General features: G+C 41.9%; 2 protein-coding genes across 3 annotated transcripts; one reads left to right on the top strand and one right to left on the bottom strand.

Annotated features, from left to right (window-relative positions):
- Positions 1-47,439: 47,439 nt before the first annotated feature.
- On the bottom strand, positions 47,440-48,312 carry bhlha9 (basic helix-loop-helix family, member a9). The gene has a single exon (XM_036523267.1). The coding sequence runs from the start codon at positions 48,310-48,312 to the stop codon at positions 47,440-47,442; it is 873 nt and encodes a 290-aa protein (XP_036379160.1).
- Positions 48,313-64,440: 16,128 nt separating this feature from the next.
- LOC118775777 (nuclear fragile X mental retardation-interacting protein 2-like) lies at positions 64,441-70,386 on the top strand. Of its 2 annotated transcripts, XM_036525877.1 has the most exons (4): positions 64,441-64,645; positions 67,445-69,157; positions 69,689-69,721; positions 70,177-70,386. In XM_036525877.1, the coding sequence occupies exons 1-4, from the start codon at positions 64,501-64,503 to the stop codon at positions 70,227-70,229; spliced, it is 1,944 nt and encodes a 647-aa protein (XP_036381770.1). In that variant the 5' UTR covers positions 64,441-64,500; the 3' UTR covers positions 70,230-70,386. The 2 variants fall into 2 exon arrangements, with proteins under 2 accessions (XP_036381770.1, XP_036381769.1); XM_036525876.1 differs by having other exon boundaries at positions 69,689-70,241.
- Positions 70,387-72,089: the final 1,703 nt, after the last annotated feature.

Genomic DNA, 72,089 nt, shown 5'->3' with positions numbered 1-72,089 from the left:
GTGAATTGGAGAGACAACAACAGATGCAACACTGATTGACATTTCACTGACATGTTTCCGTAGTTCACACTGCACTGCAAACAAAGAAATTCTAAGACAAGGCATTCAGCTGTGGGCACAAAAGCATCCCATTGCTTCTTCCTCTGCCTCTGTGATCTTACAGAACATGCCATTAATTTGCCTTTGGGAAGGATGACATTGGAAGAGGTCTGGTTTGAGTGTCTCGGTGTGTGTCTGATGTCCTCCTTTGGCGGAAAATGGAGGAATATCCTCATGGGTCCAGTAGCTGCCCTTTCAGAGGGATGTTTTAAGGCAGCCACAATAAGCACAGAAGGTTATTAGAAGGTTATTGCATTGTTTACTGATGTGAGTATGGCATTTGATTCCCCCCCCCCCCCCCATCACACACACACACACACACACACACACACACACACACACGCAGGTAAACAAGCACGTAGGCACACACATAAAGGCAACCTTAGAGTTACTCGTTACACCATCCCAGAGGCCTTTCATCAAACACCATAGACAGCTCCCAGCACGATCTGCAAATTTCCATTTGTGTCATTTTTGTGTTTCTTCTGTTTTGTTCACAAAATAGTTGAATGCATAAAGTAAAACCATTCTCAGATTCAGTCACTCCTTAGAGACCAAGATCATTAGAATTTGTAATGTATCTTTTTCCATTGTGATAACACTGAATGTACCATTTGTCAGTGCTAGGTATTGGAATAAATTAACCACCATATTCAATAGTGACAAAATGGTTTATTCTGATGAGTGAGCTTGGTTGTAGCCAGCTTGTTCCTTACCATTTGTAGTCCTGTTCCATCCCTTATTCCAGCCAATGGCTTGCAACATGGTCAGAATACACAGGAGACATGCTGTTTGGCTGGATAAAATAAGAAAATGTATTCATTTTCATACAGGATTCATTTTGTACCTGCTTCTGATCAATTTTATTTGGCACAAGGAGCTAAAATATACTCCACATATCGCTCCTGACAAATTAAAATTTTTATGACCATCCCATGAGACGATCCCAGCACCCTGGTCCATTTTAATGAGATGTTTTCTCCACAGGCACACTGAAGTGAATCCATTTTTTCATACATTTTTAATAGCAGTGTGGGATCCATGCATTGCAAAACCGTTTCCAGAGCTGGGAATATACATATAGAGCTGTACCCTGTAGTTTTCCCACTGTGCTCAGAACATTCTGCTCATGGTCACACCTCTAAAGATACTGTGGTTCATCTCTAATCCCCTTTGTAGTGAAGGCTGCCATGTTGTCAGAAAGAAATATCATTCCATAGATACTCCACTTGATTGGCTTGCCACTAGTGCATCATGGGATTTCTCTACCGTATGTGGCAGAGAATTCTGGAGAGCAGCCGGTTCTGCACGCATGCATGTTTGATGTCCTGGAGAGGAAAAAGTAAAGAGAAACGGAAAAGTACAACATTCATGAGCGTCCACCCGTTTACAATCACTGATCGATTTGATTGGATTTGACTTTAACCAAGCAGAACACCTCGTAGCCCTCTTGTTGAACTCTCCATTATTCAGCTTCATAGTGAAGTGATGTTTATTGAAGGTATAATACATGCCTTTATTGAATTATTTGTTTGTCAGTTGGTTCTAATTACATTAATGTGTCAATACCAACAGCAGAATTCTATTTCGAAGGTACAAAGCCTCTGCTGGATCTTCAGGGAGTTGTATTTTAAACCACGTACAAAGGAAATTTACCATTTTTGGTCCAACAAAACAGGGCCAGGAGGGGCACCCGTAAATATATCATTTCGAGCAGAAATGTCATTTACACTTCATTAGTCACACACAATGATATTGTGGGAACAGTAGACCATTAAGCCACAGACAAGAAATGTTCGCATTCTACTGTACAGATCTCTTTTGTTTTGATTAACACAAAGCAGAGTAGAAAATAACACAACCCCATAATAAAGGGGCTGCACTGTTTTAGAAGAGAGGTTCTGCTACAGTGTTATAACAAGATTCCTCTTTAGCATTTCTCTTTATTACTGTTAAACACTGTGAATGTGTACAATGGGTTACACTAATAGCCCTGAGCTGGTCAAAGTTGCTGATGATCCTTCACAATGTACAGTGTGGTGCTGGTGAGGGAGTGGCTGTTTCCATGTGTTGTGTGTCCGCAGGAGAAGGATAAGTAGCTGGTAAGGTGGATGGAGCATACATGATGTGTCTAAATCACTGATTCTCAATCCTGCTCCTGGGGCCCTCCTGCTCTGCATGTTTTCCATCTTTCCCTGCTCTACCTACCTGACTGAACTCATCAGTGGCACTTTTGATTAGCTGAGCACACCTGATTTAATCAAGAGCATGCTAATCATTTCAATCAGGTGTGTTTGGAGCAAGGATAGATAGAAGATATGCAGGACAGGGGGGCTCCAGGAGTAGGACTGAGAAACACTGGTCTAAATTATCAGCATGTTTTCATTTTAGACCAAAAATCAGGATATTAAGAGCAAAAATCAGGACATTATCGTCCTCTGCACAAGTCTAATTTAAATACAATTACTCATTAAATACATACAGCTGTGGAAATCATAACTTGCTGCAGTAAAACTGCTTGAGTAAACTATGGTGCTCTTACAAAGAGAGGAAAATAAGTCTTGGACCTTATTCTCAGATGCGATTCCTTCATGATTTTCCATCCAAATATAGCATAACAATGACATAGTCTGTCTGGCTACAGAGTAAGAGTATTATGTGTATTATGTATTATGTATTATGTATTATTATGTACGTTTTATTATCCAGTGTCAAACAGCCAGGATACGTGCTTTACAATTCACTATTTGCACTTAATTTCTTACATTTGTCCCTTTACAAATTGTTAAGTGTACAGGGAAATACTTCATCTTAGTCTCGTGTGTTGATCAGAGTTGTGATTAAAGGCTTGGGTGGGCTGCAGAAGATTTTCAGATTTCAAACTTCGCCGCGGCATGCTTAAGTTTGGGAATGGCTGCTCTAATACACTTGCACACCAGCAACAACTATTTTTCACTGTACAAGTGCCACAGTGCACCAGAAAAGCAAACAGTAAACAGGCTAGGCACATTTCCCTGGCTTCTTCTGAGCAGCTCTTATGCAGCTGACAAGTCACTGGAGAATGGTAATGACCAGTGCAACAAGGAAACCCATGTCATCCTCGCCCACTGTTATGGTGGTGGACTGGAGCCAATAGCGTTCCCTCGCTGTGGACTCTGGGTAGGTGTTAACTAATGATACAAGCAAGGCTAAAACTCGAGTCTGGGCTGTAAGGTGTAGCCTGCACTTGAAACAAGTTCCTTTAACCAACTGAGCCACTTTGGAACCCGAGGACCAGCTATGCTTAAAAGCCACAGCAACCCCTCCAACTGACAGGTAAATCTACTATAGCTGGATGCTAATTGAATGAATGGTTTAGGTGATAAATCAAAAATGTGAGCTGATGAACAGAAGCCATTGGACATATATGTATAATTTTTATTGGATTTGGACATACAGGTTGCACCCAGCTGTGGGTCCTTTCAGTCAACCCTGCTGGTCAGAAGGTATGACTGGCCTGTATAACTGCAGGTTGAGGCAGGGAACAGCTGATGCCAGACTTTGTTACAAAGAGGGCTAGTAAGCTGGGGGGAGCAGGGGAGACAGTGGGAGAAACCACACTAATTATATGCAGTGAAGGGAAAAGCAGTCAGGTAGTATTCCAACTTGCATCTTAAAGCTAAGTGGATAGCCTGTAGCCAGGGTAACCACCAATCATAGACTGTGACCACAGCACCACAGACACAGCATGGAGTTCCTGATTGAGTTTCCACTACACTCGATTTCAGTGTGTGTGTGTGTTTGTGTGTGTGTGTGTGTGTGTGTGTGTGTGTGTGTGTCTGTGTCTGTATGTCTATGCATCTGTGTCTGTGTGTCTATGTGTGTTGCTGGGTTTTTTCTCTCTATCGTTTGTGAGAAAATTGTGGTTAATGAAATGTTATTCAAATTTGCTACTGTGTGCATTCAAAAGGAACCGTGAGGTGTGCACAGCTCACTGTAGACACCGCCTCATTTATCGTCTGAGTCAGTTGCATGTAAGAAGACACTGCTCATTCGTAAGGGTTAGAATTTTTCATTGTACTACCCAGCTTTATAATGATGCCATGCAATATGACAAGTCCCCACAGTCATTAAAGAAAGAAGTGTTTGTAGCAGTTCTCTAATGCATGACCCCTCAGTCGTGGGCGTAATGGGAAAGTGTTCGCTGCCAAAATGGAAGAAACAATTGCAGTTCAATCTGGAGACACCGGCGACTCGTTGCCCATGGCAGCTCTGTTGAGACTCTCATTCGTTGTGGATGGCATGCAGATAAAAAAGCTTGCAGAGGGTTTCTGTGGTGGGGGCGCCCATGTGTACATGTAAGAGGCTGCGCACGTGGAGTTCTGGCATTGGCTAACAAAGAGGACGGACTACTGACTATTGAATCCTGGCAACCTAATTGTCCATGAAAATGAGCACTTTGTTGGAATAACCATACATGGCAATTCTGTGCAAATAGATAAGTAAAACATAAATAAATACTTGTTTGCTCTGCGAAGAGGACCCAGACATTCCTCCAAGCAACAGAAAAGCCTGTTTCAAGGCTGCACTAAACTGACTGATATTTACCCGGCAATGCCATGTTAACCACTTGCGTATTGCACCTTATGGCAGATATGTAATTTGACAATGTGCTCTTCATAATAGATTCAGAGATTACAGATGTCCTCGTCATACAGGCTTTAGCAAGCAGATACATCATCTGTGAAGACCACAGCTGTTGTATACACTCACAACATAATTATCTCCAAGGTAACGGGTCTGCTTGGTCGAGGTGATGCTGTTGGGGATTTTAGAAGACTATTTGATGGGGGAGGGAAGGTATAATAAACAAAAATGGAAAAAACACATTTGTAATGCCTTTTTTGGACTTGAGACAAAATATTTTAATAAAGTATGTTATAAATTTCACAATAATGTCTAAAATATCTGGAATGTTTGCAATTAAGCTGAAAGGAAATAATGTGTTATGGACAAAATTATTCATTAAGGTGTTGGCACGTTTGCAAGTGAGGCCCCACAGGGTTCCCCGTACCTCCATTACTGTTAATTCAAAAATTATAAAGGGCATAAATGCTTCTCTGTGTGGATCCAGTTGATAATATGCAAGGTTACATAAATGATACATTCATGGCCATGAATGCCAGATGCAGTTAACAAGTCGCTTCCAAATGAACACAGGCCAGTGTGGTTTCATTACTCCTGCCTTATCATATGCAAGTATGGAGAGAAGGCAACATGACTATACATAGGCAAGCGCACCATAAACTTTTAAAGGCAACTTCAAACACAAAGCCAGATCACTTGATAAAAAAATATCTAAATCATAATTCACATAAGACTTGTCTTTTTTACACCTTTCCCCCCAAAAAAAATAAAGCTGTGTGGGACAATAGCTGTTCCTTTAATGACTTTTGGGCTCCTGTAGGGTTGTAAGTTACACGCACACGAGGAATGTTGTGCTGGAGCTGGAACTGTACAGCCTAATTTCAATGATCATTCCTGGCTTTTGGAAAAGTCAATGGGCTTAATAGAACTCTATTGGTTCATTAGAAGAGCTATTGCATTAGGCCTTCATTCTGGAGCTAGCTAGCAATTCAGCAAATAGTGTCTTCCCAAAACCTTGAGGTAGCAAACAAATGAAATTTAGTCTGTTGATTTTTAGATATGTTTTTAGTTACCCATGCATGCAGTGAAGTTATACTTTCTGTGTTCTTTCAAATGTCATTTTCACTTTCGTAACAAGGGCACAGCCTAATTAGTATGCGCCTTCATAAGGCCAGGTTACGATACAAACAGCAATTAAAGTGAAATATAGCAGAGTGGTGCATGACATTACAAGTTCGGCTTTGCAGCTTCTTCTCTGCAACAGAATGTGTTTCTGCCATTAAAAGAAGTAGAGGCCCAATTAATAATCCACTCCGTAGTGGTCAAGTTGTCTGCCCATTCCCTTGGGAATGACAAATGAACCGGAGAGGGGAAATTAGAAAGAAATGCCAGCCTCAAGGAATCCCGGTATGTGTGACCTTCCAGTTGCAACTGTGCCGCATCCTGCACCTAGATTGTGAAACCTCTCTCTCTCTTTCTCTCTCTCTCTCTGTCTCTCTCTCTCTCTTGCTTTCTCTCTCTCTCTCTCCATCTCTCTCTCTCTGTCTCTCTCTTTCTCTCTCTCTCTATCTCTCTCTCTCTCTTTCTTTCTCTCTCACTCTCTGTCTCTCTCTGATACAAAACAATGGTGATGATGAATAATAACAACTACAGTAGCACTATAAACACCTAATAATAATAATAATAATAATAGTAATAAACAATTTTGTGCCATTTCAGTGTCACCCAGTGTCTCTCAGGCTGTGAGAAGCAGAGATCTACTGAGCTACTGAGGATAGGGAGTTTCTCCCCTATAGGGAGGTGTTGAAATTTGGGTCAAATCTTCACAATTTTGCTGAAGAAAAAATTATCTTTCTTATTCATATTTTTTCAGTTGAAAATAAAGTGTTGCCCTGTGTTGACCTCATTAAGTTGGTGTTGTGAGCATGGTCTTTTCTCTTTGGGAAGCCACGTCTTCCAGTGAAGGCCTGTCTCAATGGCCAGACTGTACCTGTACTTTGTCAATGTTTTTCTCGGTCATAAATTCTTTACTGTGGTCAGATCGTCTGCCACAATGATCTCTCTTTTTATGGACATATAGTATTCCATTTTGCTCCGTGCTTTTCTTTGTGTTTCCCAATGAGTGATGCAGCTTTGCTTCTGTTTCTGTTATCATTTGGTACACTATAACTGTACTGGTTGCTATTGTGCTGACCTGAGGCTGTTTAGTGTGAGGAGGCATTAGTGCTGTAAGCCTCAGGACCAGACGACTGAAGGGACTCCTCTTTGGATTCTGCTCTTGGTGATTTTTGGGCCTTATTATGATAAGAATGGGGCTCACTCGTTTGCAGGCATTTCCAGAATTGAAGGGCTCTTTGATGAATATTAATTACGAAGTTGTGCACCTGCTTGAATTATTTAATAGTTTTTAAGTTAGTATACTTTATTGTATGTCATTTTATGATTGCATTACATCCACGTGCTGTCGATGTGAAACGAACATGATTTCATCAGCTTTTAATTTAGTGTTGCAATTGACATTCCATAAATGATGATGTTTTACTCCCAAGCTGCACATGGATGTTCTGTCCATGGTAAGATAAATAGGGCAATATTTCTGCACACATGTACCTCGTTGAAGGGAATCACTTTTTCTCCTTTTTTCGACATGTGTGGTGCAGCTTACATCCTGTCTGAGGTGCTGTAAAGGTGATTGAAATGCACAGGATCAATCCGAGCCACATGTCCCCTTCTTTGTCTCCTGGAGCACACTGACAGTTTGCTCGGAGAGAGTAATGAGCAGGCGTGTGATTGTCCATGAAACGGCATGCCAGAGATTCAGGTCCAGCAGGGCTTGGGATGTTCACATTATAAATCTTACACAAGATCTGCATCTCCCTCATTAAAGCCCATATGTTCTGAAGGCTGGGGATCTTTCATCTGCATGGCCAAGATGGCCTGCGCGTGTAGTTCTAGCTCTGAATTTCTGGAATGTTCTGGGTGGGCATGCCAGAGCTGCCTTGCTGTGCTGTTTTTTTTGTGCTTAGATTCTCAGGTCAAAGGTTGAAGTTGCAATGCAAAAAAATGTGGGTTCAATCCAGTGGCAGCGAGCATGAAGTTAATGACCAATTTACTAAGACGAGGTATCTAAAGTAGATAGTTAAACAGAAATATCTGACAAAACATCATATTGTCACAGATAGAACACAGAACACCGTGGGGCTCTTTCAAAGGGTAGTTAAAAATACAATACTGAAATATGACATATGAGAGAAGAATTAAGAATACGATCATGTAAAAAAATAATAAATTCAAAAATAAGTAATTGCAAAAAGAACAGCTGAGAAAATTAAGGAAATATATTCAGGGGTGCACAAATAGAAAAATGTCTTTTAATGCAGTGCAAGCAATAAATTCAGGCAGGAGTCCTATCCACTAGCATAGTTATTGCTCTATTAAGAAGAGGAATAAGAATCAGAATAAGAATAGTCCATCACTGCAATAGGGTGTTAAATCTTCCCATACTGTGTAGAGTGAAACATTGTTTTGGGTCTTATAGGGAGATAAATAAACTCCAAGGTTTTCCTATTCAAAGGTGACAAAGGTGTCAGTGTTTGACACATAACCTTGCCATGTCACAGCTCATGGCAGTCTTCCACATGTATAAGATTGTGTAAGCATATATAAGCATGTATAAGATTTGTCTGCAGCAGTGAATGATGCTAAGGGCCATTACAGCAGCAGCTCAAGCAGTTAATGAGTCTTGTTCTCCCTTAAAAGTGGCAAGCTTTTTCTTTATTAATATTTCGGGTATGTTAATGATGATGTCGCCGGCAAAACTGAAAGGCACTTTAATGTCAGCAGGCAAGCTGCTTCACTCACGCTGAAGCGCCTGCGATGGGTGACAAAGACGAAACGTTCACTTGGCCGAGCCCTTGATGGGAATTTAATAGTGGAGAGTTGGAGTGAAGTCTGGTGCTTCTATAGCCTCCGGAGTGTCAGTCCTACAAATGAGCAATGAGAAGTTTTCAAAGACATCATAAACCGAGGAGCCTTCGGACCGAATGCAAAGCAGGAGGCGTGCAGAGAGGCAGGCATGTGGCAGATGGTGGATAACTCTCCGTCTTTTCACGACTACAAAGACACGCAGGCACGTACACATCTGCATGCATTTCTGACGCCTGCATTGTGTTGTAGCGCACGTACTCTGTAAAAAAAGAACAAACTAAGTGAGGGTACTCTCCCATCAGATTTCCCCATTCTCCTCCATGTTTAAATTTATTTCAAAGCAAAACCAATTTGCATACTATAATTACCACTAATGATAGAGATCGTTAGGATGCAATCCGGGGAGGTTACATTATGTGCTGCCTACCATTTTTAATGAGCAGGGGAATAACTCTTCCCTTCCTGTTGATGAAAATAGATTTTGCTACGTAATTGGATATAAATTTGATGAATTTGTAACAAGAACTATACCTCCAAAATCCTGTTTGGAGGCAGTTAGGAAAAACATGTTGCTAATTAATCCATATTTACACAAATGCTAATTTGGTTACAATTTTAATTAACAGAATGTACTTGCGTAAACTGAAGCACCTTCAATTATCTCACCGTTTGCCTTGATGGTGCATTAGAATGCAATTTATTTCTTGCACACGCACGGCACTCTAACTTGGGATGACATTTGTTTATCTGGTTTAATTTGCATCTCGTCATGTCATAACAGACCGTTTCCTAGCCTCCCATCTGTACGTCACTTCAGAGGGAATGTTCCATGGGCCGTAGGTCTCGCTCCATCTAACAATACCTGAAATCACTTTTAAAACATCTCGCTGAGTGAATTGGGGTTGCAGAGCATTTAACATGGATGGAGAGTGACTTTCAGTGCCCTTTAGAAAAGAAAACAAAGAGCTGGACAGAAATGAGAAAAGCTTCATCTCATGGTTTTTATTAGTATTGACGCTGGAGCCTCAGCGACACTTGCTCAAACGAAAAGGGGACAAGAATGAAAATATTTCATGAGACAATCCCGCTGCTTCCTGTTGACTGACAGAGTTGTTATTGGTACTGTGCTGCAGTTTTCCCCTCTGTGAACATGTTGCCATGGCAGCAAATTGAACCGACTACAATTAAAGAAAATGATTTCATTCATCTTGTGAGGGTTTTCTTTTCCTTGAGAAAAACTGCGCTTTTTGAAGACATTATTTTTCTTGTATTTCTTGGTAAAAAGGATTTTATCAGCGCATAATTAGGGGGACCAAGCCCCAGTCTCCTAATGCACCCTAATGCTATTTTTGATTGCTATTTTTTTACATTCATATCAATTTTCTGCCACTTTAGCATGGCATACTGATGAAGCCTGTTACCAATTTTCTCTCATGAGGATGACAATATTGTCAGTGTTTTTACCAATAAAGATTGTTTTGGTTGCATCCAACAAAAGGCCTCTCAGTGTTCTCATCATGTTATACCTGGTTTACTATATTAAGGCCATTACACCAGAACCACACTAAATCAGATGGAATTTTGGATCTTAAAGTGAAGGAAAGCGTATCTATATGTTCTCATGTTAACCTATTTCAAGTCCAACATGAAGCCAATAAAATGGACAGGCTAAATTGTCTGTGTTGTTACTATTCCATTGTCACAGTAAATCCTCATCCTCATTGCAACACTTTTTTTACCAGAAATCGATCAATCTGACTTTTACAGAAACATAGCGGTCGTAAACTGGTTTTCTGTGTGCACCCTTTCCTGGCCTGCCTGTGTCTGGTGTTGTCATGTCTGTAAGGCCGCCCACTCAAGCTGGTTATCTGTTACTGTAGCAAACCTGCCAGGCTGTATTTTCAGGTTACTCCTCCCATTCCACAGCCTGGGAAACACAAAACCACTAAATTGGCTTAATTGTGAGTTGTTCTGACCTTATGTCGCTTGGAGAAGTAAGTGTTCTGCCCTGTAAATTGTGCCTATTGGGATATCATCCTCGGGAAGTGAAATAGTTCACCCTGACACACAGTATCATTGGTAGCACAAGGTGCATTTATATTTTTTTCTCTTTTCTTAACTGTGTACCCTCCCGTAGTAGTGACTATAGAGCACTACCTTGCTCTAGGAAGTTTATTGCTCCATTGGTGCATTTTTACTCTTTCTGAAAAATACCTTATCTGCCAGCTTCCTTTGTAGAAATGTTATCCCATTATGCTGTGCCATTGAAGTTGTGTTGCACTTATCTCACCATGAGACTGTGTGATCACAGTGAGATGCAGTTTGGCTCATCTCTGCTTAATGAGAACAGTCTGTGCTTCTCCGCCGTGGCCTGACTGTCTCTGTATGTGCGACTGTCTCTCTGCATCTGTGTGACTCATCTCACAGCTGCGGGTAAGCCGGGCAGGTGGTGGCAACGTGAAAATGCCCACCCATCCGCAGCCTGTCTCAGGCAGGCAGGAGTAAAACAAACCGGATATCTCATGTTTATCGAGTGATCCCCTCACTTGAGCCATAAATCACGGTTGCAGATTAGGGTCAGGATCAGCGCCAGGCTGTCTGGGGATGATGTAGCTGGGCGGATGCAGCCGAGGATGCTGGGAGAGCAGGAGGGCGTCTGGGCAGGCGATGATCAGATAGATAGCCCCTGTATGGGCACCTGCAACACTGGCTTTCTGTACAGCACACTGTATGAATCAGCAGAATTGCACTGCTGGGGTAACAAGTAACAAAAGACCAGACTGCGTGGTGGAACCATGGGTAGAGTCCATATTCAAATTGATTTTCAGTAGTGAGATTAAATCTGTGGTATACCAATTAAAAATATTAATAACTTGATCTCTTGAACTGTGATCTTTAATATTGCTTATGTCTGCCTCTAGTTCACATCCTACACAGCAACGCTGTCTAAGCCAGAGATACCCTTCTGGGAGATGGGGTTTTCTGTTTAATAGTTAAAGGATGCTCTCTGTGGGATCCTGCTTTTATCAAAGCAATTTAGTAAGCAGTTTTGACAGTTTGATAAACACAGCCAAGTGAGTTGCCTATGTCTGAGCCAATGTTATATTTCAAGTGTATGTGAAGCTATGATTACCCAAAAGCCTTTTAGGGAAGGTGTAATGCCTTCCTCTCGCTAGCCACATTTGGGTATAGGCGGACCACACCATTATGACTTGGGACTGTTCAAATTGGTTGCTGGCATTCTCATGGCCATATATGGCCTTAGGTTCCTCTCAGCAAAGGTCAGCTGCCCCTCACTCCATCACTGTACAGCATTGGTTAATAGAAGGTGTTGCCAGAATCCAGTTAGATAATTAAGGTGTTCTAATTCCTCAAGAAACCATCTACCGACCCATCCGATGTTACAAACTACCGACCGGTATCTCTTCTCTCATTTCTATCTAAAACCTTGGAACGTGCAGTACTTAACCAACTCTCCCCTTTTCTTCTCAGAAACAACCTCTTAGACCCCCATCAGTCAGGATTCAGAGCTGGACACTCAACAGAAACTGCACTCCTGGCCGTGACAGAGGCTCTCCACACGGCTAGAGCCTCCGGCTCGTCATCTGTCCTCATCCTCCTCGACCTCTCTGCTGCTTTCGATACAGTCAACCACCAGACACTATTATCAAAGCTGTCTGAGATGGGCATCTCTGGAACTTCCCTCTCCTGGTTCACGTCCTACCTGACTGGTAGATCTTCCCAGATCTACTGGAAAGGCTCCACCTCTGCACCCACCCCCCTCACTACAGGAGTTCCACAGGGTTCAGTACTGGGACCCCTACTCTTCTCAATTTATATTAACTCTCTTGGCTCAGTTATCAAATCGCATGGCTTCTCCTATCACTGCTATGCTGACGACATCCAACTCTTTTTCTCTTTCCCTCCCTCTACCCCCCAGGTCAACGAAAGAATCTCTGCATGCCTGGCTGACATCTCCAAATGGATGACATCCCACCACCTGAAGCTGAACCTCAGTAAAACGGATCTCCTCTTCATCCCAGCCGGCCCTTCCCCCCTGCATGACCTTTCCATCACCTTCGATGGCACCACAATACCATCCTCTCAGACAGCAAAGAGCTTGGGCATCACCCTCGACAGTAACCTGGACTTCAAGGAGTACATTGCTCGCACGTCACGGACCTGCCGATTCCTCCTCCACAACATCAGGAGGATTCGCCCGTTCCTAACCACATACGCAACGCAGCTCCTTATCCAGGCCACAGTTCTCCCTCGACTGGACTACTGCAACGCTCTCCTTGCAGGCCTCCCAGCATACACCACCCACCCTCTCCAGCTCATCCAGAATGCAGCTGCCCGACTGATCTTCAACCTCCCCAAATTCTCCCATGTTACTCCCCTGCTGAAATCCCTCCACTGGCTTCCTGTCGCTGCCAGGATCAGATTCAAGACCCTGACCCTCGCCTTCTCTGCAGTCAACAGGACAGCCCCTGCCTACCTCCAAGAACTCATCCAGCCCTACACACCAGCCCGACCCCTGCGCTCAGCAGCAACTGGACGCCTTGCTCCCTGCATGGTCAAGGCAGGAGGTGCTCGTTCTGCCAGACATCAGCGTTTCGCCTACATCGCTCCCCAGTGGTGGAACGAACTCCCGGTCTCGCTACGGACAGCTTCTTCACCCTAGTCCTTCAGACGGGGCCTGAAGACGCACCTCTTCAGACTCTACCTGGACTGACCCAGCACACAATTGCTACCCCCCCCCCCCCCCCCCCCCCCCCCGCCCATCAGTGCTGTCGTAAATTGCTGTGCTTTTTAAATTGTGCTTTTAAATTTGTCTCTTGTTGCCGCCTTTACCCTGACGCTCATTGTGCCGTTTGAAGTTGTTGAAGTTTGCCGTTCGAAAGTGTATCGTACTAGTTGCCCTTTAGGCTGTAATTGTACAAATCTGATAGTACTGCGTCCTCAAACAGACCTTGCTCTCAGCTGAGAACTGTCTCATTGTGGAACTGTACACATCCTGTCCCCGTACTGTCGCTGTACCTACTGTATGCACTTTTGTAAGTTGCTTTGGATAAAAGCGTCTGCTAAATAAATAAATGTAAATGTAAATGTAAATATTTGTAAATGTCTGCAAAAAGCCTGCTTGAAAACAAAATGCATCCCCTGAAGAATGCTAATTTATTATGCCACTGCTCAGGTACATTGTTTTCTACACGTCGGGTGTCTTGGGGCCAAAGGCCAAAGCACACTTTGCAGTAGCATAAACTTAACAGAAACACCGGCAGTGTTCAGGTTTAGATGAAAGGAAGGTTGAGGTATAGGCAAGGGCACACAGACTAAAATTCATAATGCAGGGCATAAATCTTGGCTGCTCCCCAAAGCCTTTTTTAAACTTCAGAGCATGATAACCAAAAATTCTTGCCTTCCAACATCTTACTTTCTTTGTTTCCTTCACTAGACTCTACGCCTCTTTCATTGTTGCAAATGAAACAATGAGAGAGGAATAACTGAAGGAAACTGAATGTGAGCCAAGGTGCCAAGAATACGCAGGGCGAATATCTGCTAAAATTCCACAGTGCTAAGAACCCGTGTTACCATGGATAGCTGTATGTTTTCCTTATCAACAATTTAACATTCCCACATGGTTGTGGATGGATGTAAAGGGACAAAGAAATACCACAGTTCCCAGAATTCCAAGAGGCCAGCAGGAAATCATGATCTCTCAGTAACTCAGTTTAGAAATGCCATACAAGGAAGGTAAATTGCATTTGTTACCTGGAGTCATGGAGCCTTCTTTGACAAGTAAGGGCTATTTGAAAGCTAGTTTGGCACTGAAGAGAAAACAGAATGTTAGGGTTATACTTTTAACCCCAAAGAGCAAAAAAGCTAAAAGAAGCCAAAAGAGTAATGAGTGTCTAATGTTAAATACAGAATAGTTGTATATTTGTAATGGGTGAATTTAAATTTCAATTTATCAAGGCAATATTTTTTTTACAGCCAGAGTGTTTGTTGTTCTTTTTTCTAATTCTGCTGAAACATTATTTCTTCTTTTTTTTTTTTGACTGCGACCCCATCTACTCATTTTGGTGATTTTTATCATTACCCACTGAAGTGGTTAGAGCGCAATGGCACAAAAGATTTTTTGGTGCCACAGCAATTACCTAGGTAACATTAATTCTGCTGTTTCAGGGTAGGCACTCTTTATTCCAAGAAATCAGTTATACTCAGCAAACAGCTGGATTTAACATAGCCAGATGACTCTAGTCCTTTTCCAAAGCTTTTTTGTTAGCACCTTCTTGATAATGTGCACTACACACATGCCATTGATTCGAAAGCCTCTTGTCTTTCAAAGAGAAGGCATCGAGCTAAATTTCAAAATGGAAAAAGTGGATTCTACGCAGCATGTATCCACTTTTCACATTGTATCTTCTCATCATAAACTTCTGAGAAATTGAGACTTCAGTCCCAGCCACTGCAGACACGGATGCAATTACTAGTTACTATTGACTTCAGACAGTGAATCCTCACCTCACCTACGACACAGCATGTAGTGTAATGTCACAGGAACATTGCAGAGGAGGTGGAAAAAGGGAGGTAATATAGCTTAAAAAAATGTACTTATAATAAGAATAACTTCAAACTTATTATCCTTAAATGACTTTTGCCAAGTAACAAAGTAGCTTTTTTTTCTTCATTTGCACCATTCAGAAATGGTTTAGTGGATTTAAGATTAATGCCTTTCAATGATGCCTTGCACTCCTTTGAACTGGATTTGTATAAACACAAAACGTAGCCTGCTGTAAGAGGCACTCTACTGTCATAGCTGAGTGAATGTCAGTAATGGCAGGGGTGGGAAGGACGAACAGAGGACAGGATGTATGACTTCAAAGTAAACGAAAGAAAAAAAAAAACTAGTAATTCATCCCAACCCTGGTCATTTCTTTCACATGCTAATGTAATGTCAATGTGAAAGTTGTTTGACACTGAGGGAAGACTCGCCACCAATGCTACAATGATTGAAAGTTAAATGCTGAAATATTCAGGGAGACACAAAACAACCTCTATCAATCGAGAGCTTTAAGCCAACACAGAAAAGGGTGAAAATGTTCTTTTTCAGAAGAAGAGTATAGTAAATAATGATAATACAATACAGGTGATGCTGGTTAAAATAAAGCTTTAAATTGTTTCACATTATTTACCATTTGCTATATTATGAGTATGCACATGCTCTCTGTTTTCCTTTGGGTCACTCTGAATTTATTCTGTAATTTTTCAGTCTTGGAAAGAATTTTGCATGTCACTCATGTCTGTAGGAAAAGAGAACAGCCAGCAGATTTGTAATGTTGCCTTTAGTTTGCCGTTTTTGAAAATAAATTTGGTTAGATCTGCTTATAGTGTGCCTTTTCTTTCTGAATGTATTTTTGTTGTGAAAATATAGAAGGGCTCAACCAGTTCAATAGTAATCATTTCTTTCCTTTGTAGTATTCTGATATTAACAGCAACTGGATGTAAATGGAGTTTATAATAAAACTGCCATATGCATCACCAGCATTAAAACCATCAAGTAATGTAAATTGTGGTATTGGGATATTAGATATTAGATGTTATCTTCTCAGATAAATGCTAACATTGCAACTTGGGAACATCCCCTCTGGCTTTATGTAGTACCTACATTAGTAATGCTTGCATCAATAATTATGGATGGTTCTGTGGAAGTTCTGTCATAAGATGAAATGGAGTAAATAATGTTAGGGCTTTAATGAATGGAAAAAACTCCCCTGCTGGATGAGATGTTAAGATCAGATTGTACCGTAGCAAGATCAGCAAACGATCAGCATGCTAATAATTAATATGCTTAAAAATGTTGTAGATCCTAGAGCAGTCCTTATTATAAAATCTTCCTGGGGGCCCCAGAATGGCTTAGTCTGTTAAGGTGCTCATTTTAAGCACTACACTCAATGACATCAAAAGACTGGGAGTTTTTCATCGGTAAAACACAATTGTTTCCATTCCACCATCAGCCAGGGATCCGTAATTGCACAATTAATGCCACCCTGTAGTGGCTGGTCAGATGCCTGTCATTTGCTCAGATGATGGCAGCAGGGTTAGGGTCAATCCTTTGTTAGATGTTTGCCCTATTGTGGTGCACTGTAGGACTGCTGTGTGGAAAAAATAGATGTTGGATGCACACATGCGTATCAAAGGATTGCATTCAGCACTCCTATGAGGCAAGCTTAATGTGAACATTTGGCATGTAAAAAGTAAAAAGCTTTTGAAAAACACTGCAATAAGTAACATATCTGCCATATTTATATATATATATATATGATCACTCCCACATGTTTTGCTCCTAAATGCATAAATTATATTATGAACACCCAATTCCAAATGTGTTTTTATATGATTAAGGTACATGGTAAACTGATTTGAATTCTTCCCTGAACAGGTATTTGCAATTCTCCCTGACAGTCATGCTTTATTTTCTTAAGGCAGTCTGTGCCTATGGATTTTAATGTGGTTTCAGTCAGGATTCACATTCATTACATGCAAGCAATCACACACTAATGAAAAATATAATCCATGAACGAATGAATATTCTGCTGCATGTCCTGACTAATGTGCACATTATAATGTTCATCCAGAAAGCACCTATATATAGATTGGGAAAATGGTGGGGATTCAATTTATTTTGGACAAATGACACATTGTCAACAACCTGTGAAAAACAAAATACATCCCATGATACTGTTATCTTTCAACCTCAAAAATCCCTCCAGGATCAAACTGAAGACATGGAACAATGATTTCTTGACGTCTTTCCGTCAATGAAAGCTATGCTTGTCTTTCCCCTGTGAGCCTTTTATCACCTGCTCATCCCCATTTCCAGCATTAGCACTGTACATTTGGTTGCTAATTTGTCTCATCCCAGCATAATGTAGAACATGAAAGCACTCACGTTAACAACGGAAGGTCATCAGCACTGGTTCTGTTTCTGAAATGAGGCTGCTTTGAAGCTGGAGACCATTGTAATATATGATGTGCTATTTCTCCTGCAGCTAGCGGAGTCTATGTTTTGTAATTGCTTTCGCGTCAAACAGTAATTCATTAAACCACAAACGTTGAATATTTTGCAGTGAATCTGTCATTGCCTTTTAAGAGGTTAACCTTATTTCTGTAACAAGGGATAAACCACCATGCTACCAAAAAATTTAATTCATTAAGGGTTTGTGAAACCAATTAAAATGTCAAATTAAGGAAAGAAAATGCTGAGACTTCTTTTAATGAAGCCAAATACAAAGCATCTTCCTCAATTCAAAATATTTTTCTATTTTTTTAAATCAGCACAAGTATATGAGAGACAGATTTTTTTGTCTCAAAGAACATTGCTATAGAAATGTAAAATGGGTACTATTCCATCTTGGAGATGGGACGTAATTGAATTTATACTGTTCCTGTTATATTGCTTTGTGGTAGTGAAATAAAAGCACAGGAAATAAATTATTCACTGAATGTACACCATGAAACCCCACAACTCACAAGAAGAGCAGAGGTAGGAAGAGGAAAGAGATCAGTTTGGGGAGTTACAAGCTGTGGTATATCATATATCAGCTTTAATTTTGGTGATGGCTAAACTCACAGGACTGTGTTTATGAAGGAATAAAGTAGTATTTGTGTGTAACTGAGTCAGGGCAAATCAAGTGGGTTAGTTCTGTAAACATTTGCCCTTAACAAAAACAGATAGTTGTCAGCTTCTGATTTCTATTTTATTACCCATAATAAATCATGTATCTTTACTTTTTCTCTCATTGACCTGATGTTCTGGTATTGAGAGGGAATTCACGAAGCCTGCTACACTGTAAAAATGGTGATATGTCCACATCCAACATTTTACCAAGAGATATTTAAGGATTCTGTCATGTGATTCTTTATGTGCCCCATAAATCAGTTGGATTGAGAGAATGAAAAGGTAAGGTAAATTATAATTATGTCTATAAAATGCACAGAAGGAAAAGTACCAATGGCAACAATGTACCCTTACCCAATGTACCCTACAATAATGCAGTGTCACTGGTGAACAAATATGTGTGAGAATATATGATTTATTTTTTACGTAAAATTGTTCAAAGTTAAAGGAATCTTGGGGGACAAAAACAGGCTAATATTATTAGAATATTTAGAACAGAATATTTGGTTTCCCTCATTTGTGTTCTCGTCTGTGACCACATTTCTGTAGTTGATGAACACGGCATGGTGATATGTACTCCTGAAAACACAAACATGAAACTGGACTTAAATTTAGATGCTGGCTGTGCAGTGTTACAGAGCAAGTACACATTTATCACAGAAGCTGCGCTCACCCCCCCCCCCCCCCCATGTCTACGCTGTGCTTGTGTCAACCCAGTCTGTGTCAGTGGCTGTCACTCTGCACTGCATCTGCTCTTGTCATCAATCCACGACCCCCCCCATTTTCAGAACATGGCACAAATCGTATCTTCTCGAGTGCTAATGATCGTGTGTAAGAGCCTCCATTCCCTGTTTAATGAACTGAACACTCACGTTGGAGTGAGAGATGGGCTTTCCTCTGGAGAAATAATGGCATACACTGATCTGCACTGCCCTGAGTCATTCTTGCAGTGTTGTGAGATGTATCTTTTCCACATGGCAGATGAAAAAAGGCCTTCAGCAGCTATTACTCATGACCCTCTGCATCCCAGCAGCACGGGCCTCCTGGTCTCGAGAGACACTGAAAGGCTGAACTCGTGTAATTAAACAACTTGTTCTCTAGATGTAGCTGGAGAACCCACGAAGCAGGCAGATTCTGGACAAAGTTGCTCCTCTGCAACGTTATGGATATAGCAGCATGCTTATTCATATGTGGTCTGAGCACACCAGCATGAAGAACCATGCCAAATCAAATCTAAGCCAGCACTGATCAGCAAAGCATTTCAAATAATGTCACCAGATGCTTCTTTCTCCCAGATTGAAAATGCACGGTGGTGAAATGGAAAGCCAATCTCTTCTAAAAAAAATAGGTATGATCATATATGTGATGGAGTTGTAAGTGGGATAAAAAGGTCATGTTGCCATATATGATGCTGCAGAGCATCATATTTTTTTGAAAATAATTTATTAGGCATCGTAACAGCCACAAGCTGTGGAGGAATTTTCAATGGACCTCTTTGATTTGCAGTATCTTGCTATATTATAGTGTGGAATATGCATTGAAAAATATTTTCAGGAGCAACATTATTACAGTTCAGATCTCAGGTGATAATTCATAGTAGTATAAGTATTTAGTGAACTTAGTCGGTGCTATTTTTAGTTGTATTGCAATGATTTATGGTCAGAGATGTAATTGATAAAGCTAGCTAGATGTTATTTTACCAGTGACTTAGACATGCCTGTTTTTCACTTAGCTAATTAGGTCATTCCAAATTTTGTTTTCAATGACATGCAGTTTATTTATATATGCCAACAACCTATTACACATGAAAATCTGAATCATTACACCAAGCAACCAAAGCCCCAATGGATACAGTGTATTTCAGCTGTAGCTATACTGGCATCACCATTAAACGCATATTCTGATCCCAGATCCCTTCCCAGAGCTGGCCTCCCATGGCAAAATTCGCACAGACTTCAGAAACTCAAAGAAAATCTTGTCTCGTGTAATCAGGTGGGAGTGATTAAAAAAAAAAAAGGCTTCTCCGCTATTCCGCCTCCGTGTGGAACATCTGAAGACTGGGAGATGAGAGGAGGTGGCAGGCAGACGTGCCGGTGTGCGGTGGAAGAGCACTTTCATGTCCCTCAGCTGCAGGAAAAAATCTCTTCATGTGCCAGCCGTTCTTTCAGAAAAAATATGTGCATGTCCAACTACGTTGTAGAGAGAGATTAAAATGTTGCTCTTTTTGTTGCCGTGCCACTTTTCTGTTCATTGTGAGAACGATAAATTCCTCTGCTAAATTCCTCACATCTCCTTAATTGAAATAGTCTTCTGTTGAGGGAGGAAGCTCACACATCACAGAAATGACCAAGGTATGGCCCAAGGTACGTAGCCTTCATTGTCAGAATAATGATTCTATCTCTGTATTAAAGTGCAAAATGGCTCCCAAGCTATTTAATTTTTCAGCTTGTAATGCAGTAAAATTCCACTGCTGTCTGACAAAGGCTAGTCTCGGTAGAAATACCATGCTGTGTATGTACAGGATAAAGTCATAGCCGGAAATCAATACTGTAGATGGAAAAGTTATGATGCACCTATGGAAAATAAGTATGTTTTCTTGCAAATGTGAAAGTGGCCCTATAGCTTCTCTTGACATATATTTGCATAATTTGTGCAGCGAGTGTAGCTCCCCCATTCGTAATAAACTACATACCCAAAATCCTCTAGTACTTTGGAGCACCTTCATCTTCTTTCATACAATTAACTAGAGGGGTGTAGGTTGGAGCCAGTGTGGAGCTGCCAGGAATGTGTCAGGATTAAAGGTGGAAAATATTTCATGAATGAAATGCATATACACTGGTCTGATGGCTGCTAAGGACCCCATTAGGGTTGAGGAGTAGCATGCCCATGGGATTTCAAGGGAATGAAGCCCTCTCATGGCAGAGCAACTCTATAGAAGTCTGAGGAAATGCCAGTACATTTTCAATCTTGGAAACATTCCAAATGAATTCTAAATGTGACTTTTGAGAGATAAATATACACATGCTAGCTATTCTCTCTGTAAGTGTGGAGCAGTACCATGTGTTGTTACATAAAGCCTGAACAGATGAAATTGCTTTTTACCAGCCAGTCTGTTGATTAAATGGTTGGTCAACAGTAAATGACACATCATGTTCTACTATGAACATACCTAAGTGCTTAATTGCACTGTTCAACTACAAACACAATCAGTCCCAAGTGTGGACGTGTGCCTCGTTCCCAGAGCAGCTGCTTTGTGACCAGGCTCAGTAGTGCTTAAAAAAGGGCACTGTTTCTTGCATACATTAGCCTATGATATGATATTCAAAAGCATGCCTATAGTATACCAGTCTTCTGACACCAAGCAGTGCCTTCTGTATTCACCTTTTTCTCCAATCCACTCCCATATCCAATTATTTTAAAATTATTGTTATACAGTATTTATGAATATTATACAACTATATTTTTTGGCCTCAAACAGAAGTTTGCAGAATTAAGGTTAGCCTTGAGTTAGGATAGATTTTGTAGATTTCTACAGCCTACATAGTCGTGTCTCAAAGCAGACTGGGGCAGTTGCCTGACTAGTGAGTCAAATAAACAAATCTTTTAGAAAAGTGAACCAATACATACAGTGCAATGAAAATATTAATCCAAAAAGACTTGTTTGTTTATGAACTCTAAATGCCACTAGTGCCAACAATGTCTTCCCATGTATTCTAGTGGGTCAAAGGTTTCTTGTTCATCTTGTTTTAAATGAAATAGTGTAGACAGACTCCACCAATTATTAAACATAGATTTACTAATTACCATACATGTTAAACAATAACTCAGCAATTGTAACCAAGGCATGGGCGGCGCCAGGGAGGAGCTTGGGAGTACTGTAGCTACCCCTAGGATAGCCATAGCACCCCCCAAGAAATTTCTGTGGTTTATTTAGAATTTTTAATTTTTAATGAATGGCATTGTAACTGTCACGGAGTGGGTACTGCGTATGTGCGCGCGTGTATGTACATGTGTCGGGGGTGTTGCAGTAGAAATTAAACTGTGGCGACTGGCACATTAATGGGGAACCCTAAATTTCAGAGCACCCTCACTGAAAAGTCAAGCAACCCCATAGCACCAGCAAAGGAAAATCTCTGGCACCGCCCCTGAACCAAGGCATCTTCGTTCCAGCTACAGTATTCAGGAACACACCCTTCTTGGCTAGCTAAATACCACTACATAATTTTGTGTAGCTACATGTTGGAATCAAGATGATTACTTCAATAGCATTTTCAATAACATTGAGTGATAATAGGACCCTGCAAAAGGCAGCTGGAGAACCAGCATTTACCTGAATTCACTGCACATCTGCTGATGGAAATTTATTTATAATAGTGTAGACACACAGGCAATCTATCACACAGGACTGACATTCCAGCCTTGGATGTTATGGGCCAAGTCCTGCCTATATCAACCAAACATCATTCTCTGCTTTGACATTTGAGGTAAGGATATTATCATTGATTTGTGTATGCTGTAGTCCTGATGATTCAGAATGGCAAATACACTGACACCGACAGGGACATCTGTTAACCTTGTTTAGGACCAAGTGTTTTATGTGATCATGGGTCGTTATAGTCCAACCACCCTGCCCAGCTGTACACGCACCCCCATCTTTTACAAAATCCTCACAACAAAAATAAAGCACCGCAACAGAACACCAGAATTTAAGCCATGAATTTCAGTCAAGTTACCAATTACAAGCAGCCCTCCTACCGCATAGTTTAAATGCGACTTCTTTTTCCTTTTCTTTGATATCATTTGTCATGTGTTTCTATGGAGACAGGCTTCTGACTTCTTAACAAGGCACTAGTCAGTCTCCCCAAAACTTGATTACTGACAGGCACGAGTTTTGCAATGTTTTCTCGTGCTTATCGACTGTTTCACCTGCTGACCTATTGGGTGCAAATGGAGACATTTCCATCGCTAATGGCCACTGTAATTGACTTTTAATTGTCTGGGGAGGTGAATCACCACTCAGGGAGCCACTCATTCCTGTCTGCATTTGCCCCTTAAATTCACTGATCACCAGACCTTTTGACCACATAAAGTAGAAACAACATTTAAATCATATTTGATATGTGTTGCTTCAGCTCATCAGAGTGCCTGCAGAAATGGAATATATATGTGTTCTGGATGCTAATGTAGAAGGGTATACACTGGATGCAGTACATTAGTCAGTCTGTAAGGACTAATCTATAAGGAAATGTAGGGGGTTGAAAAATTAGATAAATTACCATTGTGTGTCTGTGTCTCCACACTCCATTTACAGATGTTGTTCAGAGAGCAATGAGAAGTATACAGAATGTTTTGGGCTTCTCACTACGGTTGGGCTAGACAGCCAGTCGCGTTCCCTTTTTCCAGAGCGTGAGTACTTGGTGGCTGTGCCTGCAATGACAGTGAGTACTTCCCACGGCCTCCCAGAACTGCAATGCACACTTTTCACACCTGTGTGCTCTGCCCCGTCCCCCTGCCTGCAGTCTCCTTTCTTCTGATGTCACCTTTGACCTCTCACAGTCATAGGCACCAGGTTTGTCCAACCTGTATGACCAATCCAGCACTGGAGCCAACTGTGGAACAGAAGTTCATCTAGTGCCACTACGTTGATGTTTTCTGCATGGATAACCTCATGTTTCCAAAAAGAAACCCCTTTGAACATGCAACATTTCAGGTTTTCTCTTTTTTTTTTAATGCAGCAGTGTAAAGCTCTGTGTGGAAGAGCTGAGAAAAAATACTTTGATTTCTTTGCTCGTTTTGATTTGCGATTGATTCAAAACTAATTATCTCTGCTTATCTCTTGCTCAAGTGCTTGAAGAAGTATTCAAATTAAACGCCTCTGCTGGTGCAGAAACACTACATCAAATTACTACACAGCGTGCAGTCAGCAGCCATCCTCTCCACACATCCAGCAACACCTGGAAATAGCATATTGCCTGAAGACCGATGAGCAGCCTTCTCACAGATGCCTCTGAGAACATTGAAATAATAGGCTAGTCAATGACCCATAAAGACCTAATTATAAAAGAAAGCAACCTAAATAAAAGGAAAAAAGCCTTAACGATGTCCAGAAAGCAGATCCCTGCCTTCTTAGTCAGTGTGGACTTTAATCCACGATAAAATAAATGTATTTACAATTGTCATAGCAAATTGCGCCTTTTTAGTGAAACAGCACATTTTGGTTGTTCTGTAGTTAAAAATGACCTCTTGAGATTTTTTGTAATGAAAGGGTACAGCTTACATTGCACCAGTGTCCTTGGGATTTCCTTCTGTGATCAGTTTGACAGCTCTGTATGAAATTGCAAGCAGACAATGGCAGGAGGCTGTCGCAGAACCAACAAACTGACTATGTTATGCTTTCATGTTGTTTCTTTGCTTTATTTCTGTCATTTCTGTTTGTAAAGTTATGAAAAAGCCCATGAAAAAATGAAGATCAAAGAAGCAAACCACTTGGTGCTGATCCCTACAATGATTCAGGAATTTAAAAGAATGCACACTCTCAAAAAATAATAATGATTGTAATTGCTAATTTTCCTTCTATCTTCAAAAGTCTTGGAGCAGTACAGCATAAATGCCAGCATAGTTTGTTGATGTTTCAGCATATGTCTTTGTCACAGACCAAGCACACCTGCATATAACCACAAATCGCAGGGTATCTCTATAACCTAATAGTGTTTTCTTGCCTGATTCCTTCTTAGGGTTATCAAATTTTGACTTGAGAAATTTACAGACACACTTAAGCTGATGTGGCTTTTAAAATCAAGCATAGGCTCATCTATGGACCGCATTTGAGACACTGAAATCCGCGTGTGTCCACAAACTGACACAAAGCCACATGGGATGATGCTGCTGGAGCGCATCTGTTTTACTCCGAGCCATCAGCGCGCTCGGATCTAATGAGAACATTTGTATTCAGACAGTCTAAGCGGTAAATTGTCCTCTCTTCAAGGGTGCAATCGAATTGTGTGTGGACTGCATAGGTTTAGAGCTGTTATGTGCCTGCTCTTTCTCAACAGAAAGAGGTGATAGCATTCCAATGGCGTCAGTCAGGCAAAGGAAATTCATTTCCAGCACCGCTGTGACTCTAAAGAAGAATTAGGAGGAGGCAGAAACATGGCAGGGGCGATGCGGGACTAGCTGGGATCGCTATCCAAGCGCTAAATCTCATACATTCAGAGCACATGGGAGCCACTTCCTCAATTACCCCGTCTCATTACAGGATTATATATTGAGATGTGAATATATGAGTGCAGCCAGGCCAGGTACGGTAATGGAAAATAAGCCCTCACAAAAAGAAAGCAATTATCCGCATAAATAGACCTGGAAAGGGAAATTGGTGGGGAAACATTAGACTAACGAGACTTACTGACACAATGGATCTTTTTTTTTTATGTGAAAGAACGACCTGCGTAGAATAACCAATCCAAAGATTAACATTTTCAGCTAATATTAAATTCTTATATATAAGTCTGGCAGTTCAGCTGTATGATTGAAGTAACGTTGTATGTTTGTAAGTGTAAGGGTAAGGCCAAGTCATATATTATATATCAACATCAGCGTGTTATACTAATACTGTGTAATAATACTAATACTAATGTAATACTGTACACTGCTGTGGTGTAGCCCTACACTGCTCCAGTGGCTCCTCTCCTTCTCTGTGCTGAATTTTTTGCATCGTCTGTCTTACCTCCGGGGTTGTGCTGGGACCCCCTATGCTGGGAACCCCCCCCCCCCGCCAACCTCCATCCCACAACTGCTCTAAAGTCTAAACAGAATGCAAGACCTTTGGTGAGGGTCCCATTCTAGGTGGCACATGGCAAGGGCCATCTGTCATCTGAATTTTTTTAACTTTTCACACTTGTCATACTTTTTCACACTTTTCTTATACCTTCCACACTGATGCAGTTTTCTCAAATAAAGTTTGATGCCTGTGTCTGTGCAGGTCTGTATCACTTATGAAAGTATTTGCGTATGATACCATGTCCTTGTAGATCCTGTCAATTACGGGTGCTCCATCAACTTACCTGTACAAGTTCCACTCCATTTCAATCTCAGCCTTTAACTTACTTTCTAATGTTATTTTGCAATTGGTAGTGACTGAGTTGCTTGCGCATGTGTCTGACTAACAAATGACTAGTCCCACACAGCAGAAGGCAGTGCTACACACCATTCACTTCAGGGCCGAATGGCAGCTCAGCTACTTTGGCTGCGTTTGTCCCAGAACCTCTGAGGCACAAGATGGAGAAACAAAAGGAGTAATGAAACACAGTAACTTCTTTATTTCCCAAAATACAACATGATTTACTGCTCGCAGCACAAACCTGAGTGTTTTCAGTACACTAAGCAATAAACTAACCGAAGAAATAGCCTTCCCAGAGAGGAACATCACTCACAGCTTTTGCATTTGCATTGTGCTTCACATCAGCACAAAATGTTGAGCAATGTAGCGCACGCTCCTCAAATAGAAGTTGTACAAGATACAAGCTGAGGTAGAATGTGTGTAGCCTTTTCAGAACAAAGTTTGTGATGCTGGAATATCGAATGTTATTTGCTAAAAGTGACTCAATCGCCGTTTTAAGCTGTGCTATTTTATTGTTTTTTGTTTTTTTTTATCTTAAATTAAACAGCATGTTGCAGTCATTATGTTAAATGATTGTGTCTCGATCAACTTGAAGACCAATGCAAACATGTTCATCCCAGCCCTCCCTGATGACCCCATCACTGGCAAGAGGAGATTGGGGGGATTTTTAGACTCCTGTGAAGCTGGACGAGATCAGTATCTGGTGGTGGCTTAAGAAGATATCAGCATGCATAAAGGAATGAATCACCTTTATGGGTCTGCCAATGTCAGTTGCCGCGCGCATTCAGACCCTGCAACATCGCAACAATGCAATCCATTCACCAGATGTCAGCCTGATGGAGATACTTTGAAAAACTGACCTGTGACTTAAAATAGGAAGCAGCAGAGAGGATAGAGTTTTTTTCTTCTCTTAAAAATACGCTAAAGGTTTTTTTCCCTTGATTCCCGTTTCAGAGGGCTAACCAGTTTAAGTGAAAAGGTCCTTTCAGAAGGGAAATGCACAGTGCATTTGGAAAATGAAATTAGGGCTTGGACTCTTTTTCCCTTCATTCATTCCCCTGCAAATCTCTGATTCTGCTCCCACTTCACAATGTACTGCAGCTTTAATGTATTTAATGTATATCACATAACTGTTTGTGCAACCCTTCATTTCTCCTTTAGTGTAGTAAAAAAAAAATACCAGCTACATCCAATGAGCCAAATCAGAAGTTATCCTGTGACTTCTAGATACCTGACTACCTGCTTCTCAAACCTAATTTCCATTTTTCTGCCTGAGCTTAATAAATCCCATAAGAATTTGTCCATAATGATAAACTAATAAATGTTCTCCTTTCCGCATTTCAGCCTATGAAAACAGAAACATTCTGACAGGTCTTATTATGGCAACCATGCAGATGCACAGTCAGAAAGATAAGGGCTCGACCTAGGGCCTCGAGATCAGAGATCAGGATCTTACTAACGGTTATCACAGCCGCTGCCTCTGAGCCCCAGGGGAAGCGTGAAGCCGCTATTAAATGCAGCTGCAGCGCGTGATACCGACTGTAATCAGAGCCAAGCCGTGTCACCGCAAGTGCTCCACTGCAGGCCCCGCGTTAGTATGAGATCTCCACAGATCGGCATGAGAATTACATTCTTTGCGAGGCATCTGTTTTCGCGGCGGCAGATAACTTTTGACAGGCGTGTCTGTGCATAGCTTATCACGGTGGCACCGTGACGCCGGGCTGCCTGTAGGGATAGGCTGGGTAAGGCTGGACATTTGCTATTACGATACCTCTGCCCAGTCGTAACCCCCATACCCCCACCCCACCCCCCGCCCCCATTGCTGCCGCTGCTGCTGCTGCGTGTCGCCTTGCACAACATTCGATTATATATTGAATTACATCGCAATTCGATGCTTGTGAGTGAAAGTGTCGGTCAGAGTCCCCCAGAAACCACTGGACGTTCAACATGAAATGGCAGTAAAGGTTTGTTTGCATAGATCACTTAATTTTTTGATGCGGTGCTTCAAAGAGCCGATGCCCATAACGAAGCTTCATTACGGTTTTTATTGAAAGCATTAGCCCTCGCACTGTTCCGCTTTGTTTATCTATCTCATTTCCCTGAAAGCTTTAAAAGGCTGAATTCCCTTCCGTCCCGGCCTTTTTACACACCAATTTTCGGAGATATTGATCTGTTAAAAGGAGACTGCAGGGGCTGAAAAAATAATTAAGAATGAGCTACTAAAATACCTTGCCAATTATACCATTTATTTAACGAGGTGTGTGATGGTCATTTAATATTCCCAAGAAGTGTTCCGTGTTTGCATTTAAATAACTCTTTTAAGGACAGACCAATTTGCCTCTCACAAATTCAGGCCTTTTTAAGAGTCCTCATTTTTGCTGAATAGCCTGGGATCTCACAAACCAACGCAAATGGCCCTCTAGACCCCCCCGCCGGGTAATGAATGTCTGTCCACTGTAATTAGATTCTAACAGTCTGATTAATGCCCCTGATTGGGTGTCTGATAACCAAGGCTCCAGGGGATGTTAAATCAGAATCCAGATGCCCCTGTGTTTCAGGTACAGTATTAATTAACATAAAGATTTGCTGTCTGGCTCCTGCATCAAGACCAGGTGCAGAGGGGACCCCATAACACTTTCAAATCCAGTATTTTACCACCACATTGATCCGAAGCTCTGAGGTCCAAGCTGGTTCAACAAGAGCGCAAAACTTTGTGCTGAAAAACTTTATGATGGAAGTCACTTCCGGGGGAAATGCAGCCTTCTGTATTTACAAAAAGCATTTTGCTGAAGGATACAACAGCAAGTTTCAAAGGACACTTTGAGCAAAGCATATGGACAGGAGTGTGTGTATGTCTCTCCTAGAAGTAGGCTGGCTGGTCGCAGCTGAGGGAGAGGCAAACAGATAGCACTTTGAGAATGTGAGTCATTGATGGGATGACGTCTGCGTGGACTTTTGGACAGTCACTCGCTTTTGAACCGATGGGAGTAACAGCGTCTGTTGGCGTAACGGAGAATGTCAACCCGTCCAGGTCCAGGCCCAAGCAGTAGGAAGAAAACAGGCATTGCTGCAGTCCCCTGGAGCATGCTGAGAAAAGAAAACATGGGCAAAATAATACCATTTCCCTGTGTAATGCCTTCCCCGCCATTTAGTGCAGTAGTCAGCTCTCTAATCCTCCTGACAGCTATATTGTCCCCCATAGGCTGCGGACAACAGAAAATTCAAGACATGCATTTTCATACATACACCTGCACTGTTCCTCAGTTAGTTTTAGAAAAAGCTTGTGTCTGTGTCCAACAGTTCAGACAAAAGAGTGCAAAAGAGGGCATGGGGTCAGAGGGCAGGCCACGGGGTTGGCGGTGGGAAAAGATGAAGATGCCCCCCCTCCAGTGGTTTGAAGGGCAAACAGGAAGCCAGCGTGCTGAGAAAAGGGGAGGTTAACATTGGAATGCAGAGCACACAACCAGTAGGTGGAACATACAAGGCTGTTTCATACATGTTTTATATTTCATACTCAGCATTCTCCCTGGGTATTATCTTTTTGTAGAAGCACCCTTGGTGCTGGGAATTAGTGAATTTCTGCAGGTGGCTAGTTAAACATTCACTCAAACTCTCTGATACTCTGATGCTAAGCTCTTTCTCTGGGTCAGTGAGGATATGTAACTGTGTCCTCTCCCTTGTGAATTGTGGCTTCTGTGTCTGTTGTGATGGCATGAATTTATGTGATGTATACATAAATTTAGGGAAGGGGAGAGGGAAATGTGCTTCATGTGTTTTGTCAAGCAAGAAGAAGGAATGTAAAACCACTCACACCTTTTTCTTCAGGTTTAATTAGCTTTTGCTTCCTTCACTTGTAATATTTGTTGGATGTGTGGATGGCAACTTTTACCCACATTCAATGGTAGAAAGGAAATCACGTACCTGATATTTTTGGAAATACAAAAAAAGGAATTATGTCTGTCTTGATTTGTTGAGCAGACTGAGCTTTGAAATGTCTGCAAGGACATCCCTGGCCTCTGCCTCAGAAACGTAGATTGAGATGTATCTTCAGAGAGAGGTGTAAATTTTATTTTATGCTCCTGAAATTGGGAGCTAAGACTTTTTCTAACCCCATTTCCGCTCACAAATACCTTATGGCTGGGAAATCTCTGCTATGTGTTCTGAAGCAAAACAGGACTGGAGAATCAACACAGAGCCTCCAGGAGGATACAGTGATAATGTTGACTTGTGAGATTTTACACGTGGGGTAAGGGGCGGTCCACTGCTAATGGACAGACTGGCCTTGTCTACCCAGCAAATTTACTTCTTTATCCTGTTTCTCTGCGGTCAGACATTATTTAAGCCCTCCCCAGCATGTCAAGTTTTTAAACTGAAATATGTTTTCACTGGAGGGCAGGTCATGGATCTTTACTGGCCACAGTGTTTTCTCAGAATAGGAGTGCTGAGCTCATGTAAACAGGCTAGCCCTCAAAGCTCCTGAGCAAAAGGGGAGAGGTGTTTTATGACAGCTGTTTAAATTCCCTCCTTGTAGGAAGATGTACAGTGTGTTGGGGCCCTAGGAGCAGGATTATGATATGTTTCTACAGTCAAACCCCTCTCTGTCAGGCCGAATTAGAGGGCTTTCAAAAATGGATACGACAGCCATAACTCTGTCCATACTAATGTGCTACAGTGGCACAGTGTGTTGCAGTGTACTGCCCGGTCGTTCAGCAGAATGGCATGAGTTATGGTGCCAGTCTCTGATCCGTGTGAAAGAAATGATGTTTAGTGAAACGCTCCCGTCAGGTGTTTTACATTTTAATCAGCCTGCCCCACAACACAGAATTCATGTCATTCGGTGCCCAAACCACTGCTGCATAATGCTTATAACAACACTTTTGTCACCTATTTCCAGCTTGTTTATGAGCTCTGAGGGTTGTTTTTTCTCTAAGCTCCCTCTTTTTGTGTAACAAGCGTTTTGATTATTTTTCTTTTATGCTGCTTGTTCTCAGACTGACTTGAAGCCTTTTCTTCCAGATGGACAGCACCCTAGTCATACATTTTTCCCAATGGGCTTTTAATGAGCAATTTATAATTCAGCCCCGCATTTTCTATTGAGGACATCCATGGAACATTTTCATTGCATTGTTTGTCTCCAAAGCCTTGGTTCTACTAAACAAGGATGTAGATCTCTAAATGATGCTGTTTGTGTGTAGGTTTTTTGGGGTTTTTTGCTTTTCTTGATTAGGAACTTGCCAAACCCTGTTTATAACTGTGGTTACCTATCCACCATTCCACACATTTACAGTAAACTTTGTAAACTGTAGAGCTGTGTATCTAGTAACCTGTGCGTTGTCTCCCGTTTGTATGTGTCGTTAGCATGAAAGTTGGGTTTTCATGCCTGCTTGCCTCCATGGAAGAGGTCTATTAACCTTTTCTGTGACATACTGATGCTCAAGTCACCAATCGGTGCTGAGACCGCAGTGTAAATTTGCCCATCGTCCTCATCAAGCACTATTAACCAATCAAAAAGAGAGAGCAAACAGGGGGGGACTTGATAGAATTTCTATCCTTCATCAGAACCTACAATCACTGAAACAGGGGGAGAAGGTGCAGGATAATGTTGGGAAGGACAGGAGAAGAAGAAGGGCAAGGAGACCACAGGAGGAGAGGAGGGGGAAAGAGGAGACTGTGACAGACACTTCCTTTAGGAGCCTCAGTCACTGCGGCAGATGGGCTCATTTCAGTCCAAATGAAAAAGGCAAGCAGGAGCGGGGTTCAGATAACATGCACACTGGGTGTCATTGTTGCCATGCTCTAGGAAACTGTATCAGAGCTCTGGGGAGTGATGGCTGTATCGCAATATCACTGTGTGGCCAACTCTGTTGAATTGATTGGCAGAAATCTCAGCAGATGCTAGTGAGAAGAATGTGTGTGTGTGTGTGTGTGTGTGTGTTACTTCCTCCCAACACAACAGAACAGCCTTTGACAACAGAATTCCCCCTGCACTGGACCCTGGACATCCTTCAGTACCCATCACCCACAGACCTGACAGTCCCCATAATAATTCCTGCATCATTCCTCAGCCCAAGACTTTGATTCTATTGCATAGGGAGAGTGCCGGGGGCTGGCCTTCCCTTGAGAGCTACCCAGCATGCTGTCTGCTCCTCCTGGGCCTCTCTCCCCGCCTGAATGGGAATGCCTCAGGGAACTATCCTGGGTGCTGAATTCACATAGGGGAAAGGGAGATGTAGACAGCCTGTGCATGTCACCCGTTGTCCTCCTTTCCCTGATTGGACGGCTGAAATCCCTCTGGTAGCACAAGGCCCTACAACGCTGGAGTCGCATATACCCTGCTCGTACTGCGGCTGTTTGCACAAGCTGTGGGGATGTGAAATGACATGTACTGCAGTCCCATATTAATACAGTTTCAGGCAGTTTGCTGGGGAAACACTCTTCTAGGCAAGGCACTCTGCATTTCAGGAATCATTCCAGGAAGCAAGAGATCCAAATGGCCAACAAGGCCAGCAGTTGCTAACTGTCTGTGATAGAAGAGTATACAATAGCTGTTTGTCCCCGGAGATTTACTGGGGCCTGTCCTTTTGAGAAAGAGTGACATTGCCTAGAATAAAATGCGTACCTAGACGATGCAGAAAGGATGAAATACAATGTTTGACTGTCATGAAGAAAGAAAAATTAGACTTTTACCATTCATTAAGCAAAAGAGCAATGGCACACATGGTAATTCTATGCAAGCAACAAAGTTCAACAAAAGTGTACACAATAAACTATTTAATATGATGTTAAGTTTTGACCTTGATGCTGTCAGGCAGACAAATGTGGAGTTTTTTTTTTTTTTTTTTTTTTAAAGAAAAGGTAATATTATTCTCAGAAAATGTTCTCCTTTGATACCAATCCTTACGTCTTTTGATTCAGACAGATCCTTTTTTCCCTGCTCTCTCATTTGGATAAATGTGACAGGTGAAGAAGTTAGAGTTTCATTAGACCTGAGCTTTCAACCTTTTTAATATTAGATCAATGTGAAAGGGAGAACCTCAAGAACTGACAAAATGTGGACAATATGCTCTCTTTTCTGTCTCTTTAAACAGAAAAAGAAAATGTTTTGGGAGAGAACAGGAAGATCCTGATCTCCAGGATGCACAGAGTGCTGATGTGGCTCAGACATTACCTCGGCATTGGCGGGATTGGGTTGGAAAGGGTGCCGTAGATGTTATGAGATCCGTTTGATCGGATTTGTTGCCTTTTTCTCATGCGAAAACACAATGTGTTTTTAATTGGATCACCCCGGGCTTTGCCTGAGTTCTTAGTATCAATCAATGGCTGAGCTCAAGGTTTTACTGTACTGGGTGGGTGGCAGAGGAGAGGAGAGAGCTGGGAAGCGCACAATTAGACGTCAGAACCACTCTGCAGATGAAACTCACTACACGGATCACAAACTTAGCGGAAACAAAGCCTGGAGCTGTCTCCTCCAGTAGACTGAGGCAATCCATCTCAGCGCTCCCAGTAATGAGGGGTCTGATTGCTTTTCCCAATGAGAAGCCGACACAGGGAAATGGATCCTGCACCGGTGTTTAAGAAAATAAATCTATGATCTGCCACGGACACGTTTCTCATGCTAGGGTTGAGCTCAGAGGAGGGAGGCGTCCACCCCTCACTCACCGAAGAACCCCGCTTTCCTACACGTCATGCAAATGCATGACCGGTGGCTGCTCACAGTTTGCAGATATTCAAAACATTACCTTTTTGTTCACCTACAGTACCAAAAGTGTGTGGACATGAAAATGGATGTGATTTTGACTTTGCAGTGCTAAAAAAGCATACCACTGAGTGTGTGACTTTAGATGCTCATAATCTTAATAATTTATTTAATCAGCTTCGTCTACATGAGCAGATGTTCTGGCCCTGACAGGGCACTGACATAGAAAACAGTGTATATTTCCAGCCAGCAAAGTAACTAGTTTCAGGGAACGTCATGCATCAGAACAAACCTCTCTGACCAAAGTGCCTGAGTTCTCTCAGACTGTGCAGCTTATGGTTTCTAACCAAGGGGTTTTTAGCCATTTGCTCCAGTTCATTTACAGTGTGAAAATAGGCTCTCTGTAAACCAAAATGACCCATTTGAATGTGCATCCAGGACTTCCAGGGCATTTCTCAGAGGGTCCCAGCACAGATGGAGCCAAACATGCAAATCTTAGGAATGCAATTGCTCATTTTAAATATGTGATGAAAACTGGGATTTGCTGATAAGCAGCATGTGTATAAATGTAAATGACTTGCTGTTTCCTCCAGATACAGAGCATCACAGTGGACTCCGACAATGGTGTGATGGAGAATGGAAGTACTGGACGTTTCCTGCAATGCCACAGCAATGGACAAATGACAAGGCTTAAACAGAGGAGGACTAGGTCAGCAGTGCCGGCCTGGGCCTGTCAGCCCGCCTGGCCTCATTCTGAGCTCAACGCTTCTAGCAGTGTCCAATTTACGTTATGTTGTGATTTTCAAGCCTATAGCATAAAAGCAGAAATGTGTCCGTGATGAAAACAGCACTGCATGCTGAAACGGTTGCATCTCTTGGCTCATATTTACAAAAATGTTCAGTGTTTTATGATCTCTCTGGCTGCCTTTAGGAGAAGAGCACCGTTCACTTTTACAAAAAAAAAAATAAATAAATAAATAAATTATTATTTTTTATTATTTATTTGCCGCCATGAGAAAGAACTCATTAAAAGCCTTCCTGAAAATAGAACCACTGATTGGAAGTTCCTTTCTAATTAACTTATACACATGTGGTGACATTTTAGAGTTAGTTTTACAAATGTTGCCAGCAGAATAACACCTTTTCACTGATGAAGGCAGTGTGCCGAAACATTTAAACCTTTAGTCTTGTTTTTCTATTGAAAACAATCTTGAGTGGAAATCCTTTATTCTTGTATATATTAAAAAGGTTTTCTACATTTATCCGCTGCCACAGAGGATCTACCGGATAAGCGAAGATCCTTATCATTTTCCACTTTATGAAAGAGTGTTCATATCAATGTGTGTCACATGCACAGTCACATCCACAGACACTGTCCAGTGGCAGATGCAGCACAGTCTGCTCCGGTCTGCCATAATGTTGCAGTGTGATCCTTCATCTCTGCTGGTCGCAATGTTCCTGGTTGCACATGCTTGTTGTTGTACATCATCTCTAACGCAAAAAAGAACACGTGTAAAGGCAGTCGTCAGCCTATGGTCACATTTGCGAGCATTTTAATTGTGAGCAGCGGTTAATAATTCCAGCCGCCGCATCCCCCCCACCTGTTTGAATGGATGTTGCACGTCTATTATGGCATTCATTGCTGGCTGCACCCTTGCTGACTCAATACAATGGTAACGGTGGCACCTCTCCGTGGGCGCAAAACAAAAAACAACGCAGTTTCTCTGCATCCATCAGCTATTGCTTTGTCTTTTCTTTTTATGAGTTTTATGAATATGCTATCTAAAATCTCTCCTTACAGGAATGAAAGCTGTACGCCCTCCAAACGTTCCTGAGTGGCTCCACATTAGGGCCAGTTTCATTCAGCCATTAACAAGGGACGGGCAAAACAAAAACACTCTGCCCGCCTGTTGGTCCTGAAAATGGTCACACGTGAGGGCAGGTGAGAAAGAAACATCTGTGCCTTTTCCGTTGGTCTCTCCGCATGCTGAAAAATGGAGTTAACAAAAGAGCCGCGGCGAACGTTAAGCAGGCCTTTATGGTTCACCCAGTCTCGTTGAACTCGCCTGTTATGCGGAACAATAAAACTGTAGGCTGTGTTTTATTTAATCAAATTTACTCTCACTGCGGATCGGTGCTTTTGCTGTATTTCCCCGGTCAAAAGCCTCAGGCAGAACTGCCTGACTGTCTCTGAGCTTTGATTGATTAGTTATTGTAGGCTTCATTTAGCAACACTCACTTAGTGCAGTTTTTTAATTGATTGCTTGTCCATGAATGTTTGCTATAAAATCACAACACATTCTAATGAAATTCGTAATAGAGGAGCATTCTAATGAGCTGACCATCAATTATCATTCAAGTAGTGGAATATCTGCTGTCCAGTCAAGCTACATGCACTGACAGATATCCCCTTTGTATCACTGTGTATTACTCAGCACTAATAGCCCCATGATATTAATAAGTTTGCCTGATGTTGAACATTCATTTTTCTATTATGACATTATTGACTCAACTCCCAGATGACGTAATATAACAAATAATTTCCCGTCATATTTTTCTTATTGCAGATATCCACAGGAAATGAAGACATCACTCAGGTCTCTTACCATGCGATTTCAAAATCATCTTCATCGCAGTCTGTTCTTAATTTTTGCAGGCAGTTCATGCATGAAAGATTTATTATTAATAAGAAGCAAGACCATTCAGAAATTTAACTCCTTGGTCTAAATAAACAGACTCTATAAGAGCGGGCATGATAGAGAGAAACAGCTCAAAGACAGCTCTTTCATGTGGCCTTGCTGCCAGTTCAGAATAGAAAATACTGTAGTCGGCTCTCCAGTAAAATCACCATGGAAATTTGATTTTATTAACTTAACAGTGAGAGACCTTGAAGTTCCATTAGGACAGGATATTCAGATACAATGAAAAAGATACAATACAATGGACAATGGACAATGGAGTTCAATAACACAGGAGGAGAGTTCAGAATAGTACTCTGTATTTTGCTCTGACTGACCTTGATAGGATGTTGGCTAATACAACACCGTGAAGTTGTCAACACATGTTGTCAAAATGAGAGGACCTGGTGTGGGCAGGGCCAGTGCTGTCAGTCATGGAACCGGGGGGCACTCACAGCCTATCTGAACCACTCAGATCAGGAGTGAGGAGCAGCCCAGTCACAGCAGAGCTGGCAGCAGAGACAAAGTCGTCAAGCAGAAACAACAGCAGGGAAAAAACAGGGAGGGTGGGAAGTGGTGGAGCTGAGATGGGATATCCAGAAGCCCAAGTTTATTTTCAGCTCTGTTGGAGAAGCATCTAGCCTGCTGTGAACTCACACAAAAAAACAGTACAATAATGGCAGAACAAAAAAAAAGCCTAAATGATATCGCCACCTATCCCTGGCAGGCACAGTTCAAGACATCAGATCTGGCATCTCAAATGGAACCCCCCCCCCCCCCGAAATCGATGAGAGACAGGCAGTGTTTTCCACTTTCAAAAGCTTTTCAGAATCCCCGCTGGGCCACGCTGCTCTGGAGAGGACACAGCTCCTCCTGAGGCACGTCGCTTCTGTTGTTGGCCGTTCCGACTCTGGTCTTGTTTAGAGTCTACCGGGCAGTTCGGCTGGTTTTACAGCCCGGAGCCCAAATCATCAATCAAAGACAGAGTCACTTCCCTGTGTCTCACTTTCTCTCTCTGCTGCTTCAGAGGAAGCGCTGCCTGTCACTGATCCCAGAACACCAGCTCTCCGCTGTCCCTGTGCATTCTTAGACTGCTCCCTCTCTGGAATGCTGATCCAGGGCTTTTGTCAATCTAATCTTGTCCCCTGAAAGTTCAAAAGAGGCGGTCTCCACCTCCCTGTCATTCAGAGGAGAATAATAATAATCTTGTTCTTTGTGGTCGGGCTGATGGATGGGTGCACAGTAAGGCAGTGGGACTGAGGGCTGGAAGTTTAGGCTGCCCTGCACCGCTGCAAACCCTCACCTCTCTGACATTAGTGAAGTCGTCTCATTATGCGTGAAAGACCAGGCCCGTCACTCCGGTCTGGAGGACGCTGTGAAAAATGGCCTCCTGTCTCAGGCTGTCACGACTCGAGTGGCCAAGAGAAGAAAATCTGTGTGTGTGTGTTTTTTTCTGCCTTCGTTTCTCCAGTGCCGCCTGCTCAATTCCCATAAATCAGGGACGTGACTGTGACGAGGGGCAAGAATAACTGCTGATCCGTCACAGGAGGTAAATGACAGGAGTGACTTTGTGCAGCCCAGGGAAGGACAGACACGTGACGGCTTTGCTCGATGGACCAGCCCAAGTTATGGCTTCTGGGCCGTGGGAGGTGCTCTTGGGAAATGGTGTTCCAAGGCCAAATATGGGGGCTCCTTTGTATTGTGACAGGCTAATGAACACCTAATGAAGCTCTGCTGTTTGATTTGACTACCATAGTTCCATAACCTGAAGTAACAACAGTAGTAATGACCAGATGGCCAAATGTTTGCATTGTATTTGTGCTTTTCCCACCACCATGTCGGTTGTTGGAAACATCTTCCATGTAATGTAGTTTGCTAGATCAATATTCCTGGAGAGAATGACACTCACATTGTAGCAATACCGATCATCTGAAATAGGTTTGAACTGAAGTCCTGCACTACCCCCTTGTGGCCAAGATAATGGAGGCTCAATGAGGTGCTAACAGTGCGAGACCTAAACAGGCAAGAGTTACAAGATTACATTAACAGAACAATGGCTAGCATCTCTGTGGAGTAGCAAATGATAGCATGGTGTAAACATTTGTATTGTGACATTGATTTCAGCTTCCAGGTGGATGATTTCCTGTCATATTTATCTTTCTACAGACATATCCAGGACATGATGACATCAGTCAGGTCTCTTGCCAAGCAATTTCTAAATACTTCATCCTTGTTTTAACCAGGCTTATTTTCCTGTTAGTTTGACAAAAGAATGTGTTGTAATATTAATATTAACTAGGAGTGCAAGCTTGAAAGGGTCATTTATAAGAAGCAAGAACAATACAAAGGTTGACTCCCAGGCCTAAATATACAGTGTAACAGCAGGCACAACAAGGGAAACCAGCTCAGTGAGGTCTTGATAAGATAGCCTTTACAACAGGAAGTACTCATCTGCCCTCCAGTAAAATACCTTGGAAATTTAATTTTAAGTTAAAAGCGAGAGACTTTTCAAGCTCCATTAGGGCAAGATAAGTAGGGCTGCTATCTCATTGTAACAGCCCCTATCAGCTGATGTAAGTCACACTAAAATCCTGTACTACCCCCTAGTGGCCAATACTGTAGAGGTGCAACTGTAGCAACTGCAAATAATAGAGGGCCTGAACAATTTTATCAGGAACATATTATCACAACAAAGAATTGAAAGCTCTGCACAGCTAAAAAAGACAATTTTCTGTGCTGGTTTTCTCAGTAGTACCTCCCAGACCTTATCAGACAGCCTTTAGACCAGTTTCCTGAAAATACTGAAGGAATATCCTGTGTGCGTAAAAAAAAATTCAAGCTTCAGTGTTGTTACTTGGTATCATCCTATTTTTTATTTTGTGCCGTGGATTTGTCATTCATTTGTCTGTATTTGTTTTTAACCCTCACTCTGTTGTTAATTGATTAATTTTGTCTCGATTCTTGATAAATCCACATTAGCTAGTCAGCTTATGTTCATTTCTTTGTGACGTGCTTGCGTTGTGTTAGTTCCATTGTGAATGGTACTGTATTTGATAAAATTTGACTGAAAAGCGAAGCAAATACTGTTATATGAAAAGCTTGGAAACACTTCTTGGACACTGTGGTTCTTTATTACAGTAAGACTATATTCAGATTACAACTGTGCTTTAAACTCATTGAGAGTATTTGTTGTGTCTGTCAGTTGTTAAGCCTCTGGGGGAAGGCTTATGGAAATTGATGGTAATAACACTAATGATGCTTGTGAAGGAGAGGAAGAGAAGGTTATCAGTACAAAATGTGTTCAGAAATGGCTGCCTGTGACCCCTGCCCTTTATGACAGGAACCCAAAAGTATTCACCACATGTGTCATAAATAGATCACATTCAGCCCCACAGTAAGGCCATTGCTGAGACATATTAATATCTTTCCCCAAAGCATCATTAGGGTCTGGGAACATTACCAGTCATCCTGTAGTTATGCATGCCACTAGAACAAACTGAAAGTTCCCAGAGCTCCCTCTGCCTCTAATTACGTTCTGGGACAATTGTTGTTTTCCCTGCGATTTGTCATCTGTCTGCTGACCTCTGACCAGGTACAGGGTGTTTATTTTTACCGTGCTGAGCGGCGTGTGAAGTCTTGAAAGGCCCTGTCACACAGGTGATAATTCGGGCAGGTAAGAAACTCAGCAGGTGACTCAGTCCCATCTCCTGGCTTGTTCTTGTCTGTCAAATACCTTTCGTCCATGCTTCCGCGGAGTGACATATTTGTGTTGCTTCACATGGGTTCAAAGGGAGAACCTCCACTGTGATGGGGAAACTGTCAAGAACTATACGTTACCGCTGCGCTGATGTATTGCAATGACAGAGGCTACACGTGGATTCTTAACAGAAGTCACTGTGAGCAACAGTGTGTCATTACTACTTTTATTTTGAAGAAAAAGAAATGTGCATTGATAACAGACATCAATACATATTTTCTGAGACATGATTTAAAACTTATTCAGAGCTCTTCATTTCAAATTATGTTATGAAATCTTAACCCTCACCAGAGCCAGCTGGTGTAGTAATGCAGCATTTGGGATCCAAGTATTTATTTAGTGATTTACTTACTTCATTAAAAGATCTGTGCTAGCAAAGGTGTTTGGCAGGTTTTAAAAAGTTAAAACATACATCTGAGAAAATCCTCACCCATGAGTATTAACAACAATTAGGAGTGCTTTTATTGTAATTATTCTTTCCTATTAATGTCTCTTAGTGGAATTTTGACTAAGGCGGTTACAGTTGCCATGGGGGCAGACCCCTACATTTCATTACATCTCTACATTTCATTTAAATGTAAGGTTATTGAAGAATGATGTACACGATGTAAAGTTTCTGCTCCTTAGAATCCCTATGCTTTAAAGGACTGTTACCTTGCAGCAGATTGATGCAAGTCTGTTTTGGATGTTAGAAAAGAATGAGAGTCATGTGTGATCTTGTCAGCTCCTCATAAAAAGTGTCATCCTGAAACATGTTTGTTCTTGCCCAGACTGTGAAAGGTCCATGGATAACCTAACATCTAGCCTAACATGTACTATCATTTATCAGTAATCTATAAAAGAGCAGTTGTGTAATCATGATGAATAGCTACATGAACTTATATAACCATATTAATTATAATAAAGACTTATTTTATTTATTTATTTATTTATTGTAACAAATAATAAGTCAATTCAATACAGCTCAAAAATTGCTTTTGCTGTGCCAAGGAGTGTTTTTTTTTTCTGCTGAGTTAACCCAGTTCACAAATATAATTCAAACTTTTGGTAAAATACAAGTGATCTGTTCCTCATACTTTGTATGGATAGCACTCAAGTGTCATACAAAGTGAACACTGAAATAATTAAACAAACCAAAAAAGAGGCAGTGATTTGGTCACAGCTAGCAATGAGCTCTTGTGAATGGTCATTCTACAGTACTGAGCGGGTCGATTCCATGGCTTGATGAAACACAGCTGAAGCCATGGGCTGTGGGATTGATGGCTGGAGTGATACAGTAATGGGAGAAGCAGGCTGACCTTTGGAAACAGATTTTATCATGAGCATGCCATTAGTCTAGACAGATAAAAAGTGAATAAAAACAAGTCTCTACCACTTGATATATGGAGCTGTCCAATCAAAAAAGACATTCTAAGGTATACCTGTTCATGAAATATTCAGTCCTTTGCCATCATCTTACAAATAAAATGCATTGCTCATTGGTCCAAACCTTTGATACAATTCTTAGAACCTCACTTTGTCCTTTAGAATGCAAACTTCATCTCCATGGCAACACAGTAAATAGAATTCTGAGAGCCACTTGGATGAAAACAAAATTTACACGAAAACAGCGCCTCTTGCTCCACGTACATTTGAAGAGCACAATGTTCCAGCGTCTCTCCTCTGGAAATAGCAATCAGTGGGGTCAATATGTCTTTTCAAGATGGGAAGACAGGACTCAGCTGCCAGCTCAACAACAGCAAAGCATCTTACGCTGCAGTACACCTCTGTTCCTCTCACCTGGTGAGGGTTCTCAGTCTTTCCCCCTTTCTCTTACTTTCACTCTGTCTTACAAACTGGCACAGGAGAAACCACGCTGACCCACACACTTGAAAACATAACGCATTCAAATGTTCATGCTTCAGATCATGGTATTCTCACATTCTCATGGTATGGAGATTCTTTTTTTTTGTTTTTCCAAAAGGCAGTAGTAGTAGAAAGTACTGGCATATAAAGATTCTTCATAACATCTTAATCAGTTTATTAATCACTTTATATTAGCAATTTATTTAATCACATGCCAATTAGGATAAAGGATAAAACCACTTCAAAAAAAAAGAGATAAATTTTGTTTCAATCGCCCCTGAAAATCCCATATGGAGTTGAAATATTCTTTTTTTCCTGTTGATTTTTTTAGGTACACAGACTCCAGTTTGTGCTGAGAGTGTGGTGCCTCCTAATGCCATGCAGTACAGTATTCTCCCACAGAGCCACTGCACGGTAAAGCACAACCAGCACCAATGGTCTCACGGCTTCATCCAGTGGGTCCAGCTCCCATTTCACACCTGTCCAGCTGACGCTGTACCACAGCATGTGTGTATGGTCCCCCAGGCCAACAGGGTGCATTGGGTACCTCCCTTCCTGCATAAGCAGGAGCCATCTAGATTCTGTGGCACCCTGGCCACTGTTCTCAGCGTACACAGCTTCGGGGACGGGCCTCCCTTCACCTTTCCTGAGGTGGCCCCGCTGGATGACGCAATGAAGATATTCCAGGGTGAGCCAGAGGCTGAGGCGGAGGTTGAGCCATCACAGAGTGGCAAGATGGAGGAGGGGTCCAGGATGGTCCCAGTACCAGGGACTGGTCACGGCACTCAGACTCAGGAGTACGACCTGGAGCACACAGACCGGGGTGCTTCCAGCCAGCAAAAGTTGACTGCGGAGATGCCTGACACTTCTGACAGCCCAGCCACCGCGGCAGAGGACTTTGCTGTGGATTTCTTCTACGATGTGGACAGCTACGGCCACCTGTGTGACTTCCAGCTGTTCGGAGAGTCCATGTCTATGCAGGCCTGTGAGAACCCCGCCTCCTCAGCCATTCTAGACTACCCCTCCACTGCAGTCACCTTGACTGAGGACTCCATTATGGATTTACTCTGAAACACGGATATCCATCTGACTTACATTTACCATTTCCAACCAAGAGAAAGATAGTGTGGCCAGAGGGTTCACAACCATGGCAGAGAGTCTATATGCGAATCTGGCTCTGGAAAGGAATCACTTAAGACCGCATGCTATTATGATTTGTTTTAAAGACAACTTCTTAACAAAGAAATGTCTATAGAATGTTTGAAGACTTTTATTGTTATTCATCAAGAAGGAAAGAGCTATTCCTGATTGTAAATGTATCTTAAAAAATGTCTGAATTTTTGCTTTGTTAAAACGGTGGTGCCAGTAAGTGTAACTATTACCATATCCTGTGTATAAGGTGCGTGCATGTCAGTCTTAAAGTCAATTTATCCATTTATCTCTGGCAGGCAGCTCTCCTTTCTGTTCTCATGATGAATTGTCCCCTGTTTCAGGATGATTTACATTGGTTAATTTGAAAATTCATTCAGGCTATAGACAATTGAAACCATTTTCAATTATTATAATTCAAGCCCTTAAAACATAAAGGTTTTCATTAAAATCACAATAGTAACGCTATTCAAATTACCTACATTTTTATGATGTCCCTCTACATAGCAGTTTTTTATGACTTGATGAATTATGGAATTACTTCATGGAAAGATGAGCTTCTGAACCTCTAAAGGCTGCAGCAGTTCAGATTCGCAGTGCAAAACACTCAGCACATCAATAAAGAGGTTAGTTTTTTTACTAAAATTTCTACTAAAGCATTTCTGTTCATTAATCTCGTACAAATTTGGATTGATTAGTGTACATCAGACATAATGGGCCGTGTCTGACCTCCTTTCTCTCCCCAGTGAGCTGTAGACAGGGACAAGGAACGCAGCTCCTGGCACAAACAACCTGTGGGGTGCTGCCAGAATCCCAGCCGACAGAGTCGACCACAGGCCTCACTAACCTGCAGTCAGAGCATTTGGGTTTGTCAGTCTGCATCTGCATATTGGCACAAATAAAAGCCAGTACCTTTGAAATGACCTGATTAGAGTGGATAATGACAAGATCAAATGGCAATGGCCAGGTCATATAGGGGTGATATCGTTCAAAGCAGTGGCAGTGCAGATGGATTTTTTTGTATATGTCCATCTTTGAATAAAAGAGATAACTTATTAAGATATGAATAAATGTTTAAGTTAAAAACAATAAAGCTCTTGTGACGCAAAGAAATTCTGCCCTTAATTTGTCATCAGTTTGCAAATGTGTTCTGCCAGAGGCACCCTTGTTTTCTCTTCTAAGTTGGGCACTCACCATAAAAGTGATTTAAACCTTGAGTTTAATCTGCAAGACTGGTGAGCAACCTTCCCATTTCTCCCAGAGTTCAGTGCTCTAAATTAACCCAACCCTGGCTAATATCATTGAAACTGGCCTTTTGATTCTAATCGGAATCGCTGCCTCTGCCAAATACACTGGGAGGTTGCTGCCCTCCAGTGGCTAATAATATTACACACAAACAATTGGAATAATTTAGTTTGGCTTTGTTATTCATTTATTTATTTGGAGTTATTCATATTTTGATCTTTTGTGAAATCTTATAGTTTCTATAGTGATTTTATGTTATCCTTATACGGTATACTTGTTGATTACATTAAGTATAGTCAGGCCATTTAGCAGACGGCATTTGTGTGGAGCACCTTTGCAGGAAGAAAGACTTTCCATCAAGTTGACAGAATCCTTTAATAGATGGTAAAAGACACAGTCAGGGTGTATTACGTGCCTATTTGTCAGATAGTAAGAAAGCGACTGCAGTGAGTCAAACCTGGGTTATGGCCTCTGTTCTGTTCCTCCTCCCACCTTTTCTTCCACTTCTTCCTCTGTCTGTCTGTGTCTGTCTGTCTGTCTGTCTGTCTCTCTCTCTCTCTCTCTCTCTCTCTCTCTATTCTTATTCCCATACAGGTAAATTTTTTATCATCCTACTGATAATTAGGGTTTAAATTAGCCAAAAAAGGGTCCCTTCCTCTAACACACAGAAGTACCAAAACACAAATCTGTGGACAACAGAAATATTAGGTCTACACTTGCCCTCACAAAAATGCTGCTGAACTGAACTGGTAAGATATCCACTGATAATATCTACTTTCAGCAAGAATTAGTAGTAGAAGCAGTAGTACTATTGTTGTTGTTACACAATATAATAACATTAATTCATATATTCATAATATATTAATGCAATATATTATCATATTGATGATGAATTTTGATAACTACAGAACTGATTATGTGTAAGTTGTGGTAAAATGTATTAATTGCTTAAATTTCTAATGCAGACTTAAAGACAGTTCTGAGGGGAACTGCTTCCATAAATCAAGCGTCAGGCTCCTGTCACTGGGGGAACTCATTGGCTCTCACGTTGACACTACTTTCGGAATGTCAACAAGCTGTTTTATTGACATCGTTCCGCAGATGCTCTGAATTCTTCCTATAATGTGTATCATCATGACCACTTGACTTATGCTCCAGTACATGCATTACTTCCCTATTACTTACCTGCTCTCGTTTGATGCGGGGCGTATATTTCACAAGTCAGTGGTGTTGTTTTTTTCTTCCTGTTGTGCAAGGAATGGCTGCTGAGAAGCCGTTGACTTGGCTTTGGAACGTATTTTCTCTTTCCGCACCCGGAGGTGTGGCAAGAGACAGAAAGCTTTCAGTTTCCCAGGGATTCCTTATGGCACAGTCATTATTGAGTCCAGTTACAGGAAAGCTGAACCTACACACGTGCAGACACACACGCACACACACACGTGCACACACACACGCACACACACGCGCGCACACACACACACACACACACCAATATACCAATGTGACCATTCTGAGGGTGGGCAAACTACTTCTCAAGAATATGGCTGTATTTGTCACACTTAGCCAACACGTTGGGGTACAAACAGATCACTATGCAGTATTGCACATTGAGTAGATTATGTGCTGCTGAGAGTGTTTCATTCTGACATGTTTTCTAACTTGACAGGCATTCCTCAACAAAAGAGGAATGCTGGTGGCAGTGATAATTACAGGATGGAGTGGAATCTGTTTAACGGAGTCGACCATATTTCTGAGGACAGCAGAGGTGCTGTGTTGTAACTGACACATTTCTTAATATGCAAAAAGACAGGAGCAGGAGAGCCAGTCCCTACATGACCAGTGCATGTTTTGCTCCATCCTGTAGTTACCCTAAATTACCATTAAATTAATAAAGAGCAAAGTGCTTAGTTTCTTGGCACGGTATAGCGTGAGTTTCAAAGTAGGTACGCCTGCACTGGATGGCAGCTTTTGGGAAAAATCCCACAGTGCAGAAAAGAGCACAGTCAAAACTGAAAATATGCAGCCATGGCAGCTGACATGTTTTCAGAACATTCTTTTCGAGAATGAATGAATCATTTTACTATCTTTCATTGCTTTCTAAATTGCTTATGAAGTGCAAAATCTTCCATCCTCAGAGGTTTGCCATAAATATCCATTTAGTTCCAATTCAAAGACTGTATTTATGTGCAAAGAGGGAAAACAGCCAGTTGTGCTTTGAATATCAAATTTATTGTGTTTTTTTTTACAAAGTTAAGAATCCAAAAATGAAAAAATATTCTCAAATTGACAAATTGCTTTCATTTGGGGTTTCTCCAGAATACTACAGCAATCCAATTCTCTTAGACTTTCTGTCTCTCCAGTGAAGGTTCATTTTTCAAGTTTATTTGTAGAAACACTTTTCTTACTTGCCATTTCATTCATTACAAAAAATGCAGAATCTGCATATGAGTAGCACATACTGAAGTAAAATTTTTTGTGGCATAGCTAATCTGCATTTTAAGCAACATTGGTCCAGAAGTTCCATTCAAAATGGCATACGAGAATGCACTTACATGATCTTGTGTCCTGCATAAACACAAGTGTCACTGTCTTTGGCAGGGTTCAGGTTCCTGAGTGTCAGTGTGTGGTCAGGGACTGATGGTGGCCGGTCCCCAGGAGGTGACTGAGCTGCCAAGAGAAGGGCATTGTGGGAGATGTGTCTGTAAACGTGTCCATGTGGGTCTGATCGAAAGGGGCCCATGGACCAAACTGGTAGGCGGTCCCGGCGCTGCCTCTGCTGCGGTAGTGGGACGGGCTGTGCAGGTCCTCCTGGATGCTCCCGTAGCGTCCCTGGGACATGCAGAGCTGTGTCTCAGGGGAGTAGCAGGAGTAGTGAGGAGAGGGCGGGCAGGAAGGGGCCGCGTGCCCCGGGATATCTGTGTAGTGCTGTTCTTCGGAGGGTAGTGTGTGTGCGTGCATGCGAGTGTGAGCCCGGCTGGGATAGGGCAGCTGCTGGTGCAGGTAGCTCTCCGGAGCCTCCTGAAACGCCCCTTCCCTCCCCAGCCCTGCGCCCATCTCCCCCGCCTGCTGGCGGCACTCGCAGTGGGAGCAGGGCCCACAGGCGGCGGCGGCGGGGTTGGAGCGCAGGTAGACGGACAGCGAGGAGATGCGGTTGATGGCACGCTGCAGCGTGGCGATTTTGGACAGGCGCTTCCCTCCGAGGTCGTGCCGGAGTGCCAGGCGCAGGGCGTTGAAGGCCTGGTTGTAGTCCAGAATGCGCTTCCTCTCGCGCACGTTGGCCGCCACCCGCCGGGCTTTGGAGCGCACCGGCCGGCTCCTCTTCTTGGCCTTGCCCTCGTCGCTTTCACTGGGGCAGCTGGCAGAGCCCTCGCTGTCTAGGAGGGGCTCCCGGGCCCCTCCGGAGGCGTCGCGCCCGTCCCGGCCTGGCGGACCCCCCTCCCGCTCCTCTTCAGAGAGCTCGGATTCGGTGAAGCTGGATCGGCTGGTCATGTCTGACAGCTCCTGGCACTCCTTGGTCACTGTGAGTGGGCTCTCCTTCTGGCTCTGTGCCTGCCAAGCGCTTCCTGCCAGCACGCAAAGCCTTCCCTCCAGTACCTCTGATCACCTCTGCGTCCTCCAGCGTGTTTGGCTGCCTTTTAAAGGCTGCCTTTTGTTGCATCACATGGTACAGTTGCCCATAAAGAATGCCGCACTCTGCGTTTATGGGAGCCCTCCAGGCAAAATGCATTGGCTAAGAGCTGTGACACACCTCCTGCTCTTCATGCAGGGACTTTGCCGCTCTCCAGTCCTCCACTTCAGCTCAGCGTCAACAAGATCAATGTCGAAATGGAATTTGCTGCAGCCGCTCAGCGCACCACTCAATTTGAGACGAGTTTATAAGACCTGGAATGGTTGTGACAAAAAGGAATTCGTTTCGTTTTTGCGGTTGTGAGAGTTGACTTTATATGTGTTGACAGTGGAGGGTGGAGAATTGAAAAGGTGCTGAAACAAAATATTTCAAAGCTGGAGCAAAAATGTAGTCCACGTTGCCTATGGTGGCTCATTGCAGCAATCATAAAATAATATTTTTGGAGGTCCATTATCTTGAGGCTGTGAAATAATTCCGTCATTTTTAACAGTACCACTAAGTTATAGTGATTTCACAACTCACATACTGTAACTCAGAATTAAAGTAACTAGTAACTATTTGTAAATGTTAAAATTGTGTTATTTTTAAGTTATGTATCTTGTGAAAAAAAACCCTGAAATATATCTTATAACGGCCACAATAAACCTTACACATATCTCTTTTGAAGAACAACTGTATTGGACACAAGCTTTAAAATTTAGCTAATTAACATATGGTTGTGAGGAGCTGGCCAACACTTCCTATATAAAACAGAAGGAACAAACTTACAAAAAAATCAAATAACTTATTTTAAACACAAAGCAAAGAAACTCAGCCTTGACCACAAGCACCACAAACTGCTCACAAGTGTCCCTAGCAGCACCCACATACCTGTATTTAATGTGTGTCTGATTAGGTAGGTGTGATCCATTAACCAATACCTGACTTCGCATGCACACTTACAATGACAGTTGCAATTAACAATTAACATATTTGGATGCCATTGATGAAATGCTGTTGGTTGGTTTGAATTTGATTGAAAACAAAGGGCCCTTGATTATATAACATTTTTACGATTGACACAAACTAACAGTAAACAAGCATTCAGGTTCAAGGCTCTCCTTCACAATGTTCTCAGCAGATATGCTGGTGGTGCTCATGATGTGCTAGTCTTGTGTAAATCAAATCAAGATACAAAAAAATGATTTTTTCCCATAACCTTTTGCAAAGCAGGGAAATGTGGAAACACCTATAATTAATTATAGGTAATGCATTTCAAGCTGCTCCTTACACCAGCATGTTAAGGCCATCATATTACCATTATGGTTATCTTACGATCAAGAGACATGTAAGTCAGTATTCCACTGTTGCCAACCTGAGATCATTATATTCATACAGTATTTCAGGATTTCAACACCAAAATTTTTCACATAAAATTGTAAGACACATAACCCAGGATTTCTAATGAATCTCTAAAACCTTCAGAATTCTGGGTTATGCATTTTATAACCTCAATTCAAAGAATTTTTTTTTACAACGGCCTTAACAATACAATGTATCCTACAGCAGGTTTTCTTTTTTCATCCTTGAAGTGTTGAAGTTATACCACTGTTAATTCTGGGTATGCCCCTTCTGGACAAATTGTGGCTTTATCTGATAATCAGCATTTGATACATTTCCTTTTACACCTCATACCCAAGGGTGGCTGGTAAAACACTTAACTTCAATGATCTCCACTGTTGATTTGTCCACAGCTCCACTGAGGCGTGTCCTTTCAGGTGATCACTCCTCTCCTGTGGTCGCAATGAAGGACAGTGTAATTTGGGTGCCTCAAAGCTGGTGTAAATCAGGCCCAAACGCCCCCAAGGAGAAGAGCAGATAAGGGCAAGAACTTCAAAGCCAGGGAAAAAGAGCGCAAATATTTCTCCATTATAGCCTGCAATAGCCTGTTGGCTGAAGTGCTCAGCCCCTGTGCGCCTCTGTTTTTTCCCCCCAGCGAGCCATAAGGAAATTTTGAAGAGAGTGTAATTGTTCATCCAAACGAGTAGATTGTGATCCAGTCCAAATAAATGGACATTTTCGTGATGTGTTTGACAGGGACTTACAGTCCTCTTCAGGATGCCACTTATGTTTAAGGTCTGTCATTTTCTCTGAAATTCTTAGCCTTTTTTTTTTTTGGATTTTTTTCTTTGTTTTTTTTCCACCTAATATGCAGTGTGTTTTCCCGTCAATGTTTCTGCAGGGCACTCAAATGGTTGATTTGCTCATTTATTTCTCGTTTCATTTTTTGTCTCTGAATTTTTTGCTCCTCAATACAGGAAGTTACTGGTGCCTCAGAGAACCTCCAAGATGTAAACTGTACACCTATTGCAATCACTGAAGAGTACCAAGACTTTGCAGTTTCTTGCCCAGCACTGTGTACTCTGTAATGAGAATTTGTAACACTTGCTTAATCTTTAATCTCTTTTGTTTTAAATTCAGGACGAAGCAGAGTGTGGTTAGTCTGGAACTGGCCAAATGGCTAAACCAGAAAAAGCACTGGATTATAGTATAAATTATAAATAAATGTATAGAAATACTACAAAACAGAAAAGATATGTCACCGTGGTTCAGCTACAGGGTTACCTGTAGTATTTCAGATGCTTATCTGTGGCAATGTAGTGATGGGATGAAACAATTTATGCTGGTTATTTATTACTTTCAGATAGTATTCTGTGTAACACATTCACAGCACAAAACCTGTCCACATCCTCATTCTCTCATGTTCCTTTTACCTCCAAGGCACTAAGTCATTAAGTCGTGGATTATTGCTTTCAGGAGCTTTTAAGTTGAAATTTATAACTTAACTCCCAAGAGTGTCGCTCCAAGCCATTCCAGAATAATCCACAAAGCACAGGGCCGAGGTTAAATTGGCATGTTGGCCATCATTACTCTATCAGGTCGATTTTGGCCCAAAAAGCATTTAATGTGAAACGCAGCTGGACGAGGGCTCTTTCTTCAGTGGTCAGTGATAAAGCATAGGAGATGCTGGACCCTGGTGTCTGAGTGGTCACCTCTGAAGATCAAATCCAAAGGGGTGGAGGTGCAGTAATCTCAAAGTGAATGAGAGGTCATTGAAAGGCATTGTTTGCTACCTGCCCCTGATTTTATTGCACACAGCCAAGCAAAGACAGTCATAAGGGGTGTGTTAATCCAATTGAGGAAATACTGGTTTGAAACGCGTTATCATGCAGCAGAGGAAAACTGGGAGGAGGATTTAAAAGGGAGCTGTGGTGTTTGTTTTTTCATCTAAAAGACAAAATGTTGCTTCTGTTTCTGCCTCTCACTGCCTGCAACTGGCCAGAAAAGAGGCTCATTGATTCAGCACAGAAAAGAGCATAGCACAGGGTGCTTTGTGACAGATAGAATATAGCTGTGGCCAAAAAAACAATGTGCTCATTGAACACAAGGCTCAGGCAAGAAACAAGCTGAAGAAGAGTTAGCACCAATCATACCAAGTTGGGCATTCCTGTAAAACAAAAAAAGAAGCCACATGGCAACAGCTACATTTGTGTGGAAGTCTATAATTGATTGAATTTTTTAAAAACCCTGCAAAATGGCACATTGGTTTGGAAGGTCAAATAAAAATGATCACTGGCAAGAAACAGCGCTTCTCAGTCTTGAGGTAAAGGTGCAGCAGTTTTAGTTAAAATGCCTTTCATTCATTATTTCAATCATTATTATAAATCTTCATAATAAATCCATGTGGAAGCTTAAATTCAGGTGCAGAAACTTGGGCATTAAAACCAATGCATTTCATTCAGGTAAGATCTAGTCATGATGCTTTGTACTGACTATAAGGATGGTCATATCTCATTTGCACTATTTTCAAGCGAAGAGAGACATTACGCGTGGGCTGCTAAACAGAATGGTGATGGAGGGGTTTTTTAAACACCTCTGCCCTGGCAATTGTGTCTCAAATGACAAAACACAATGCAGATGAGAAATATCCCATTGTGTCATTGCGTTACATGGCGTTATGTGTCCATGCAATGCTTTTAAATGACAGAAGTTGTCATGCAATTGTACGTTTTTTCACTATGCAGGACAACCTGAATTCCAAAGTCACAGTACAAGACAAGACAAACCTTTTACAAATGGAATGGGGGAAAAAAAAAAACTTGTTATTAACATTACATTACATCTACCTGCCTGTTTTGTTGTGCAATTACAATGCGGTTTGTAGGTTGTTAGAGCACCAGTCATTACATACCGCTGCCACTCTGTAATTTGAAATTAGGTGTAAAAATCATAACCTTTGCAGGCTAATGACAGGTTTCCCATGAGAGGAAGTGGCACAAAATGTCATTTTGGAAACTTGTAAATTACCTTTTGTGGCCGGTTAATAATGTGTCTGTTTTCACATGAGTATGTGGTGCATTACAGGTTAAAAATAAAAACCACAATTCTAAAAATGCATGCAAATGTTTTTGTGTTAATCCATATAATTTGTTGTGCAATTCATTGCCTTTTTATTTGTGTAAATGGCAGAACATAACAGTATTGTAATAATATGGTTTTATGTAGCATTTGTTCCCATTGCTGGTATTTGGTAATGGACTTCGTGTCGAGTGCCACCCTGTCTGTCACATAGGGGCGGTGAGATGGGTCAGTGGAGCATACAGGAGAGACGGGATCCTACGGAATCAAGTCTATGGAGCTACGTGTGGGAAAGAGGGAGAGGCAGGTGCAGGGGAGAGCAGAGAGAGAGAACTCTGATGGCCTGGTTGGATAATGGTTGGAGGGGCCTTCCAGCGTGGGAACCACAGGGTGTCTGTGCGGCTCTCTTTCAGTGCCTGACCCCTGGTAGCCATGGACCCCTCATTTCCACATCCGTCCAGGAGGTTAAAAGCAGTGGACTGACCCAGCCTTAACCAGAGGAGCTGAAGTGGGAATCACACAAAGGCATGACATTTCATGTAGGTTTGCCTGTCATCCATTACCCAACGCAACCTAGCTGTGGACTTACGAAGCTGACTTTTCGGTGTCCCTAAGAAACATTTCAAATTTGTTGAATGTAAAACTTGTTTGCAGCTTGTCTGAAATCACAGAGCTGTGCTCTTATTTACCACTCAGATGAAGGGTTTGTAGCCTAAACCCCCATGCACAATGCTGCATACAAATGCATTAATATACATACACACACACATACACACACACACGCACACACACACACGTTACCCTGATCACTCCAGTCTTAAAAACACAGCGGCATGGATGGACTATAATGCTGCATAATGCTATTCATTTTGGACAAAATTGATTGATAGAATGAATCAAAACAATAATAGCAGATAATTACCTCATGTTTTCATAATGAAGTTGCTCCCACCACTTTCACACTCACCCTCAGCAAGTCTCCTGCCAGAGCTCTGTTCACTAGGAGGCTATTTTGTGTTTCTACCAGCATAGGCCTCAAGAGGTTTGTTTCTCCACGGTGTTTTCAACATCAAGCGACCCTCCCCTTGGCCCTCTCTGTGCAGAGTTTATGTATTTCCTCAGTACAGCCAAATCACAACTCACCCCCATAATCACCCTTTGATCCACTAATATTGGAATGCACTTCATATTTGCAAATTCACAATATGATATTGTGTAATTCGACCCCAGTGAACAAACAGTCATTTTCAGATGGCAATGATTTATAACTGGGTTTAGAAGATTTATGATTTCAGACAGAGAGTGTAAAGTGTGTAGTTAGGAGAATTCTAGCCCATTCTTTCTGACAGATGACAAGACACTAGTAATTATCAGTCGCCGTGCATAAATCAAGGCCTTTAGTGCAATCCTTTCAAGAAATAAACTTTTTTTAAGATGGTGGTACCTGCCCACTAATGCTTTTTTTTGTAAACCTCTGGCCCAGACCACAGTAAAGAGTTGTTTATAGCTGCTTGCTACTATTGGTGCAGGCAATATTTTTTATGAATATTTCCACAGTGGTAGTTTATTTAATGAGTAAGTAGAGTCCACTTGGCTCACTATTGCTTTGCTGTGGAATTTGAATTCAGGTTTTCAGACCAGAAAAGTGAATTCTGACACTTCACAAAAGCCACAAATTGAAATGGGTTTCAAATATTTATTTCTCTCAAATAATCACATTGAAGCTATATGGTCAAATTCTCATTTTGGGTAGTCTGAGAAGAATTTACGCTTAATCACCTGGCCTATGTAATATTTTCACAAAGTCCTTATATTTCTTGGACATTAATTCACCCTGCAAATATTCACAGGTTGTTTCTTACTTACAAATTTTATAATTGTATTGAGTCAGGTTAAACAAAACCATTTTTAAAAATAGGATGTCAAAGAATTAGAACCCTTCTATAACTGGGATTATCATCCTTTAGTTTACAGTACAAAGTAATTCTGGATTAGTGCAGTAAAATAATTCAGTGTAGTTTAGGGCTGGGATTAACCTGGGAATAACCTTTTCTGTAATGGCAAATTTCTTGCATTGACCTGTTTGAGACATAAAATCAGATATGACAGTTGGAATGTTTCTGTAAAATGGTCCCAGGTTAACATCTTATTTTGAAATGTATTCAGTGTTATTTTTCAAACTTCAGAACACTCCTTCCTGAATGGAAGCTGATGTTTCCCCACTCAAGAAGGAAACATCTGTGACATCATGCACTATGAGAATGAACTGAAGTCTAGGCTTGTATTTACATTTCCATGCCGATTCAGGTGTGTACATTTGACTTTTTGAAAATACTGTTTTAAAACACAACCCTTGGGATTTACAATTTTAATTTACTATTTTTGTCCTATTGAGCTCAGAGGTCATGCTGGAATTGCTAGTCAAGGTTACATAGCCTGCCATCATGGCAGCTATCTGTTGGGGCCTCTTGTTCCTGTGCTATCTTTCATTGAAAGCCCAGCTTGCCTTGAATAAAAGCTCTTTAAAATTGAAACCATTTATGGATGAATTGTACTGTGGTAAGTAGTGTAAGACAGGTGTACCTTTAAAGCTGCTTTCAGGTGTCCCTGAATCCAGGCTAATGTATACAGTATTAATGGATTAGTGACAATGTATTCTGGTTTAACACAGAGTTTATTCCTGACTAGCTACATAACTATCTGTATAGATTTACATTTTGTCAATTAGCAGATGCTCTCATCCAGAACAATGTACAATATGAGTAGCTGCATTTAACAATACATTTACATTTGCTGACATCAATATATGTATAGCTAAGAACAGAACAATCTCAAAATGACAAAGATACTTTGACCTGGCTTGCTAGATTTTATTTGTCAAAAATATTTTTCTGGTTGACTTGATTCTCCTTGCTGGCCTGAAATTTCAGTAAACTGGCTATAACTGTATTGAAGTAATGTATAGCTGTGTAACTATAGCAAGTAAGGAGGTATTATCTTATACAGAAACAGTAAATGGTATTGCAATAATCATAACTGGCTGATAGCCCTAGCCTCCAAAAAATATGATCTTGTCTAGCCTGCACAATGTTGTTCATAGCTAGGGTGAGATTGCCTGCACTATTTTTTTCTCTATTTGGAGATCAAGAAAAGTACAGTTCTTTGAAGTGTAGTTTCACGAGTAACATTATTTAGTTTAATCAGTGTAATTCCTTCCTCTCCCCAGTGCTAAACGGTCTCTGGGGAGCTGCTCACCTCCCCCTACTAGGTAGTCAGTACAAGTCACAAGAAAACGTAAGTTTTTAAATTGATACTCATTCATTATTACGCAGTTGAATGCAGAGATTTCAAATCTAACTGCTTTAAAGTGTAAACTAACAACTATTTTACAACAGACTTGTTTACAAATACATTTTGTCTACTTCTTAATATTTTGTAATATATTGTCTGTAGGGTAGAACAATGAACCAGCCTATAACTCATGAGAACACAAGCATAGGTGAAGAGTCTGAGTGCTCTTTTGAGGTAAGCATACACTGTATGTAGTTGCTAGTTTGTCGTAAGGTACAACCAAGGATCGGTTTATGAGTCTCAACCATGAAAGCACATTTAAAGAGTTTAAGCATTCTTTTGAGGTAAGTATATACTGTAAGGAGTTGCTAGTTTGTTTCCACATCGAAAATCAATGTATCATAAAGGTATGGTTTTTTATTGTTTTTATTTTTTCTTTGAGGTTTTAGAATTAGTTTATGTAGCCTATGAACTGACTTCAACAAATTGCTCATTACAAATTAAATTACAAGATCCCATGTCACTTTCTTGGGAGTTATGGTTGCAGGCTTTCATCAGGGGTATTCTATGTTGTAAGACGTTCAGTGAAAGAGACCAATGGGTTCCTTTCATCTTGTAAGAATTATTAAACTATAATGTAAACTCAATTTGACTGCAATAGAAAATTTCATTTTTTAAGACAGGTTTCTGATACAGCCGAATGCAGGTGTTTCAACCAACATTGTTTCCTTTCATATTTTCAGGTTGTCATCCCACCTACGGACCCCACCTATACTTCTGAGATACCTGTGAGCGCTGTGGTTGCTGTTGGCATCTTTGTTGTTCTGGTATTGACGTGGATTGCACTGCTCGCTGTAAGCCCTTCTTCATCACTGTGAAGTGATGTTGGCTAAATGTCACTGCCCTTTAATAAATTGATCTGATTATATTTCCCCATTCCCCATTTTCTTTTCCAGGCCAAAAGGAGGAAACACTTGTGTAAGTTTAGCTGCTGTTATTATCATTTAAATCAGTAACTAATTTCTTTTCAACAATATGACATCTCATTGTGATGTATTACAAAGTTTGTCTGTAGTTCCATTCTAATCTTATTTTAGTGAGAGAAAAGCTGCTTGCTGAAAAGGTTGCTGAACTGTTGGAGGAGCAGCATGAGGCACTTTGTACGATGTTTGACCTCTCTGAGAAAGTAAGTATCAGATGGCCTTTTCCCACACGTGCCAGTCTTTGAAACATATTTAATTTTCCTGTTTCCATGTGCTTGTCTATTTTAGATCAAAGTACGTGACACAAAAATAAGGCATTCAGAGAAACTGTTGTATACTGTGCATTGCAGCAACAAGGAGCTGAAGGTGAGAAGCTAATATAGGCAGTTGGCCAATTTGTTATCATTGTCAATAATGACTAACACTGTCAGAGGTACAACTTTGAATCCTGGTCATATACATGGAGTCAACAGTCGTCTCTGTAACAGTTTGTTTTTACACGATTTAATATTTCAAATTACAGGAATCTCTGAAAGATATGGAAAAAATGCTTTGGCAAAAGGTGGCAGAAGTGGATGCCCTGGCCAAAGAAATAGCAAGCGAGAAAGAAAGGAATGAAAAAGAAATAAAGGATATTGAAAATCAAATTGCAGCAATGATGGCTGAGCAGCAGTAAGTAACAACCAAGATACTATCAAGGGAAAGATGGGCTTTGTGTATGCATGGCATTGTAAATGAGGTGAGGTGCAGAGGAGTGTAGTTTAGGATATGTACTATATGAGTCAATGCCTTCGAACAACATAATAATTCCCCCTCCTCTGCATCCAGATGAAGGCCTAAGCTTTGGAAGAAGCCCTAGAGGAACGGAAGAGTTGACAGCCAGGCTTCACTTGAGCCATGTTACTGGCCAGCATTCTAATTTATTGATTGAATGATGTACGTCAATAAAAGGCTTGTTCCCATCACTTGTGATGTTGAATGTATTTGGTGGACTTAGATCTGGATTCCATCATTTTAACTGACCCAGCTGACTTTAAACCTGATGGGAAACTGCATGTTCAGACTCTGCCTGAAGGAGCACCCTCTCCCACTTCAACCTCTGACCCCTTGGAGCCATTTTCCTACCCATTACATGGGCCTAGCTTCGGCGACTTTCCAGACATGTCCAAACCATGTGGAGGATCTCATAACCCATCAGAGCTTTTGGCCAGGATATTCTCAATTATGAGCGTTTTTGAAAATCGCTCATAATTTAAAAAATGGATTCGTTCACCATTTAATTGTTTCCATAAAGAATAGTGTTTTCAGGCTAATACGGTTCTTGCATAGGTTTCTGGGGCTCATAAACACTGAGGTAGAGCAGTGGGTCAGTGTGGAATGAGAGGCTAAAGGCAGTCAGTCATAGGCATCCTATCCTTTCATTCACACAGCAGTAAATCTGCAGAGGGGTCCGTCAGCACACGTTTGCTCTGATCTGTGCTTCACTCCCCCCCGCCCGCTGGCAACACCATGTGCCTCCTGGCAGCGTGATTGTGTCATTTCTTGAGCCAGAGTCCCATTCTGTTGAGGGCGGATCCCCTCTACTTCCCCTCCCTAAATTGCTGACCCTGGGCTGTGTCACTCCTTCCACTCATGGGAAGAGAGAGTGACACACAGACTACCATTGTTAGTGACCGTAGTCTCTGTGTTTCCAGCTCTGTGCTCGAAGGCTTGCTGTCTGGACAGGTCTCATTAGTGTTATTCAGTCATGTCTGGGACCGAATAAACCCAGGACTATAAATGCTGCTCTGCGTTCATCTCAACAATAAGGCATTATCTGAACATTTCCGACATAAGATGTAAAGGGGAAAGTGCATTGGAGCTCAAAGCTCCAAACCTGAGGGTTCATGCTCCAGAATAAGAGTGCTGATGTCTTGTTTGTTGAATTGTAATGGTCCAACATTATAAATGTGAATGTGAAAGGTAAATCAAACAACATTTTTTGGCCCAGGCTACCCGTCAGTGGGCAAAACAGTTGGTAAATGACTTACTGGTAAACTTAAAAAAAAACTCCTTTGGAGCAATGCCCTCTCACTGTGAAGCCCTTTTCAGAAAGATGATGGACAGCACCATGCTTAATCATTTTGCAGTTAAGAGATTAGAATAAAAATCTACATGTGTAAAGGTGTCATGGGGAGAACAGTCTGATACTTCTTGTCTTCCCAAAGTCAACCCAACCATCTCCCTGTACTCATCCCTTTAAGCTAAGTTTACTTGTGATCATGCACTACAGTCCTGGCTCGTCTTTAAGAGAGGTGCTAAGGTAAGTGCTCTTCCAGCATACAGTCTCCAATCATCCATCACACATGTATAGATATTACTGCACACATGGCAAAACCACATACTCTGTGCTGCAAATCAAATTTCACCATCAAATCTCTCTGGGGGCAATATTCAATATTGCAGATAAGAACTTGACTCAGTAACAGCACTTCTGGCTGGCCCTATAACAGGAGTTTCTGTTAGCTTACATGCATGACAACAGACAATGCAAACAGACACACAGTAAAAGCTCGGTTCTATTACCACATCCCACCAATACCCACATTCCAGTGCAGCAGAATTGTCAGCATCTTTTTATCACATAAGTTGGTGAAGTTGGCCACCATTTCCTCACAGAGCAGCTATTCTTCTTTATACAAGAACTTTTGACTTCTTCTCTTGCATTGTTCTGTATCATTGTTACTGTCATTGCTGTCAGCGTTGCCTCATTACTGTTGACACAGTAGTTAACTGACTCATTTTCAGTGGATACATTAACAAGCTCAGTGCTGCTTCCTTCAGTCTCTCCTCTGTCCATGAAAAAAATAGGGATATATTTTCATAAATCACCTGTTAACGCTGATGGAATAAAATGTTTTAAAATGTTACATATGGATGTCAAGCTTTGTTTCTGGTCATGAATAACCCACTGGCAAACCATCTATTGTCTTAATCCAGCCCTTGCTATGCTTTCCACTAGCAAAAGAAATTGCAAACTATGATCATGGCTTCATTTAAGTATATAACGGTTATTACAAAAAAATCTCTCATTTCACACATTCTCTATCTCACAATAGAAGTTAAGTATTGCTGCATTTTAGAAGTAGAGTAGATATGTTAGTTAGTCAGTTATTGATGATGACATGTCCTTAAATTGAACGTTGAGCAGTTGAGAGGGTCTCTGAATTCATCCCACAGGGCAAATACTGTGTACCACACAATTCAAAGGCTAACAATGCAATCCATACTGAGGTCTGGTCAAGCACACCCTTTAAATCCAAACAAATATGAACAGATGTATTGATTTATTTTACTGTACAAAGGATCTGCCCTCCTCTCATTATCCTTCAAGACACTACAAGGCATTCCTACTGAATGATATATGGGTTGTTTCTAACATGAACCCTAACAAGGATGAAAGTCAGACAAACAGTTCTGAGAGTACTTCCAAGCAGAGTACATTGCTCTATTTTTCAATTGCCTGATCATACAGTACGTTTCCCCTGCTGGAGGGGTACAGAAATCTTGCAAATTTACACGCTGGGTGTAGAATAGTGACACCAAATTCACTGATCAGTGATTTATAGCCTGGTTGACACCACACCAAATGCCTGCATTTGTCAGGGCTGAAATGCTATGACATGTCATGCATTTACTCTATTTATGTGAGCTGGCCCCCACTGCCCCCCACCCCCAACTTCCCAAAATACCTAGAGCTTGCAGCCTCCATTTCGCCAAAGATGTACACCAAAATGAGCTGACATGGTCCAGCCAAAGTAGCTAACACAATGCTAAGTAGTGAAAGGTGGCAGCCTTAGCCAAAGTGAGACCAGTGGATAGAACATACATCCATGCAGACATGACCATTTCTTTCCTCTTCTTCACACTGGCTTTGGAATTGCTAACTATACACACCTGCAACCACTTGCTATTTCATACACTACTCATCTCTCCAGGGGAAAAAATATTTGAATTTCCTTACTTACAATAGTATGTGTCAGCAATTCTTCAGAGATTGTTTTTGTAAACCAATAGCAAGGTTGGAAATCCAATATGCCACCAAAAACAATTTCCATGTTTTGCAAAAACAAGAATAGAATTTTCCCTGTCAACTGTAAAAAAGGGTCATGAGGTTTCTCAAAACAGTAATGTCCTCATCAGGTGTCAGGCGCTACTAAACTGTCATCGGTGAGAGACTTGTAGTGTATTAAGTAGCTATTGGATATGGGCCGAGCTGTGTATTGGACATTTCCCGCACATTGCAGAAATAAATAAATAAATGCTGGATTTGTATTCTGTATTCTGTATTTTCAGGTATGATAAAGTGCATTTTTGTTTTTTTTTATTTAGGGCTGCCTTATATTTGGACAACTATGATATATGTGCAGAGCAACACACCCCCTTGTGGATAATTAACTGTACAGCGAGCAACTCCCAACACAATACCTCATGCTGCCAATTGTATATAAGCATGACATGTTAGTTAAATAAAATTGAAACTCACATTCTCACTCAGTTCCAAAAGCACACGTGCACTTTGAAGTCACATTCCTGTTCCCTTTAGTCCATAAATATGTACAGAAGTCATGACTCAAAAGTAACCATTAACATCCTAGTCAAGGCCTAAAGTTTGATTCCCACCATGACAGTAATATTCCCCTCATCAAGTACAGAGGAGGTGTACAAAAAAGAGCTAATGCACTGATTTCAGCTATAGTTTAAGAATTTCAGGAAGGAGCACATTATAAACAATAGCAAAATTCTCTGATATCCTTGGGAGATGTCTTCTTAAGGGCAGCTTTAATATCAAAGAAATACACATCAAAGATGAATACAGTGTGCCCATTTTCTGTACATTTCAAAATGATCAGATTGGCTTAACAGAAAGGCTATTGCTGTTGACAGCTGTTGAAATTTGTAAGTAAAAATAGTGTGAGGCAAAGCAAAACACTGAAAACTTACTTTGCAGTTCAAAACCAGAGAAAAAGAACAAATCAGTGCACACACAGGGGGACACACACTACACTCATTATTTTACATTGGTTGTAAACTTTCCTCTGCAAGTGGACTAGCAGCTCAGCTGTCAGCAGTGATAATTAGTGCTTCCTCACCTGGTCACTCTTCCCTTGAAGGTCACGACCCTCTTTGGACCTTGACCAGTCACTGTGGCAGCATTACTGTGAGCTGCCAGAGTTTCCTGCCTGGTCATACACTGAAATTGTTTCCTGGTAGAGGCTGCTTTTAATGATTGTGTCTATGGCTGAAATCCAGCAGCTTGATCTTATTGTGAATAAATCAATAATTACAAGCTGGTTCAAAGACTCTAACGCAACACGGTACAACACTGGAGATATAAGACATATTTTATTCATGCAAATGAGCTAGAAGGTAAACAGTCAGTGCAAAAACCCCTGCTTGCAATGGTCTAGTATTTTGGGCTAAAATGTTTTCATCTAATCAGGATGTCTGTGTGTTTATCTAGCTGAGCAGATAAATATACATTGACGTTGTCAGACACTCCATAATGGCAAACTGACTATTAATAAAACACAGCAGTGCAAACCCTGTCAACCTAAGTGACCAAAAGAATCAATTTAATCAAATCTTAAGATAATAATTCATATTAAATGTCCAGGATTAAGCCACATGACTGCATGCAAGATGATTAGCCAAATGTTTGATTTAATCTTTGATTAACTATCTTATGGCTGATCAATGTCCAATTCACCATCTAAATTTTAACATATATCTTTACAATATTCAACTGACAACAATAAATACTGGCAGCTTTTACACAGAGCTAAAAGGCATAAGGGTAAATATTTATGGCACATACTGTATATTTTAGTGTAGCATACTAGGAGTGCCCTCTAGCCACTGATCTTGAAAACTGCAAGTGATCTGAGATACCGACAGCTTCTGCAGTGAACAGTATTCCAAAATGTACTTGGAACATGGTTTTAGCACAAATGTTTAAGTACCATTTAAGTGAAAATCAAAATTTCACAATATTGTGTTTAAATGAGCAATATCTTATCAATGGATTGATTAAACGTTACCTGCTGATATTTTTCAGTGCAGCTAATCTTGAATTATTCTTCATTCGCATAAATGGGTACCTGCTTAATTTGTATGTTCTTCTGTACCTTGTGTGGGGGGTGAACAGCAACAGCTACCGTGTGCGCAGATGCAGAGGAATATCTCTACGCCAACAGACGGACAGCCAAACCATTCAAATAGGACAGGCTGTACTGAGGTGAACAGAGAAATTTGACATAACTGAGAAGTGGAAACATGTTTAATTAATTCCATTTCCATGCCATTGCTTTTTTGAGTGCAGGAATGTTTTTGTCCCTTGACTGGATACCATCATGGTCCTCTCCTCTCCTAAGATAAATGCACAGCTGTGATTCAGTTGATTTACAGCAACACTATTGATTGTTGTTGTTTTTTTTTGTTGTTGTTTTTTTGTATCATGAAAAACGTCAACAAATTGATTATTTGATATTTCCACAGCATTAACTGTGTTTCGTTTTCTGTATTGGAGGATTACCACATTAATCTTCCATGAACAAATAGCGAACACTACGTTCTTGCTCACGGGTATCAGTTTACAGCAGGCACAGAGCTGATCCGCTGATATTTGTCTGGACGGGCTGATAATGGACACCGACTATGAAACTGAAGTATCCATAATATCGAGGTCCAATAAAGATCAGCGGACCTGCGCAGCGCCTCCTCTGAGTTGGACTCCGTGCATGAGAAGTATCACAAGACCTCAACCTGTGTCATTGTGGTATGGTCTGAGGGTAATTTTGTGATGGCTCCCTGGAAAATGAAAATCATGTTTGATCTCGAAAACGAAAGTTTGGTGGCACCGTGCAAATTAATAACCTGGAACACTCCAAATGTCTACCTTTACGCAAAGGTAATTTTATTGTCCTGGTCAGCTAAGGGGCCTGGAGTGATATGCGAATTAGTTGTTTCTTAATGACATAGCCTACATTAACACATATTAAAAGCAACAATGTATATTTCGTCACTAAACTCGTACTGACTAACGTTCTTATGAGTTATTATGAGTGGATGGCACACATCGTCCCCAGACAGAACACGGAAACATTGTAAAGAGAGCGGCACCAAAAAGTGCTTTTCATGATTTCAGGAGCGGACTGCTGACGTTGTTACTCAGGCTGCTCTGAAGGCGGCGGAACGCACAGTAGATAGTGGGGGGTCACGGTGGCTTCCGCGAATCGCAGGCGGTGATTGGGCGGCGGGGTAAAGCCTCCACACACTCGCTCAGTGAGCCGTAGTGCACACTGGTTGAAGACGGAGATTCTCTTATTATACCCCTCGATGGAGGATCGGCCTAGGGAACAGGCAGGCGAGAAACGCTATCACCATGAAGAGGAGAAGAGCCCGAGTCGACCAAAATCATCGCTGAAAAATGATCAAAGTCAGTGCCAGTACCAGCACCAGGAAACGCAGACGAAGAAAACAGGTCGGATGTTCAGCTAACTTGCTCGCCGTTGGCTAGCTACATTACTTGCTAGCTGTGACTTTACGTAGCCAGTCTAATTGGCTAGCTATAACAGGAACGAATCGAATGAGAATTATCTGAAGGGGAACTTTGGTAGCAAGGCAGCTATGCAAGCAAGCTAAGTTAGCTGTGTTATCTAAAGACATGTTGTCTGTACGACACATTTAACAAGCTACATAACGAGTGCTAGTGGCTGACTAAATGGAGATTGACCTTGTAGCTACACCGGCTTTCACCATCATTCCTACTCAATTTTCAGACTCTTCCTTGATGATGGTTTAAGAGCGTTTGGCCGGACTGTTTACAGTGTAAATATATGTTCTTATCCTTTCTTGTGTGCTTAAAGTGAAAAGAAGTCGTCTTATTTGGCTAACTCGGCTATGAAAGTGTAACCAGCTACCTAGCTAACGTTAGCTACATATAGCTACTTAGACTAGCAGCTAGCTAATATACACTCGACTCTCCAGCAACACAAGCCGGCTCCGCTGGAATGTTCCTTGCTGCCCAGTTGCTGTTTCCTGTCCGCCATGATGGAGATATTTTTAAAAACATACTAACTGGCTATCAAATTAAGTATTAATTGACCCGATGCGTCTGTGGCGTAGAAAATAAATATAAGTGGGAGTTTTACGTAAGGTAGTGTCTGCATCACAAGCTGTGTATTTTGTTTACTGCAATGTAACTAGCAACATCATCCTTCCTAGCTAGGTAGCAAGTCTAGCTAATGTTAGCGGCTACATTCCCGATTTTCAGCTAACATTAGCTAGATTGTCGGGCCTGTTGCGCTTAAATATATGATCTGTCATCGGTCGACCTGATTAAAATACTCATTAAGTATTTGCAAGTGATTCGTGAATACATGCTAAACCGTAGTTACGACGTATTATGTGGGTTAGCTAAATATTTCCTTGTGGTAGCTTAACAAATGTAGTCTAGTTGGCTAAAAAGCTAGCTACTTGGTTTGGTAAAATGGTAGCTAGCTCCTGGCTGGCTAACTATGCTGGTGAAAAGAGCAACGCTGCCAGCTGGACGCGTACTGTAATCCACCCTTGCCTTTTCATGGGCTAGCTAGCAAGATCGTCAAGTACTTATTATTGTAAATTTGGGTTAACTAACGTTAGCAAGGTTTTGTGTTAACTGACTTGCCAACTTAATAGAGTAGTTTTATCTTTTGCGTAAAACACCCCTGGTGCTTGGTTTTTCAAACGCTAGCTGCTTAAAGTTAACTGCTGCTAACTATATGTGTTGTTGTCCATCTAGACAAAAGGGCTCCTGATTATTCGCGTCAGGTAGGTCCGGTATTATAAAACGACGGCTAGCCTCTCTGTTTCGCTGAGGGACGGAGGACACCAATCGAAACCCCCCTCCAACCTTACATAATGACAGGATTTCCCCATATGTCCCCAGTAAGCAAGGTTTGTTCAGCTAACGTTAGTTAGCCTACTAGCTGCCCTTGCCACAATTCCAGTCTTTTCTGGGACAGTCTGTAAGCATTAGGCAGCCAGCGATAGCCACATACTTTGTGACTAACGTTATTTTAAAAATCGAATGAAATCATTGATTTGAATTGTTGTAAGGTGTACTAAAATAAACTAGCTAGAATGATATGTAAAAATCCTCACTTGGCTGAGAGCGAACTGTTGGGCTGTCATGCTACATGACTACCTAGCTAGTTTGCTGTGTAAACTGGAAGAGTTGGGCGTTTGACCGAAATTTCTAGGATCATGTAGATCACAAGTTGCTTTTTCAGGCAGAAATGCATATGATATGTAAGTGACAATAGCAGCGTTGACCAATTTAAAAAAAATAATAATAAACGTAAAGAATTGTCGGCATGGATTAATTGTCTGTCAGGTTCAAAATAGTACGTCGTTAATGTCGTTACAGCTATGTAACTGACAGGTCACCACCGTAATAAGTGGAGATAATCGTACATCGTCCGAACGTTTTGGGTGGACATTTGGACCCAGACATCACTTTAACTTATTTAACTCGTGACTTCATATACATCTGAAGGTTAAGTGCTGATCTAGCAGAGTTGCAAACTCAAGTAATCCCATTAGTTCTCCCGCACGCTAAAAGTTGAGACCACCATAACCCCACTTGCCTTTTCTGTAAGCTTCATGAATAACTTTATTTATTCACATGTAACCTAATGCACCTGTCCTCAGATAACAGCTGTCTCTTGAAAAAGTCAAACGTGAAATTACAGTAGCCCTTTTCTTTATGAATCCTAATCAATTAAATGATATACCTAATCCTTAATGCCTGTCATTTTGAGCCCTGGGCGTGTTTTGTACAGTGCAGTTTATTCTAGATGGATGTCTTGACTGTCTTCACCGTATTTATTATACGGTATAAGTTCCCCAATTTGTCTCACTAACTTCTATGTAACCCCAAGCCTGAGTCATGTGTTGGTCAAAAGTAAAAAAAAAAAAAAAAAAACAAGCATTCATTATAATTGGCACCCAGAAGTTAGATAGGCAAGAAATCAGTTTTGAGACTACCTCGGCTGGCCCTGGACCGCTGCCACCTGAAGCATTCAGTCTAAACATTCTGCGTAGCGCCACCCTGTCTTGTGGAAAGGCCGCCACATCTCCTGTAAAAGAGCGACACAGGGTCCGCAGCCTGATGGAACGCTGTGACCATGGATGGGTCGCTCTGTCCTGTGTCTCTGAAGCAGTGCGTTCCAGCCTTAATTGGGACTTGTTTTATTTAAACTTGTGGCATTTCAGCTAACTTGTCCTTGTGTTTTCCCAGGCAATGGGAAAATAAATGGCAGCACCGCTGAGGGAGAGAAGGTACTGTCCTCAAATGATCTGGCCTGCGTCCATCACCCCACGAACGGCAATGGCGGCAGACCCCTACTAGACACTAACATAAAACTGAAACAGCCAGGAAAGGCCCTTAGCGCGCTCTCGAGTAGAGGCAGAGGCAGCTACCATTACAAAAACAGTATGGACAGCAAGAATGACAAGCCCTCGGATTTTTCACCTCATAAGGGCAAGCCTTTGGATAAGAAGGAATCCGTTTCACATCTGAACGGGGTCGTGTCTCTCAGCAGCGGCTACATAGCCAACGGTTACCCTGGCAAGCCCGCCGCAGACAACGATGGCAGCGGCTCCGAGAGCGGGTACGCCACTCCCAAGAAGCGCAAAGCCAGGAGCAGCAGCATCAAGGGCGCGGAAAATGTGAGCGGGCCGCAGGAGAAGGCCATGCAGCAGGGAAGCGCGGCGCCTCCCCAGCAAGACAGGGATCCTTCCAACCCGGACCCAACCGAGAAAGCAGTGAGCTCCCGCCTGGATGACAGCAGGCTCGCCGCTCGAGCAGACGCCTGCGCCGGGGCCGGGTGGGCAGGCGAACCACAGAGCAAAAACCATGACGGCAAGGCCACCGGCTCCTCAGGTAAAAAGTTTGAGGACAAGCCGGGAAAGGCCAAGTCTGTCGCTACGGTGACCGCAAAAGAGGACTCATGGACTTTATTCAAGCCTCCTCCTGTCTTTCCTGTGGACAACAGTAGTGCTAAAATTGTGCCCAAGATCAGTTATGCAAGTAAAGTCAAGGAGAACCTCAATAAAGCAGCCCAGGTCGGAGGGGAGGCCCTTCCATCTCAGGAGCCCGGAAGACCATCTCTGGTTCCCATGTCTGCTTTGAAAACGATCACTTCAGCTAGCTTTACTAACGGCCCTGTTTCTGGAGAGGGGAATGGCTGCCTCTCAGCTGGGCCCCTCTTAACCACTGCTGCTAGTACTGTACTGCTCGCCTGTCCTCTCCCAGGGGGCGAGAATGTAGCATCCTCTCACAATGACAGTAGCATTACTACAACTCCCGTGGCAGCCACCGGCGAAACACGAAAGCCTAGCCTTTTTGTTTACCCCCTGACCCCTTGTAATATGCAACCCGCGCTCCCCAGCGCCCGCCAAGTGGACCCGCCTCCAGCTCCGACAAATCAGAAAGCCCTGGGGGACATCTTCCAGAACCAGTGGGGCCTGTCCTTCATCAACGAGCCTAACGCGGGCCCAGAGGGGGGAGCCGGGCCTTCGCCTGGGGAGGGCAGGGCAGCGGAGGCGACGGTTCAGGGGGAGGGCCCCCCCGCTGGCGCCCCGCAGGTCTCTGACGCCTCCCCGCCAGTACGGGAACACCCCCCCTTCCCAGCGGCTTATGAGGCAGACAAACGGACTAGCCCCCTAGCCGTCAGCAGTGTTTTAAAAGCGTGCCCCGCTGTGGCGTCGGCCGGCGGGGGCGGCACACAGGCCCAGCTCCCGGGACAGGACACGGCTAAGGGTGAGGCTGGGGGTCTTGGTGCAATAGTGTTTGCTTCTTCTAAGGACCCCGGTGCTGATCCCCCTCAGGCCTCCCAGGCTAACCCTGTGCTGGCTCTGGTCAAAGAGCAGAGCCCCTCCAAGGGCTACGACAGAAGGTGTAGCTGGGGGTCTTTTGATCTAAAAGCTGCTGTAATTTATCACACTAAAGGTAATGCTCCCTACAAAACCTCTTTCTCAGATTCTATCGAAGGTTGTCTTAACTTGCATTTACATTGCATTGCTTTTGCTTCTGAAATGGTTGTAGGGTGACAGTGGCTAAAGCTGCACTCTGTAGTTACTGAACACCTGGTGATATTTCTACAGATGGGGGATATTTTTTTTCCCACATAGGCTCTCTACTAAAACTGCTGTGTACTGAAAAAGGGGCCGTGAGAGAAATGTTGGGATGACAGATTAATGCATGGCCTGCCAATATAAGGTGTCCTCTGACGTTGACAGCTTGGTGGTTATGCAGTTCACAGTGGTTTCATTGTGTTCACTCCTCTCATAATTTGCAACGTCCCGCAAGGGTTAAAAACGATTGACAAAATACCCCATCAACCCAGAGTTCATTAGGGGAAAAAAAGCAGACAAAACAAACTAATATAGACTGTTGTGTTTGATTGTGAGCATATTAGACAAGCATGTTTCTGTTCTTTGGCTCCTTAATTTTATTCTTTGAATTTTTTTCCCCCCACAGAAATTGAATATATTTTGAATTTGCAAAAACAAGGTAAGTTAAGTTGCTTTTTAATTGATATTATTGTGTATTTCTGGGGAGTTTGTTCTATGAGAGGGCCAGACATTACTGTGTTAACACACTAACACTATAAAAGGGAGCGTATATTTAGAGGTCAGCCAGTACTTTCTGTTTGGGGCAGAGTGTTCTTATTGCCAAGGTTCTTGTATTTACGCATGCCACCCATTGCTGGATCCCTGAAAAAAAAATGGTATGTTAATTGCAAGCTTGACAAACCCGCTGCTTTAGATTCACTTGAAAATGCCTCCTTTCCTGCCAGAATTCTTTTTTGTAAATTGCTGAGGAATTTTGATACAGCTATCAAATTGTCCCCACATCAGAGTCCCCAAGCATAGCCTGTAGTGTAAATGCTTTAAATCAATTGACTGCTGTTTGCTCATTACAGCCCCTTTAACAGAACCCTTCCCGCTCTTGTTTTTCTCTCCCAGATCCAAAAAGGGTAGTCATTTATGATGAGACTAGGGATGGGCCCAATCAGTGAGGCTGGGACTGGAAAGGCTAATGTGTGTCTCACTGTGGCGCTGCCCTGAAGGCTACACACGCTCCTTCAGTAACTAGATTCAAAATTAATCGCAATCTTCACTTGTGTAGTGGAACTGATAAAGGAGTGTCCTACAAAAAAAAAAAAAAAAAAAAAACCGAAACTACAAAGTCAGAAATTCAAAGAAAAGAAATGCTGAGTAAAAGCGGTTGAGGAAGAGAGAAGAGGACAAAAGAGCAACGGGTGGGGTGGGGGACAGACGTTTGCAAAGTTCGGCGCTGGAGCAGACCATACCTGGGATGTGGTACAGCGCAGACAACGCCTGAGCTCAAAGGCTTTGCAAAAACAGATCCGTGGGAGGCGCAACCCACGGTCACGGACACTGCGGACACTTCCTGCTGTGACGGACATTGGGCTTGTGACGCCAACCTCGGGAGGGGGGTCACAAAGGGGAGGAGACAAAAGGGAGTGCTGGTCGCACTTCCTTAGCCTTTTTTCTGGTGTCCAGAGAGGACAATCCACTTCATAATGGGATGCCTCAGTCATTTTGTTTCCTTATGAATTCAAATGAGTGTAAATATGTGTGTGTATTCCAATGTATACATATGCAACAATATATGTGCTCATTTGAATTCATAGTGGGAAAAGAACATGAAATGACTTGAACTTTCAGTAAGAATGCCTTGAACTTATTAGAAAAAAGCAAAACGATTAAATGACATTGACATGATGTAATGTCTTGCTGCAGGTTAAAAACAAAACAAAACAATGAAATATTATGTAGATGAAGAGTGACAGGGAAAAAACAGTTGTCTTAAATATATTTTGGAAAGAAGATTGTCCAGTACAGAGAGGACCTCACTGGATAGCTTTCGCTGGCGACACTTTGTTTTCTTTTATGGCTTATCGACTAAAGATGCACCACAGAAACAAAGTCCCAGAGGACAGAAAGAGGAACATTCATTCGGAGTGGGGACAGTCTTTGAGGCATGTGGGCCTCTGCAGTTGACCTGTTCCAGAGTTTAAATGGAGCAAATGTTAATGGTGTTAACAGTGTCTGCAACAATGTTTTTTTTTTTTTTTGTTTGTTTGTTAGTTAATTAAGCCCTTTAAAAGCTCAGTCTGTTTGAAGATCTCAGTATTTGCTTAACCTCAAACCAATGTTGGTGTAACAATCATTTCAAGGTGCATGTCCTGCGTTGGAGTTTGCTTCCAGGCTTGGCTGTGGAGGTCCCCTGGAATTATGGGATTCTGTTTTGAGAGTGTGGCTGAGTGTCGAACGAAAGACTACGATGCTTTCTTCTGTATTTTATCTTTTTCTTTCTTTTGTTTCATTTTAATGTGTAGGGATTTGGGGACATGAGAATTGCTTGAAATTCATCGCGTTGCCTGTAGGGGCGCATGGGTGCGTCTCCCAGTGTCGAATTGGCTTGACCTAATCTTAACGTATTTGTTCCTTTTTCCCTTTCCTAACTTGTACAGGTGAAGGCTTCTTGTTCACGTTCTTAGTCCTTAATTTTGTTTCTTCCTCTTCACTAGTTTTAAGTATGTATTTTTGCACATATTGACAGTAAGAACGGGTGTGGATGTCTGGGAGTGAGAGAGAGCCGTATGGATGGCGCGTAGCCAGGAGGAGAAAGTTCATACAGAATACATTTGCAATACAAATCAGGAAAGTCCTGGACCTGCCCCACAAGAGGTTAGGCTTATCAGCTACTGATGTTTCGTGAGCAAAACCCTCACAGACTACTCTCTTGAGCGTTCTGTGGGATGGAGGCGTTATGGAGTAGCATGTTAGCAGTGTATGAATGCTGCCAAGAGGGTTGCTCCCTAAAACTGTGGGTTGTAAGTTTATTAATT

This window comes from Megalops cyprinoides, chromosome 3, assembly GCF_013368585.1.
Source record: "Megalops cyprinoides isolate fMegCyp1 chromosome 3, fMegCyp1.pri, whole genome shotgun sequence".
Taxonomy (NCBI): Eukaryota; Metazoa; Chordata; class Actinopteri; order Elopiformes; family Megalopidae; genus Megalops; species Megalops cyprinoides.
Note: the sequence above shows the minus strand (reverse complement) of the source record. Positions and strands in the feature narration are given on the sequence as shown.

What these genes read in the sequence shown, in the direction of transcription:
- LOC118775777 (XM_036525876.1), top strand. Translation starts at nt 64,501, where the DNA reads ATGGAGGATCGGCCTAGGGAACAGGCAGGCGAGAAACGCTATCACCAT. An exon ending in AACGCAGACGAAGAAAACAG is followed by an intron (nt 64,646 to 67,444) that starts GTCGGATGTTCA and finishes GTGTTTTCCCAG; the next exon opens with GCAATGGGAAAATAAATGGC. An exon ending in TGTAATTTATCACACTAAAG is followed by an intron (nt 69,158 to 69,688) that starts GTAATGCTCCCT and finishes TTCCCCCCACAG; the next exon opens with AAATTGAATATATTTTGAAT.
- bhlha9 (XM_036523267.1), bottom strand. Translation starts at nt 48,312, where the DNA reads ATGACCAGCCGATCCAGCTTCACCGAATCCGAGCTCTCTGAAGAGGAG.